The sequence below is a fragment of the Triticum urartu genome, chromosome 5A (assembly GCF_056163025.1).
Source record: "Triticum urartu cultivar PI428250 chromosome 5A, HENAU_Tu73, whole genome shotgun sequence".
NCBI lineage: Eukaryota > Viridiplantae > Streptophyta > Magnoliopsida > Poales > Poaceae > Triticum > Triticum urartu.
The window spans coordinates 14,509,059-14,581,147 of record NC_141877.1 but is presented as its reverse complement, the minus strand read 5'-3'; the positions used below and the strand labels follow the sequence as shown (position 1 = coordinate 14,581,147).

The following is a 72,089-nucleotide window of genomic DNA, read 5'->3' as shown; positions in this document are numbered from 1 at the left end:
AGTATTGGCTTTTCTTATAGACTCAATGTGATCTTGGATCACTAAAATATAAAATGTAGAGTCTTGATATTGAAGCTTGAGCCAAACTTTTTGTCCTTAGAATTTTGAGGGATCCACTTTCCTCATCCATGCCATGCCATTCATTGAGCTTTTCCTGAAATATTAATCTTGGAATAATGTTAGCTCAATGAGCTATATGTTGTTAGGAATTACCAAAACCACCCGGGGATAGTTGCACTTTCAAAGTCCCAGTTTAAGATTAACATCATAAAACAGCCCTTGGGGCTACTTGAGCTAGTGTTTCAACTTTGGAATCAAGAAATAAAGGGAGATGAAAATACCTCATAGCATTCCTTCATTAGGTTCACCAAACCGGCCTCATAGTCACGGTTTGAGTGAAGACGGTTTAAAAAACCAGAGTGAAGTTCTTCAGCACTGAGATGAGCATAGCTTGATAAGTCAGTGCTCCATTTACCCTTTTCCCTGGCAGCACGCTCTTCTTTGGCACTATGTTGGGCCAAGATTACAGGATGGCCAGGAGAGCTGTGGCCCATGCCAGTTATGATAACATCATCTCCTTGGCCTTTAGTAGTTTTTGCGGGTGATGATGGAGTATCAGTACCTCTCACCGGACTAGCCCGGTTTGGAGCTGCCGGTTCAGTGTCAGGCACAGTAGGATCAATTTTTGGTTGTTCATCAATATTTTGGTCTTGAAGGGGCAGTTCATCCAAGGTAGCTTCAGGATGAGGACCCTCCGGTTCACAAGTTTGGTCCGGTTCACCTATTTGCTCTTCTTCAAAAACCACATGGTCTTTTGACGGATTGTTGACCCGAGCTTTCTTGCTGGGTCTGGCTTTGGCTCTGCAAACAAAATTAAAAGAGGTTTAGCATCTTATTCAAGATTTGCAACGCATTTGAAGAAAGGGTTTGAATGCTTACCCAGCTATAGTTTTAAGAGGAGGGAGTTGAGTTGTTGTTGACTCGCCAGAAGATGAGGGAGGTGTCACCTGATAATTTGAATCAGGCGGATTAAGAGGTTGTCTGAAATAACCTACCTTGGGATAAGAATTGTCAGAAGTTGGGGAGACCTCAGATCGGCGCTTCCGAACTGGGGTATCAGGTAAACCGGCCAAAGTGACATGTTGGCCGCTGTGCCAGGTTGTTCGGCGAGCTTCATGCTGCAGCGTCTTCAAAATAAATGTTGGATCCAAGTAAGCAAGAGGATGAGAAAAGCTTACTTTCCGGACCACTTGACGGGTTTTTTGTGTTGGCATAGAGTCTGAACTGGAGGAAAGGGTAATTATCTCTACGTCATCAGCCTGGCTGCCTTCTACGTCCTCCTGATAAAGATCATTGTTAATGAGATGCATGAAAAGGGAGCCAAGGGAGTCAAGTTCTACCTCAACTTCCGGTTCCTCTGCATCTTCATCAAGTTCCATGTTGATACGTTCGGTTGTTTTCCGCTTTGAGGTTCGCTTGACGGCTTTGGTTTTGGGACGGGATGGCTTTGCCGCTTTATCTGCGGATTTCCGCTTCCAGAAGGGATCATCACCCTGTTTATACACAAACAGAAGGAAGTTTACAAGTTGAACAATTTAAAGATATCAAAGATAAAAAGGAAGCATAGTGCTTACAGCAGGCGATTTATTTTGAGTGTAGAAGGGGTTCAAGCCGGTTTGGCGACAGACTGATTCCGGTTCATTCAGAATTTTCTTGACGCTTTCAGTGACCTCTTCATCGGTTACCTGAATGTTGATGTGCCGTTAGGGGTCTTCTAATTCACCGGTATACTCACACATTAAACCGGGGTGGCGGCTCAGTGGCAAGACGCTCCAAGATATCCAGCAACGCACAAAATCAACGCTTGTTAAACCGTTGGCCATAAAGGCCCGGAGCTTGGCGAGTTGAGGGGCATATTTGGCCCGTTCCACAGAACTTAAACGTTGCGGCATCGGATGAGTGTTGGAAAGCCGGTGATCACGGTAGCTTGGAAGAGGGTTCTCATCTCAGGAGAGGTATCTATGTAGTAGAACCAAGTCTGGTTCCATTCCTTAGGGTGACTGTGCAGTTTGGCATGAGGGAATTCAACTTCTTTCCGCTTTAGAACAGAGACACCACCAAGTTCAGTGTTGGGACCGTTTACAAATTCTGTACGCCGGTTCAGATGAAAAAAAATCCCGGAACAGCTCAGCAGTTCGTTCTTCTTGTAAGTATACTTCACAGAAGACTTGGAAGTTGCACAGATTGGACACCGAATTGGGTCCGATATCTTGAGGATGGAGTTGAAAACTGGCAAGCACATCTCGGAAAAACTTCGACCCAGGCAGTTTGAAACCACGGTCTATGTGGTCAACAAAGACCACTACCTCACCGTGCCTCCGGGTAGGAGGATTCTCTGTTCCTGGAACTCACCATCGAATTTCAGTTTTCTTGGGAAAGGTGTCGATATTGACCATTCCGTTCAACTATTCTTCAGTGACCTAGGAATGAGCCCAGTTGCAAGCGAAAAACTGTTTGGCCATTGTGAAACGAAAAGCTGAAAAAGAAATGCCAGTTTGCAAATCATTCATGGTGGTACGCAAGATGCAATGGATTAAAAATATACAGATATGTGAAATTACGTAAACCAGAGACTGATACAATAATGAATGACAAGGTCATATCAAGGGTATACATGTGTCGTTAAACCGGATTGTTACAATAAATGTAAAGGAGGTTTGTCGGTTTACCGGGGGACTAATGGTATGAGATAGATTGTTTTTACAAGAGTAAACCACCTACATGGTAAAGAGGATACAGACCCAAGGTAAAATGACTAAGTAAGGAGGAACATATTTCACAGTTTGGCATGGGAATTTCAGATCTGCCATGCGTTGGATAATCAAAATATATTCTGTTCTAATCTCAAGTGCTCAAAAAGGTTCAGTAAGTTCAGAGGAGTTTGATATCAAGCAGATGCCTTAACAAGAAGAAAGGAGTTTAAGCTACAAAGGGTACTGAAAACAATCAGATCTAACTGGCCATTGGTGTTACTAAAGGAGGAACAACTTCAGGTTATGAAGAACACCGAACCCTAATGGCGGATCTGGGGTGAGGAGAAGAGGAACTTACTGGTGCAAGAGGAAGCAGCGGAGGGTCACTGCGTGTCTCTGGTAACAGTCAGGTTGATGCAGCAGCCTTTGTTGGAGCAGAGGTGAAGCTCGGTGACGGCGTCGGCGCTCAGGAGTAGAAATGTCGCGAGGAGGAAGAAGAAGTGAAGGAGACGAAGGGGAAAAAGGAGAAAGACCCGTGTTCCTATTTATAAGGCGAAGCGATAAAGCGACAAGTGCAGAAATCGAGGAGCTGGAAATGGATAAGTATTAAAGATGACGCCTCGAGGGTTGAAACGATCATTAATGAAGGGCATCTTCTGCTTCAACGGGTAGATGACATCATAATGATTGGCTGCAGATTTAAAGGATGACGTCACGGCGATCTACCAGATTTATACAAAGATGCCAGAGCAAGAATTTTTCTAAGTATTGGAGATTGACATGAACAGGTTCAAATCAATCTGGGGCCTAATGTTGGGGATATAGTTACTGGAGGTAAACCGGCTAGGCATGGCCGAATTAGCTCCATGAATATGGCAAGATACTGGAGCTTTAAGAAGGCCCAAGGCCCAAAGACGGATTATAGCCTGTAGTTGTGAACCGACTTTATCATGTAAACTTGTATTGTAAGTTAGAGGAATAGAGACCGAGCCTGACACCTCTATGATCCGGCCTCGGGACTTTGTAAACCGGCGGGCGTCAACCTGTGTATATAAAGGGACGACCCGGCCACGGTTTGAGGAGGGACAACAACTCGAGAGCCAGTCAAAGCGGATTCACTCCCTGGTCATCAAAACCCTAGCAATACCAATCACAACTAGATGTAGGCTTTTACCTTCATCGAAGGGGCCAAACTAGTATAAACTCCCCATGTCCCCTTGTCCGGTTTAACCCCTTTAAGCTAACCCGTTGCGATGGCTCCACGACTAAGTCCTTTCACAAGGACATCTGCCATGACAAACCCACGACACTATGGGTTCGAGAACTATGTAGACATGACCAAGACATGTCTCCGGTCAATAACCAATAGCGGAACCTGGATGTTCATATTGGCTCCCACATATTCTACGAAGATCTTTATCGGTCAAACCGCATAACAGCATACGTTGTTCCCTTTGTCATCGGTATGTTACTTGCCCGAGATTCGATCGTCGGTATCTCAATACCTAGTTCAATCTCGTTACCGGCAAGTCTCTTTACTCGTTCTGTAATGCATCATCCCGCAACTAACTCATTAGTTACAATGCTTGCAAGGCCTATAGTGATGTGCATTACTAAGTGGGCCCAGAGATACCTCTCCGACAATCGGAGTGACAAATCCTAATCTTGATCTATGTCAACTCAACAAGTACCATCGGAGGCACCTGTAGATCACCTTTATAATCACCCAGTTACGTTGTGACGTTTGGTAGCACACAAAGTGTTCCTCCGGTAATCGGGAGTTACATAATCTCATAGTCATAGGAACGTGTATAAGTCATGAAGAAAGCAATTGCAGCAAACTAAACGATCATCGTGCTAAGCTAACAGAATGGGTCAAGTCAATCACATCATTCTCTAATGATGTGATCCCGTTAATCAAATGACAACTCATGTCTATGGCTAGGAAACTTAACCATCTTTGATTCAACGAGCTAGTCAAGTAGAGGCATACTAGTGACACTCTGTTTGTCTATGTATTCACACATGTACTAAGTTTTCGGTTAATACAATTCTAGCATGAATAATAAACATTTATCATGATATAAGGAAATAAATAATAACTTTATTATTGCCTCTAGGGCATATTTCCTTCACTATCACTAGTTGAAACAAAGAATGCCAAAATACCACTATGAAAACACAAGGAGAGAAGTGCATATTTCAACCTTCAACTCATGCCTTAGTTTAATCTACAACCTTGAACTCCAAGACCATCTACGTTACAACCCTAGACTCTCAAAACTGGACAACTTTCAACCATGTGTGCCTCAAACCAGTTTTGTGGTTGGTTTTGACTGGTTTTCAAGAGTTGACCGCCTATTCAACGCCTAGTTAGCTGCCACATCACCGGGCTGAATATGGAGGTAACGACACCCTCGGGTGTCCGCGTTGTCAGTGCAGGCCATCACCGCACCGGGATTTCGCCCCGGCCCAAGACCAAAACCCTAAATACCACCAAAGTAGAGCAAACAAGAGACGGGGAAGCAGATCGCCAGAGAGGACCACCAACACTGAGAGGGCAACTACATATCGACATCGTCGATGTAGGGAAGCACCGGCCAGCGCAGTGCAGTAGTTGTCGGATAGCTGCCAAACAAGGCCAGCCACCGCAGGGGGACGCGTCGAGCAGGGCTAGTGGAGCTGTCGCAGGGACCTGCCACCTGCACCTTTGCTGCCACTAACCATGGCCGCCGTCGTCGCACCGGCCCGCAGCATCCGCCACCTGGATTCGCCGGGGCACAGCGAAGCAGCCGCAGCCACACCCCCCAAAGGGTCGCGCCGCACTGCTCGCGTGCTCGCCACGCCAGGTCCAAAGGCCGGACCCTCTAAATCTGGGGCCACTGTCATGAAAACCTAGGCCCGGAGAAGCACAACTCTGTCAGCCTCGTCGAGCCCCACACTCTAGAGGGAGGCCGCCTGGGAGCGAAGTCCCGCCGCCGCCGGATCCACCAGGGATTGCCTGGCGGGGAGCACCGACGGCGGCAGGGGGAGGGGGATGAGGGGAGGGAGCGCTCGAGGGTTGCATCGCCTCCTGAGTCACCCGTGGGGAGGGCGACGGGGATCAATTGAACAAACTGAGCTAAACAGAAGTTAAAATTTCTCACGTGACATCTTTCGCCGTGCAATGAGATTGGATTTTCTCTTCCTAAAGAGGCCTGCCAGGGATGGTATGTTCGAGTCATGTGCATATTAAATTGTCCTTTGCCACCCTCTATTTGTTTTTTCGGTGGAAAAACTTTTGATTATTAATATTCATCTTCAATCACATGCATATTAAATTGTCCTTTGCCAAGGGATGAACATTTTTTGATGGTATAACAAACACCAGAATAATAAAAATTACATCCGGGTTCGTGGACCACCTAGCGACGACTATAAGCATTGAACTGTGTCGAATGCACACCGCCATCATCGTCCCTCCCTTGCTGGAGCCAGGAAAACTTTGTTGTAGTAGACAGTCGAGAAATCATCGTGCTAAGGCCCCGTAGGACCAGTGCACCGGAGCAGCAACCATCGCCGATGAAGAAGTCGTAGATTGGAAGGATCAAACCTGTAAACACCCAAACGAAGACGAATGAAGAACGGATCCAAATAGATCCATAGAAGACCAACACCGACTGAATCCCGCGAAATCTGATGAAGACACACCTCCACACCCCCTTACAACGCTAGGCGCACCACCGGGATGATGATAGAACATGGGATATATTATTCCTACTAAGTGACATCGCTGCCGTCACACAGCCCCCAACCATGACGTTGAACCTAACAGGAACAAGAAACGGGGCCCCTCATGTTAGCGTGGAGCTGAGGTCCTCCAACCTCCATGGCCCAAAGGCTATCGGAGATGAGGCGGACCAGTAGCGGCGCCGACGGAAGAAAGAGGAAAGCTTGAGATCTTTTTTCTTGTTACCACCTTCTATTTGGGTATGAAGAGAAGTAGAGCTCCATACATGGTAGGATCAACGTGGATTCCAACAATTTGATCCAAGAGATGGATAATTGGAGGGAACACCATGAGGTATAGCTAGATATAGAAAAATTCCAACACTCGTGTTTGCTCATCTTTTGGCTTGAATTTCTCACCGTTCTTCACAAGTGGAATCGAATAAGGGCAGTAAGATGGTTACATTATTTTGCACTTGCAGTGTGTGCATTCACATGATAAAAAATAATTCTGAATGAGTTACTCCATACTCATGTCATGCTTTGGTAACAAAAAACCGATATGGCATGTGGAATATTTCTTCCTTCTGTAAGACGTTGTTTGGATATTTTTTGAGTATATGCATTTTGCAGCAAGATGAAGAGGCCAGGCGTGCCATCCTAAACATACCCACCTACCTTTTGGATTTGAATATTCACTTACCTTTCGCTCACGCTCTCATTTCACCAGTCGGCCCATCGCTGGCATAGCCACGTCCGCCCATTGGCCGGGGTCAGCCATCGCCCAGTAGCTCGTTGGTGAGCCTGGTCTCGACCATGGACAAACATCCTGGATGGGTTTTCTACAAGTTGAAATGGACGGAGTAAGTGCAATCTACTAGATGTTCTTAAGATTTGTTGCAATTTGAAACTCATTGTTTGATTAAAATTTATGTAGAAAGGATGTTTGTTTTGGTATTGAAAAAAGAGAACATTTTTTTAGAGCGAAAAAAGAGTACATTGATCTATTGATAAAGAGAAATCTACTAGATATTGGTGCACTAGTAGTTATAGATAAGACTACAGAGGACACAATGTTCAAGTTTGAGAAGGTACAGAAGAAACAAGTGTCAAGCTCGAGAAGCCAAGAGAGAAGAGCAACAATGTAGACAATGAACATGAGATGGAAAAAGTACTGATTGGACTATTAGGCATTGTCAAATAAATTTGTGTATTTTTTTAAGAAGTTAAGTTTTGGAGGTTCAATTAAAATATTATTTTTCAAAGAAGCAAATATAAGGAGTTAGAAGATGATAATATATGGCCTAAATTTTAAGGGACACTCTAATCCATCTGTCCGCGGCCCACCCGGGAGAGACATGGAAGAAGTGAATGAAACTATGTCTTGTCCTCTGTAGGGAGAATTGATTTTAACCCCCCCCCCCCCCCCCCAAGTTCGTTCGCCTTCGATTTTATGCCCGTTTGCCTTGCTCTCAACCCCCTTCCGGTACAACACGTCTTATGTTGATTGACCGCTTGGCGCTGTTATCTGCTCAGTTATTAACTATTAATGAACAAAAAAATGGTATTGTAATATTTCAATTTGACAAAAGGGCAGTTTCCTTGAGACCCCAGCCCACACGTGAGACAGAGCCGCCGCTCGTTCTTTCTTTCCCCCCTTCTCGTCATATCTAGCGAAAAGCCACCAGAACCGCCTTGCCCCGTCATCCGTCGCCCGTGCTGCTCCGCCGCGTTTTCCTCCCCATCCGCAGCCCTCCATTGCTGCCCCAAGGTAAGGCAAGCTTCTCCCCTTCCGTTTCCATGGATTTCGCGTTGTTCCTCTTGTACGTTGTCTAAATCATCGAAACCCTAGGTACCGAGGAAGATTGATATGGGGATTTGAGTGGGAGAGGTTGGATCTACAAAGGGGTGTGTGGATCTGAAAAGGTGAGAAAATTTTTTGTGGTTGGGACATCCAGGGGAGATGATATATCCGTTTATTCTCATTTCTATTTGATGCTTATATACTAACAAATTTGTTAAACATGCCAGCAAGAGCAGATGGATTGAAGGCGAGCGGACCCCTCTGTCTTCTCTCTTTTTTCACAGAGCCCCCGCTCGTTCTTTCTTTTCCCCCATATTGTCATATCTAGCGACAAGCCGCCAGAACCGCCTTGCCCCGCCGTCCGTCGCCCCTGCTGCTCCGCCGCGTTTCCTCCCCATCCACATCCCTCCATTGCTGCCCCAAGGTAAGGGAAGCTCCTCCCCTTTCGTTTCCATGGATTTCGCGTCGTTCCTCTTGTATGTTGTCTAAATCGTCGAAACCCTAGGTACCGAGGGAGATTGACACCGAGATTTGAGTGGGGGAGGTTGGATCTACAAAGGGATGTGTGGATCTGAAAGGGTGAGAAAATATTTTGTGGTTGGGACATCCAGGGGAGGTGATACATCTAATTATTCTCATTTCTATTTGATGCTTATATACTAAAAAATTTGTTAAACATGCCAGCAAGAGTAGATGGATTGAAGGCGAGCGGACCCCTCAGTCTTCTCTCTTTCTTCATAGAGCCGCCGCTCGTTCTTTCTTTCCCCCCTTCTCGTCATATCTAGCGACAAGCCGCCAGAATCGCCTTTGCCCCGCCGTCCGTCGCCCCTGCTGCTCCGCCGCGTTTCCTTCCCATCCGCCACCCTCCATTGCCGCCCCAAGGTAAGGCAAGCTTCTCCCCTTTCGTTTGCATGGATTTTGCGTCGTTCCTTTTGTACATTGTCTAAATCGTTGAAACCCTAGGCACCGAGGGAGATTGACATGGGAATTTGAACGGGAGAGGTTGGATCTGCAAAGGGGTGCGTGGATCTGAAAAGGTGAGAAATTATTTTGAGACACCAGAGAAGGTGCGATACATCTATTTATTCTCATTTCTGTTTGATGGTTGTGTATACTAACAAATTTGTCAAACATGGCAGCAAGGGCCCCGTTCCCCATTCGTGCGTTCCGATGTTCCATAGATCCGAACGTCAGATGCCGCCGCCGGCGGCGGTGGCCGACTGGTCGGGCCTCCACCAAGACATCCTCAGCCGCATCTTCCTCTCGATCGCATGCATCGGCGACCGGGTCAGGTTCTCCGCCGTCAACCAGCACTGGCGTGGCGTCGCGCTGCAAAACCCGCCCCCGCTCCCCTGGCTCCTCATGCCCTCCACTGCCGGGACCTCCTGCTACCGGATCTTCGGCGGGATCGCCGACCCGCAGCCGCCCCTCGCCGGCGCCGTCCGCGGGGCGCGTTTCTGCGGCTCCTCTCAGGGCGGCTGGTCCGTGGTCGTGCTCCACCAGTGGCACGGCCACGCCCTGCTCAACCTCCGCTCCGGCGAGCGCGTCCTCCTCCCGGACCACGTGCGCGTCACCCTGAACGGCGGGCGCGTCCCGCCGAACTTCAACGTCGTCAGGTGCCCCATAATGATCCGCGCGGCCGCCGTGTCCGCGCCGCCGCCGTCGGCTGCATGCGTCGTCGCTGCCCTGACGACAGGCCAGACCACCATGGCGTTCTGGCGCCCGGGCATGGACTGCTGGTCGCCGGCGCCGCTGGGGGCTCCGTGTGACGCCCAGGACCTGACGTACCACGACGGATGCTTCTGGGCCGTCAACCCCTGTGAGCAGCTCTTCTGCTACAGGCCGGAGATTGCCGGCGCAGACGGTGCGCTTACTGTTCAACATCTTGTCTACCAGTGCTGTGCTGACCAGATGACCCCCGCGGCGCCTGGGGAGATCGTCTCCCGCTACCTCCTGCCTGCCGCCTCCGGTGAAGATTTGCTAATGGTGAAGAGGTTCGTCGATCCGGCGAGAGGCGGCACTAGGCGGTTCGAGGTCTTCAGGCTAGAGAAGCAACTTGGCAGAACCTCCTGGCGCTTCCACAAGATGGAGGGGCAGGTGCTCTTTGTCGGCCGGAGCTGCTCCAAGGCCTTCGACACAGGGCGCAGCGGCAATCCGGGCTACATCTACTTCCTCGACGATGTCTATGGTGGCCGTCCGATGAGCGTTCTCCAGCAGAACGAATATCCCTGCACCGACATGGGTGGTTGGAGTTGCTCCCCTGACGACGAGGAAATCAAGCGCTGCCTGCCATGGGCGCATCCCTCGGACAGCTCACCGTCCATTTGGTACCTCCATTGATCTACCAGGAGTTGGTTTCTAGATTTCGATCTCATCATATTTCCATAATTTTATTTTGAGTCTTTGTTGCCCATCAACATATGCCATGCTCCAGGTCAGTGTCTCGGTTTGTTGTCTTCGTTGCTGTGGTCGTTGTCGCTCTTGTTGTAAACTTGTAATTTGGCTATGGGAAACTGGAAGTTACATATACAGTTTGTTGTATGTACTCTACTTAATCTGAAGATTGTCTTGAAACTCATTTCATCAATGAAACTCTGAACTCTTCAGACTACTACCTGTCTATACATGCTGTTTGGTATATACTCCTATATGCTTCTTCCTTAATTCTGGCTCCTAGCTTGTATTTCACTTATGTAAGATATTCTGTCGTGAATTCAACTTGAGATTTGAGATTCATATAAAGTGCTGAAATAATATTTTTCAGTATTAGATGATGCTACTGAATATGTTATGTGTGTTCAGGTATACAGCAACTAGCACTAATTGTCTGTTGAGGACTGTATGTAGTCTCTAGGTGACCCTTGTTCACTTCTTGGTATGTTTCCAAGTCGTTGCTCAGCTGAATGTTTGGTTTGTGTTAACAGAATATATTTATTGCACGTTTCCCATTTATTGTTAGTGAAGAAAATTAATTACTCTTTTCATCTCTTGCTATATTTTCTCAGAGAAAAAAATTGTCTGGCAATACTAATCAGGTGACCTCAGTTCAGTGGAAATGGTTGCAAGATGCAACTTCCATCGACTTTGTTCACTTATTCCAATATACCCACTTTCTACAATATAAGAGCATGAATTGGACTCACAACCAGTGTAAGAAAACTCACTTTCTACAATACAAGAGCATGAATTGGACACACAGTCGGTATAAAAAAACTCACTTTGCACAATACTTGCTTCAGAATTTTAGATGACGTGGTAATCACTGACAGCGCACCTTCTCTTATCGGGGAAACCCTTTTTGGAGATTAGCGAGGGACATATTAAAGACATCAGGGAAAGAGCCAGTCCAGTTTTGCTCTTTTCAGTAATCAGGGGCATACTAAAGACATCAGGGAAAGCTCCAAAACTAATATTGCTAGACACTGATGAAATGAAGGAACCATATGATTTGGGCGGTATGATATACTTTTCAGTAATAATAAGCAGGCGTGTTACGTCGTTTTCTCTGGAATGTCTTAATTGTGATTTCACTTAACTGACACCAATGCCACCATCAATAAGGACCAATTGATGCTGCATCAAATCAGCATTGTATTCGCTGATATATAAAACATAACCCCGTGTAATATTAGCGAATGTACATTCCTTGCTTTTTCTATAACGAACATGATTTCTTCCCATGGGGGTTTCTTAGCTTTTTAGCTTAATGCGTAGCCACTATTTATCTGCACATGTCCACTCTCAACGCTGTTTTTGTGTAGAAGTGAGGGATGAAATTGTTAGATGTGTATAGTCTCTTTTCGGTATATTCTCATTGTATAAGGGGTTTTCTGCACTTTACTACACATATATATGTATTGGCCTTTGGCCCTTAGTAAAGTCAGTTGCTATTCATCCAACATGGTATCAGATGCTAGGTTACCCTCTCCACCTTGCACGATGCAACTCCGTGCCCGTACCTAGTCTCCCTCGCCCTCACCCGCCGTCGCCGCCCCCCCCCCCTTGAGCTGATGTCCGGTCGCCGTTGCGCCCTGCTCCGTCCAGCCGGCGCCGTTCCGGGCCTGCCTCCTCCCCGCCCGGCCGCCGCGCCCTGCTCCGTCTAGCCGGCGCCGTCCCAGGCCTGCCCCCTTCCTGCTCGGCCGCTGTTGCCCCTAGTCCGACCGGCCCGCGCCGTTCCCTGCCCCCCTGGCTGCCGCCGCCCGTTCCGCTGAAGCTGCCGCTTCGCGTGCTCCAGCCGCGAGCGAGCCAGGCCTCCTGGTCGCTCCTGATTCGGGGCTGCTGCCTCAAGCGCTCCAGCCGCGAGCGAGCCCGGTCCCCCGCTCGATCCCGATCCAGGACTCCTGCCTCGGTCGAGCGGGTCTCTATTCCATCCGATTCAGATTCAGATCGGTTGACTCCAAAAAAAAGGAGGCAGTAACAAAAAAAAAGGATACCTCAGTATGTCATCTTCGGGCTATGTGGCTGTTCCTCGCTGCTCGGTGATCTTTGATGGCACCAACTATGCTGAGTTCGCCGGTTTCATGCGTATTCATATGCGCGGCCTTCTGCTGTGGGGTGTTCTTTCTGGAGAGGTACCATGTCCGCTGTGCCCTGTTGCTCCGGTGGCGCCTGTTCCGCCAGTACTGCCGGTGATTGCTGCTGATGCTTCTCAGGCTGATCGGGATGCAGCCAAGACTCTTGATGATGCTGCAGTTGATGCTTATGATCAACAAGTATCTGCCTATTCTGATGCTCTTTCTGTCTATCGGTATGATCTGTCTACTTACACTCAGTGGTGCAATGATGATGCTCGAGCGGCTGATGTTCTCACTGCGAGTGTCCTCCCTCAGTTTGCTTCGGAGTTCATGGGACTTGGCACAGTTGCAGCGATGTGGTCTTATCTATGCCAGCGCTATCAGCCCTCTGGTGATGCTCTCTACCTATCTGTGGTGCGTCAGGAGCATGCACTTCAGCAAGGTGATTCTTCTGTTGATGAGTTCTATTCACAGTGCTCTGCCATCTGGCGCCAGCTTGACTCTTTTCGGACAGTTGTTTGTGAAACCTGTCGTTGCTGTTAGACTACTCGGTCTGATCTGGAGTTTCAGCGGGTTCATGAGTTCTTATCTCGTCTCCGGTCTGAGTTTGAGCCTCAACGTGCTCACTTGCTTGCTCGTGGTCGTGTTCCTATCTCGGAGGTACTTGCCGAGCTTCGTGCTGAGGAGACTCGCCTTCGCTCTGCTGGGTTGCTTCTGATTCCGTCAGTGCTGGCCGCCCGAACTCCTGTGTCGTCTGCTCGCCTCACCGCTCCACCGCTCCTGCCTACTCCTTCAGGGGGGTCAGTCGTCCTCTTTATGCTGAGAAGGGCACGTCGCGCCGTGACACATTCTGTGGTTACTGCTCCCGGTCAGGTCACCCAGAGTCTGATTGTCGCCAGAAGAAGCGAGACTAGAGGCGCTCCCCTTCCAGCGGGACTCCTGTGTCTTCCTCGACTCCGTCCCTCACTGATCAGGACATTGTACGCCTCAAGCGTCTACTTGCTTCATCCGGCTCCTCGTCGACTGGTTCTGCTGCTGCAGTGACTGCATCCCCTTCATCACCATCGCAGCCACCTACACAGTCAAGTAAATCTTCGTGGGTTCTTGATTCTGGAGCTTCTTTTCATATGTCTTCTGATTCTTCCGCGTTGTCTTCTCTTCGACCTCTTGATTCGCCTGTTAATGTTCTTACCGCCGATGGCACACCTCTCCCTGTTGCTAGTCGTGGTATTCTTTCCACTCCTTCATTTTTGGTTCCGAGTGTTTCACATGTTCCTCGCCTTACCATGAATCTTTTTTCCACTGCCCAACTTACTGATTCTGGTTGTCGTGTCATTCTTGATACCGACTCTTGCTCTATTCAGGATCGTCGCACCAAGGCTTTGGTTGGTGCTGGCCCTCGGCGCCGTAAGTCGGAGGGTCTTTAGGAGGTCGACTGGCTTTGTGTTCCTTCCGCTGCCACCACTTCTGCCAGCTCCCATGCTCTCGCTGCCTCTTCGTCTGCGTCCTTCCAGCAGTGGCATCATCGCCTTGGTCACCTCTGTGGCTCTCGCTTGTCTTCTTTAGTCCATCAGGGCCTCTTAGGGTCTGTATCTGGAGATATTTCTTTACATTGTAATGGTTGCAGACTGGGCAAATAGACCCAGTTACCTTATCCCACCAGTGAGTCGGTATCTCAGCGTCCTTTTGACTTAGTTCATTCTGATGTTTGGTGTCATGCTCCCTTTGATTCGAAAGGTGGTCATTGTTGGGTTTCGTAGTAATTTCAAAAAAATTCCTACGCACACGCAAGATCATGTGATGCATAGCAACGAGAGGGGAGAGTGCTGTCTACTTACCCACGCAGACTGACTGCGGAAGCGTTGACACAACGTAGAGGAAGTATTCATACGTCTTCACGATCCAACCGATCAAGCACCGAAACTACGGCACCTCCGAGTTCGAGCACACGTTCAGCTCGATGACGATCCCCGGACTCCGATCCAGCAAAGTGTCGGGGAAGAGTTCCGTCAGCACGACGGCGTGGTGACAATCTTGATGTACTACAGCATCAGGGCTTCGCCTAAACTCCGCTACAGTATTATCGAGGACTATGGTGGCTGGGGGCACCGCACACGGCTAAGGAATAGATCACGTGGATCAACTTGTGTGTTCTAGGGTGCCTTTACCTCAGTATATAAAGGACCAAAGGGGGGAGGCTGGCCGGCCACAAGGGGCGCGCCAGGAGAGTCCTACTCCCTCCGGGAGTAGGATTCCCCCCCCCCAATCCTAGTTGGAATAGGATTCCTCGGGGGGGAGAGAGAGAGGGGGCCGGCCACCTCTCCTAGTCCTAATAGGACTAGGGGAGGGGGGAGGCGCGCAGCCCACCTTGGGCTGCCCCTTTCTCCTTTCCACTAAAGCCCACTAAGGCCCATATGGTTCCCGGGGGGTTCCGGTAACCTCCCGGTACTCCGGTAAAATCCCGATTTCACCCGGAACACTTCTGATATCCAAACATAGGCTTCCAATATATCAATCTTTATGTCTCGACCATTTCGAGACTCCTCGTCATGTCCGTGATCACATCCGGGACTCCAAACAAACTTCGGTACATCAAAATGTATAAACTCATAATATAACTGTCATCGTAACCTTAAGCGTGCAGACCCTACGGGTTCGAGAACAATGTAGACATGACCGAGACACGTCTCCGGTCAATAACCAATAGCAGAACCTGGATGCTCATATTGTCTCCTACATATTCTACGAAGATCTTTTATCGGTCAGACCGCATAACAACATACGTTGTTCCCTTTGTCACCGTATGTTACTTGCCCGAGATTCGATCGTCGGTATCCCATACCTAGTTCAATCTCGTTACCGGCAAGTCTCTTTACTCGTTCCGTAATACATCATCCTGCAACTAACTCATTAGTTGCAATGCTTGCAAGGCTTATGTGATGTGCATTACCGAGAGGGCCCAGAGATACCTCTCCGACAATCGGAGTGACAAAACCTAATCTTGAAATACGCCAACCCAACATGTACCTTTGGAGACACATGTAGTACTCCTTTATAATCACCCAGTTACGTTGTGACGTTTGGTAGTACCCAAAGTGTTCCTCCGGTAAACGGGAGTTGCATAATCTCATAGTTATAGGAACATGTATAAGTCATGAAGAAAGCAATAGCAACATACTAAACGATCGGGTGCTAAGCTAATGGAATGGGTCATGTCAATCAGATCATTCAACTAATGATGTGACCTCGTTAATCAAATAACAACTCATTGTTCATGGTTAGGAAACATAACCATCTTTGATTAACGAGCTAGTCAAGTAGAGGCATACTAGTGACACTTTGTTTGTCTATGTATTCACACATGTATTATATTTCCGATTAATACAATTCTAGCATGAATAATAAACATTTATCATGATTATAAGGAAATAAATAATAACTTTATTATTGCCTCTAGGGCATATTTCCTTCAGTCATCGCTACTATGTTCTGTTTATTGATGATTTCTCTCGCTACACTTGGCTCTACTTCATGAAATCTCATGGTGAGGTTCTCTCTATATACAAACGATTTGCCGCCATGGTTCACACCCAGTTTTCCATGCCCATTCGTACTTTTCGTGCTGACTCCGCTGGAGAGTTTATCTCCCAGCTGTTGCGTGGTTTTCTCGCGGAACAGGGTACTCTTGCCCAGTTCTCATGTCCTGGTGCTCATGCTCAGAATGGCGTTGCTGAACGTAAGCATCGCCATTTGCTTGAGATGGCTCGTGCGATGATGATTGCTTCTTCTCTTCCACCCCATTTTTGGGCTGAGGCTGTTTCTGCATCCACCTATCTCATCAACATTTAGCCATCGACTGTCTTGCAGGGTGGTATTCCTCCGGAGTGTCTCACTGGTCGCTCTCCTGACTACTCCGCTCTCCGTATGTTTGAATGTGTGTGCTATGTTCTTCTTGCCCCCCGAGAACGCACCAAACTGACTGCTCAGTCGGTTGAGTGTGTTTTCCTTGGTTACAGTGATGAGCACAAGGGCTATCAATGTTGGGATCCAATGGGTCGTCGCTTGTGCATCTCGCCTGATGTGACTTTTGACGGGTCTCGTTCCTACTACCCACGTCCTTCTTCCTCGAGTTTCTCTGTGGATGATCTCGCTTTCCTTCTCCTTCCTGATACACCTTACTATGTGCCTTCTGTGTCATCTCTTCCTCCGCCATCTCTCCTTCCTTCTCCTTCACCACCGACCCCACCTTCTCCATCCTTCTCCTCCACCTCTTCACCCTCATCCCCAGTTCGTCGCCCTCTCTCACCGTTCCCTCTCCACTATACTCGTCTCCCTCGTCCTGAGGATGTCTCATCTGACGTGCCTTCCACCTCTGGTGCACCTCTTCTCACGCATCCCCTGGTTCACAACCTCCGGGCTTGGCCTCGCCCCCCCGCCTGATCGCTACTCTCCTGATTGGTATGGTCTCTCTGTCATTGCTGAGCGCACTTCCTATCAGACTACCATGACTCAACCCGAATGGCAGCTTGCGATGGCCGAAGAACTTGCTGCCCTTGAGCACTCTGGCACATGGGAGCTGGTTTCCCTCCCTCCCAGTGTTCGTCCCATCACCTGCAAGTGGGTCTACAAGATTAAGACTCGCTCTGATGGTTCTCTTGAGCGCTACAAAGCTCGTCTTGTGGCCCGTGGTTTTCAGCAGGAGAAGGGACGCGACTATGATGAGACATTCGCTCATGTGGCTCACATGACCACTGTCCGCACTCTCCTTGCTGTGGCTTCTGTTCTTCAGTGGTCTATCTCTCAACTTGATGTCCAGAACGCCTTTCTCAATGGCGAGCTGCGTGAGGAGGTTTACATGCAGCCACCACCGGGGTATTATGCTCCTGACGGTATGGTCTGTCGACTTCGCCGCTCCCTCTATGGACTTAAACAGGCCCCTCGCGCTTGGTTTGAGCGTTTCGCCTCTGTGGTGACTGTTGCTGGTTTCTTGCCCAGTGATCATGATCCCGCGTTTTTTGTTCACACGTCTCCTCGTGGTCGGACTCTTCTCCTTCTTTATGTTGATGACATGATCATCACTGGTGACGACTCTGACTACATTGCCTTTGTTAAGGCTCGCCTTCACGACCAGTTCCTCATGACTGATCTTGGTCCTCTTTGCTATTTTCTTGGGATTGAGATCTCCTCGACCTCTGATGGCTTCTACATCTCTCAAGAGAAATATATTCAGGATCTTCTTGCTCGAGCTGCTCTCAGTGATGACCGCACTGTTGTGACTCCTATGGAGCTTAACATTCAGCTTCGTGCCTCCGATGGTGACCCTCTTCCTAGTCCCACTCGCTATCGTCACCTTGTTGGTAGCCTTGTCTATCTTGCTGTTACGCGTCCTGACATCTCCTATCCCGTTCACATCCTGAGTCAGTTTGTTTCAGTCCCCACCTCTGTCCACTATAGTCACCTCCTCCGTGTTCTACGATATCTTCATGGCACGATCTCTCAGCATCTTTTCTTTCCCCGCTCCAGTTCTCTTGAGCTCCAGGCTTACTCTGATGCTACCTGGGCTAGTGATCCCTCTAATCGACGCTTGTTGTCTGCTTACTGTGTCTTTCTTGGTGGCTCTCTTATTGCCTGGAAGACCAAGAAACAGACTGCAGTGTCTCGCTCGAGTACAGAGGCTGAGCTGCATGCCATGGCTATGTTGACAGCTGATGTGATCTGGTTACGATGGTTACTTGAGGATTTTGGTGTGTCTGCTACTACCTCGACTCCCTTACTGTCAGACAGTACTGGTGCTATCAGTATTGCGCGTGACCCGGTGAAGCACGAGCTCACCAAGCACATCGGTGTGGATGCCCACTTTGTGCGTGCTGCTGTGCAGGATCAGACCCTCGCTCTTCACTACGTGCCCTCTGAGTTATAGTTGGCTGACTTCTTCACGAAGGCACAGACTCGAGCGCAGCATACCTTTTTCCTCTCCAAACTCAGTGTTGTTGATCCACCATGAGTTTGAGGGGGGTGTTAGATGTGTATAATCTTTTCTCGGTATATTCCCATTGTATAAGGGGTTTTCTGCACTTTACCACACATGTATATGTATTGGCCTTTGACCCTCAGTAAAGTCAGTTGCTATTCATCCAACAGAAATGAGTCGCCATTTGTGAACTGCGGGGCACCTGTTGTATGTAAGCTCCATAATATGTCGGATCAGAACCAAGATCTTTAACTAGAAACCTATTTACCGAATTGAAACCATTTTTGTTTACTGGTGTTATCTTTTGCAGTCTGTGATACTTCCAATTCAGATCATAAGAATCAGTCAGCTGGTCATCTTGAGTGTTCCTGGAGGTATAACCCAAATTCGTCAATCCTAGGATGGCTGTCCAGCAGGAGTGCATGCGGTTTTTCTATCTCTCGAGATGTGCTACAACATGCCATGCTCATGTTATCCAATATTTGAGCTTGCAAGCATATGCTCAGAAACAATAAGCGCCAGCACTCTTCAATTATTTTTGTGTGTGTTATGTTTTGTCACAGAATTCACAACAGCAGGCAGTTGAGCAATGATGTTAATTTTTAACTGATAAGTGGCAGCAATGGTGAATTTAATACTAACATTCACATTTTTCTTGCAAGGCTTACAAACACATGTTAGTATGTTACAACACTCGGAGAATACCAGGTTTAAAGGTACGAGGTCTAGGAGCTTTGCTTTGGTACCCCTCCCCCCCCCCTCCCTTATTTTTTTTGAAAATAGACGAAGTACTGTTGGCCTCTGCATCAAGTGAATGCACGTAGTCCATATGTCCCTGAAGGGCAGTACCGTGAATAATGCTATGTTCTGTTCGGCTGTCCAAGGTGCGACCTTCTGACTGACGGTACCTTCGCGCTCGTTGAGAGGCTAAACAATAACGATATCCCTGTCTATGACGATAACGATTGGTCTTTGCGATTCAAGTGGTCGAGGCCTTCGAAATTCAGGAGTCAATTGCACAAAACTACCACATTTGTGGCTATGAGTCAATTGCACTGAGCTGTTGCAAAAAGCACTGATCGGTTTAGGGTTTGCAGAAAACCACCAAGTCACTAATCCGTTGCAAAAAACACTTCATTAGCAATAAACTTGTTGCAAAAAGCACTGATCGGGTGATTTAACCCATTTATTCATTTTCTGACAAGTGGGGCCCGCCTGTCAAGAGCTGACTTGGCAAACAAATGTCATACACACCCCTGGATCTCAAAATAAAAAGCAATCAACTCCTTGCTCTCAACCCCCCTGCTCTCGATCCCGCCGGCTCCCGTCGCCGTCGATGTCGACCTGAGCCGCCGTGCCCAGATGATGGCCTCGTCTGCGCGCAGCCGCCGCGACGTCATCCTCACTAGAGAAGGGCAGCAGCGACACCCTCAGCTCGGTGGCGACGGGGGTGCTCGGCCCCGCGGCTGCTCGATGCCGTGCAAGCAGCGGCAGCAGCTCGAGGCCGCTCCTCCCTGGCTCGACGCTGTGCCCGAAGCAACAGCTCAGAGCAGTTGGGGACGCCGTGCAGTGCACCACCACCAGGGGCTAGGCGTGGGTCTCTTGGACGGGGGCTCCACGACGGCATCCTCCTCCTCCTCGTGGTGGACGCGCCGCCGCTCTGCGCCGCGCAGAGCCCCATCTCGCAGCCCCCGTCGCCCGGCGCGCCCACCGCGTCCCCGCTCCTCCGCCCTGACGAGGACAAGGCGCCGAAGGCGTCCCCTCCCGCACCGAGCCGTCGCCGCTCCCTTCCCCCGCCGTGGCCCCCTCCTCCGCGCACTCGCCGACGCCGTCTCATCCCTGCACTCCGCCGCCGCGCCCCTGCCACCGACAAGGAAGGAGACGACGACGACGCCGATTACAGCAACAAGAAGGGCCAGGCCCCAGCAGCTTAGGGCGGGGCTGACGGGTTAGGTGAGGTGACCGGAGCCGGAGCCGGCGCCGGAGGAACGCCAGTCGCGCAGGGGAGATGAGTCACGAGCGCAAGGGAGCGGGAGGGATGGGTGTGGGGGAGGGGGGGTCTGATTGCTTTTCTATTTTAGATCCAGGGATGTGTATGTTAATTTTTCGCCATGTCAGCACCTTACAATTGGGCCCCAGTTGTTAGAAAGCGATCAAACGGGACAAATCACCTGATCAGTGCTTTTTGCAACGAGATTACGTGGATCACGGTGATTTTTGCAACGGATTAGCGACTTGGTGGTTTTCTGCAAACCTAGCTGCAAATGTGGTAGTTTTGTGCAATTGACTCGAAATTCAGTCCAGAGAGTTTTGTGACACCAAAGTGGACCATTCCTGAAGATGCTGCCCCTGGTGTTTATAGGCTGAGGTATTTTGGTGCCTCCAAGCCGCTGATATGGTCGATCAAGCATTTTACAGGTACCTCTCACGCGTTTGCAGTGCGTTAAGCAATTCAGAACTTGCGACAATGTCGTATGAAACCGCTCCTCTTTATGCTTTTGTTACAAGGAAATATATGGTGTGTAATTAGGGAAAATACATCTCACTATATACTATCATGTGGATATATCCAGTGTTTTGCAATAGCGGTGGAACATTTCAGGTTTCTGTATGTATGTCTGGATTCACTCACGCCGCGAGGGACACACTATATAGGTTCAGATTGTACCATCACGCATATTGGATGTATATGTTAAGGTTGAGATACATGCAGATTGGATGCCATGTTGTATGGACATAAATTATCCATGGTGGACCACTGTTCTCATCAAGTGAGGTTTACCGCCTTTGAGCACTTGCTACGGTGATCAGATGGCAGATTGATTGATGTAATTCATGAGAAATGGAAAATGACAGTTCACAGCCTGGCACTAGAGTAACATTTTCAAGCACAAGGCTGCAAAAGCAGCAAGAGTAGCATTTCAAGCACAAGGCGGCAAAAGCAGCAAGATTATCTTTGATGTGATAATCTCTTGTATGGAATGTGAACCTTGTTGTTAAGTCATCTGGTAGAGACACTTTTGTCATGCATACTTACCTGCTGAGCTGAGACATTATTTTCTTCTTTATCATTACTTGGACCTTTGTTGGTCCGATATGAAGAGAACTAGCGCTTCACACATGGTAAAGTCAACGGTGGATTCCAACAATTTGGTCCAAGAGATGGATAATTGGAAGAAAACAATCCAACAGAGTATATCTAGATCAACTGAATTTCCACCACCTGTGTTTGCTCATCCTTTGGCTTCCTCCAACATTCCAGACTGTTCAGTGGACTTATTTCACATTTGTGAATCGCAAGTCTTGAACGCAATCTTGACGGAAGTATTTATACGGATGTCGATGAACTTCTCACCGTTCTTCATGCAGTTGACATCCCTTTACCAATTTCATGCAGTTTTAACCATTCTTCGCAAGTGGAACGAATACAAGCAGTAGGACGGTCACATGATTTTGCACTTGCAGTGTGCGTGTTCTCATGATAAAATAGTTTCTGGACGAGTCACTCCATACTCATGTCATGCTTTGGTAACATAAAAACGATATAGCATGTGGAATATTTCGTCCTTTTGTAAGACATAGTTTGGATAATCTTTTGAGTATATACATCTTACAGCAAGATGGAGAGGCCAGACGTACCTTTTTGAATTTGGATGTCAAGGGTTCAAATGTTAAAAGCTTTCTTCTGAATTACATTCAATCTATATTTTTTATTCTTTTGCGAGAAAATTCCGATCTATTCATCATATATCATGATAGTACATGGAACACTAGAAATAAATTAGATGATACCCCGCGCGTTGCTGCGGAATTAGTAGCACTATATACATAATAAATATTTATGAAGTAAGAAATGAAAAAATGTAATTTTTTTAACCTTTGATGAAACAATACGAAAAGCCAGGAAAATTAGTATAATGTAGAGTATCCCCATACTTGCTTAATTAGAATGCATCTTAATGAAAAGGGACATAGTTTCATGAGATTTTTCTCATAATAATTCAATGTAATATAATTTGATTATCTATTAGAAATGCATTAGAGCAAAAATAAATTCATGCTACTTTTGTGAGCCTTGCGTGCTAATATGCCCAAATTGGAATTAGCTTCCATTGTCCACCATGATCAATTTTTTAGTGGAAAAGTAACGAAAGGTACGCAAAATGTCATGGTTATTAAGTAGGACTACAAATACACTCCATTTTCTACATAATATTCAAGTGACTACCATCCATCATATCATAGAACAATTAAAGTGAGTGAGAATACTCATCAGAAAAAAAGGCCATACTTGATCCTCTCACCAAGGATTGTCACTAACACCAGAACAATCAAATAGTGGTATTCCCAGTTATTCTTACATTTTTAAAAGTGAAGCTATGACCTGAGAGGAGATTGTTAAGTATAATTTCCAGAGAGTATGCATGAGAATTGCATTCTCCACTGCAATTGGATATGAAGCTACAACCTGTAAATTGTAATGCATCAGCAAGTTATGGGAATAAAAGGTATACCTTTAGAAATTAAGGAAATACATTATTTGATTGCGGCCTATATTTTTACATATCTGAAGGGTGTGCGTTGCAGCAGGAATATGCAGGCATAGAAAAGAAATATGTTATAGACATGAGTGAGATTATGAAACCATGCGACATTTGTAAATTTTTATTAGCTCGGCACAGACGAATTACATAAAGGAAAAAATGAAATAACAATGGCAGTAGCAATAATAGTCTCTTTAAGCATTATTGTAAAAAAATAAAGAAGTGTAGCAGTTGTTATGCGGAAGCATGAATGATAAGGCCATTGTGCGAACATATTAGTGATTGTGTCAACCGTCAGCGTAATACGGTTCAAATATAGCTAATAAAACCTTCAATTTAATAAAGGAAAAGTATAACATATCATTATGTAAAACATATGCAAATATGAAAAATTTCTATTTGATTTTGTTTAATATTTGGAGAATTCCCTTTTAAACTTCCACTTGAAGCCGCCAGTCGATTAACCAGCAACTCATGTCCACAACATTATTTACAAAACCTTCCATTTTGAATGATAAATCCAAAACACGCCTAATCCAATACAGTGCTAGCTTGCCAGGCTAGATGATGTTCAGATTGGATAGTACTGCCGAAACACACATGCCCATCTATTCGGGTATTGGGTCGATCTGATGACATTCATCATGGAATAGTATTGTCCTTTTTTTGGCGGGTCCGTGCAATAGTTCTGTCGGGCAGCAATATACCTGAAAATGACCAAAGAATATGCCTTAAAAAATCAAAGCAAAGCAAAAAAAATACCAATGAAATTCATACTAAACTACACCTGTGTGCAAGTATGAGAGAGAGAGAGAGAGATGCAGGATTGAATTTCCTGTAGTAAATAGTATGTTTCACCTGTTTATTCCGTCCAATCAGCGCCATCGATTTAAATCAACGTTGTTCCATCTGTTTATTCCTTCCAACAATAAATAAATAAAATAAAACGAAGATGGGACAGAGATGGTTGTTTCATGCTTGCCGGGAATGCTTGAATTAGAGAGGATTGTGGATTAGAAAGACTGACCGGACTGCTGCACAGATGAGGCGGCTGGAAACAGAACAGATCTCGCTTCTAAAAGATGCTTCCTACCACATATAAATCAGAGCTTCCAAGTTCCAACCCAAATAAACCTGAGATCGCTTAGATTTGGGGAGATAGAGAAGAAGGAGAGCATACCCACCTAATGGTGCAGGAGATGCTGGAGGAGGATGACAGCAGTGAGACGTGTGGCTTGCCTAGAGCTATGGTCGACACCGGGGCACGAGGATTGGGCCAGTGGTGTCCGCAGGGATTGATTCATCGGCAACAGATTGCGGGCTCAAATCAATTGCGATGATCGCAGGGGCCTGGGTCGGCAGCAACATACACGTCTAGGCGGCGAACCCCACGAACGCTGGGCTAGCAGCGGCACCGTGCCATGAGAAGCACCATAGCGCCGCTCAGAGCGAGATCTGTATGGTAGCTTTGCCACGGCTGATGATGAAGGGGGTTATTTGTTTGGGTGAGTGGAACTATATGGAGAATACGAAGAGGAGGGGGTGTCATTGAGAAAATAAAGTGGGAGGATGGTGGAGAAGATAATGCGTCTTCATTCCAGAGAAGTCCATAATTTACGGATGTAAACGGATGAGGGATGGTAACAAAACGTTGTGCTTCGGTCCTTTCTGTACACCAGTAGCGGGACGTTTGATGTGGCATCATGCATATTGGGAGTTGCTGATGTGGCAGGTTGTTGAGTTGGATAGCTTGCATGTTGAGATAAATACTTGTAGTGGGGATGAATCTCTTAAGTATATAGGATTACATCTAGGTCCGTAGAACACCTAGCGACGACTACAAGAACTGGAGCAAGCCGAAGGCGCGTCGTCGTCATCGCCCCTCCTTCACCGGAGCCGGGCAGAACTTGTAGTAGACACTCAGGAAGTCATCATGCTAAGACCCGACGAGACCAGCGCACCAGAACACCAACCGCCGGCAATGAAGAGAAGGGTAGATTAGAACAATCCAACATTTAGACACACGAACGAAGACCAGATCGATGGGAGTGAATTGCAAAAACCCACCACATTTGAAGTTGAAGCATCCAATTGCCACCACATTTGTTGCGCGTTCCAAAAATCCACCACTTTACTTGTAAATTTTCTCAATAAAAACAAATGACCGGTTTGCCGCAGTTAACACGATTTCTGACTAGGCTGGCCCACCCGTCATGTGCCACGTGGGCAAGGCCAGACGGCGAGTGGGTTGACGGCCCCCGCTGCTCACACTCCACTCCACTCGCACACTCTCTCGCTCTCACTCATCTGCTCTGTCCCCTGTTGCCGCCGCCGGAGTTCTTCGCCGCCGCCGGAGGCACGGTTCCCTCCCCGTCGTAGAAGATGCCGTCGTGAAAGGATGGAGAGGAGAGCAGCGATGAGGAGGAGCTGCTCGGCATGGATCTGGAGCAGCATTGGGTAAGATATCTGCTTTGCACCTAGGGTTAGGGTTAGGGTTCAAGTGTTCTTCGATTTGAGACCATGTTTGGAGCAGTTGCTATCTTTTCTGCGATTCACTAGTGTGCTACAATGCAGGCGAACCCTGGCACCACTATAGATGCATCCTTCTGTGGTAGAGCTGTAGATGCAAGCATCACATGTAGAATGCACTTGGCCCCATGCATGAAATATGTTGCATTTGAAGGAAAGGACACTGGGAGGAGGTTCTATGGATGTGCTGTTCCTCAGGTCAGTAAATTCAGTGGTAGTTAGTCTGCAGATTCAGTTAATTGTGTTAGTGGTAGTTAGTCTGCAGTAAATTCAGTTAATTTGGACTATCTGCAGTTGCAACAATCAAATGTTAGTTTGTATGCAGTAAATTTGCACTGTTTGCAGTAAATTTGGTAGTTAGTATGTAGTAAATTTGGACTGTCTGTAGTTTCTGTCAGTAAATTCAGTTAATTGTGTTAGTGGTAGTTAGTCTGCAGTAAATTTAGTAAATTCAGTCATTTTGGACTGTCTGTAGTTGATGAAACATGTTTTTAACAGTGATTTTGCAAGCATTAGTTTCTGTCAGTAAATTAAGTAAATGAAACATGTTTAGGACATTGGTTTGAACTTGAAGTTTACTGAATGTCTATTGTATCTGCAAGTATGACTGAATCACTGGATATCTCATCTATTTTCTTTTTGAAGTTAGCATATTTATTTTCTAATACTTGATGCAGGATGGTATTGACTGTGGAGTTGCTCGGTGGGTTGATGCCCCATGGCCTTCTATTCTGCAAAGATGTTTGGAGAAGATATGGGAGATGTTTCATGAGGAGAATTGTGGCAGAGTGATTGACCATGCTAAGTATAAGAAAGAGTTGGACAAGGTGAACAAACAGTTGGATACACTTGGGGATCAGTACAGTCAGCTGGTTGAGGAAGTCACCAAGATGTTTGATTGGGCAGATCAGAACAACAGGGTCATGAGTGATGAAGAGTTCAAGCAGAAGCAGATGGATGTGGACAAGGACATGGAGAAGCTAGCTATCAGCAAGGAGAAGGATAGTTCTGACTTTGGCAAGATGAAGCAGATGGAGAAGCTGGCTCAGGGGCTGAAGGAGATGAAGTGCATTCCTAGGTCTCAGGGGGAGATCATTAGGAACACAAGGAAGGAGAGGGATGAGATGAAGAAAGAGAGGGACTGGCTGATAGAGGAGAAGAAGAAGCTGGAGTTTCTGGTGGGTGATCTTATGAAAGCTGGTCATGGCAACAAGGACAAGCTTGCCAAGATCAAGTCAATCCTTGATGAGTGAACAATGTTGTTCATCACCTCAGTTATGTTAAGCTAATATGTGGCCTTGGAACAATATAGCTGGACTTGGGGTTGTAGATTTTGGGAATCCCCTAGTTATGTAATGACTACGATGTTTATCTGCAAAACTACCTCTAGTTAATTTATGTAATGTATGTAATGACTAGCTGCAAAACTACCCCAGTTATGTAATGTTGTTAGCTTTCTATAGTAAGAGCTATGCTATTATGAATCTGCAATTATTAATCTACTTCTTTGGACTACATGGTGAATGGTCAAGACCAACTGGGCATGGCCAAATTGGGCAAATGCTTACATGATGTAAATTGTTGATCACATAAAGCACAAAGATATGCATTTAACCTATAGGGTACAGAATCCTAATAATCCAAAAATATGCATAGTGCACTCACCATCTAGGATTTATTACATTGCACTCATCAACTGATTTGATACATAGATAGATAGCAAGGTAGATCTAGGAGCAGTGAAACTTAACATATCATTCATCTGGGTACAGAATCCTACTCCACCTCATCCTAGTAACCTGAAAAGGATGGAAATTGGCCCTCCTCCTTGCCCAGTAGATGATATCATCATCAGTAGGGTTGGAGCCAACTGGGAATGCCTCCACGAACTGCTCCATGTCTTTGCGGTTGCGTGCTGCAAGGATCCGCTGAGCTAGTTGCCTTCTCTCCCTCCTTCTTGCCTCTCTACGCCTGGCCCTGGGCACCTATTCTTCTTCATCGACAACCTCTGCAAGATCCATCTCTCATAGGGTTTTCTCTGGCGGCTGGGGGGAGGAGAAGTGATTGTGTTTGGGTTTGAATGTTGTGTGTGGCAATTGGGGGGTGCCTTATATAGTAGAAATGGTGGCTGGTAGGTAGGAAATAGATTAATGGTGTTAGGTAGGCTTTTAATTGGCTAAGAAACCAAGTCCAACTTTCCTTGTCCTCCTTAATTGGCTCTGAATTTTAACTAAACTGAATTTTAACCCAAGCCAACTAAAACAATCATTTAGGCTCGACAAAGCCACCCTAAACCTATCATTTAGGTTGTATGGTGGCTTGGGCTCGACAAAACCACCCAAACCACCATTAAATCTTCAAGGTGGCTTGGGCTCGACAAAAACACCCTAAACCTATCATTTAGGCTTTAGGGTGGCTTGGGCTCGACAAAGCCACCCTAAACCTATCATTTAGGATGTATGGTGGCTTGGGCTCGACAAAACCAACCAAACCACCATTTAGTCTTCAAGGTGGCTTGGGCTCGACAAAAACACCCTAAACCTATCATTCAGGCTTTAGGGTGGCTCGGGCTCGACAAAACCACCCTAAACCTATCATTTAGGCTTTAGGGTGGCTCGGGCTCGACAAAACCACCACTCCAAACTAACCATCAAATGCCAAAATCTCATAGAATAGCAAAAAGCATAAAATCAAACAAGTAAATTGTTGATGAAACAAACATGTTCTCAACCATAAGAGTTATCATCCATACAAGTTCTCAAACTTAGCATGGTAACACAAACAAGTTCTCAAGCATAGTTCACACATAGCAGTTCTCAGGCTAAATACTGATTACGCATAGCAGTTCTCTGGCATAGTTTCTGAAATTTAGAAATACTTAAGGCAGGCAGTTCAAAAGACAATAGCCAAATTGTGCACTGACTAGTTGCCACTGGCATAAAAGTAACCCCTCATCCTGGTGCTCTGGAACCTCTTCCTTTTAGACCCTACTGTTGCTCCCTCTATTGTAGTTGCAGTCCTAGGTGCCATGTAGAGCCTTCCACCTCTCCTGCTGGCTGCATTGCTTGAACCTGAAGCTCTTGTGGCAGCCTGGGAAGGAGTAGTAGAAGCATCACTGGTGATGCTTGCCATTCTAGAAGCAGCATTTGTTCTTCTTGGCCTTGTAGAAGCAGCAGGCTGGGCAGGACCAGTAGAAGCAGCAGTTGATTTTCTTCCCCTGGTAGATGTAGCAGGCTGGGAATGACCAGTAGCAGTTGATTTTCTTCCCCTGGTAGATGTAGCAGGCTGGGAATGACCAGTAGCAGTTGATTTTCTTCCCCTGGTAGATGTAGTTGGCTGGGAATGACCAGTAGCAGTTGTTCTTCTAACCCTAGTAGATGCAGTAGGTGGTGCACTGGTTGCAGGCTGTGCAGTAGCAGTAGAACTTCCCCCAGCTCCATGGTAGTGAGTTCTGGTTGTCTAAGAAAGCACACATCATAGCCCAACAATTAGGATGAATCAAATGATTAAAACAATGACAACAGTGTGCATATTCCATACCTTGTGCTTGTCCTTTCTTACCTGAAGATGAGGCTTCAGGGGCTGAGGGCAGTAGGTGTACCTATGTTTCTGCATATTGCAGTTGCTGCAGGTGATAGTTGCCATCCTTGATGTATCCTTCTTTGTTGGGACCTCAAATTGCCCCTTCCTCCTAGCTGTTTGCTTCCTGCCCTTCTTCTCTTTGAACACTGGTGGATCTATGTCAACAGTTGGTGTCCTAGGCCAACAGTCAGGCCCTGCTACAGGGTAGATGATGTGCTTGTATGTTTCCTTATACAATGGTTTTTTGAAGAACTCATGCACATAGTCTTCTGGCTATCCCTTCACTCTTGTAATGACAGAAACTGCATGGTTACATGGCCAACCACATAGGTCCCATTTCTTGCAGTCACAGGTCCACTTATCAAGGTTCACACAGTAGGTAGACTCCCCACTAGTGACTTGCCAAATACCAGGACCTGCCATGTATGCAGTGCATTGCCTTGAGTACTTCTTTGACTCCTCCAACTTCTCCATATAAGTGGGTGTTATCTCCCACTTACTCTTCTCTATCTTCTCTCTAACTGCTTGGTACTTAACCATCAACTTAGTTCTGAATCCATCTACACATCTCCTTATTGGCTTGTTCCTCACATCTAGTATCATCTTGTTAAATACTTCACTAAGATTGTTGACTACTAGGTCTGTCTTACATGTGTGATCCATAGCATGCCTTGCCCAAGTCTCTTTAGGGATATCACAAAGCCACTTCCAAGCATCTTTATCCTCCTTTCTCAGTTCATTCATTGCAACCTCAAAACCATTCTTGGTGTATGAATATGCAGCATTGTCCATATGCTTCTTCAACTCCTCACTTCTGAAGCCAGCTGACTGGAAATTTGCATAGATATGTCTAAGACAATATCTTTGAGGTGAGTGTGGGAACACAGCTTGAATTGCATTCAACAGCCCCTGTTTAAGTCATTATATAGATTATTAATCATATAACTTCATAATTGCAGCAAGTATTACAAATTATTAATCATATTACTTCACAATGGCAGCAAGTATAACAAATTATTATTTCTAGAAATTGCTTATTCAATTGTGAAATGAAAAATATACCTTCTGTCTATCAGAGATGATTGTGTATGTGCCCCACTTGTTCCCCTCTCCAATGCAAGCTCTTAATTGGCTAAGAAACCAAGTCCAACTTTCCTTGTCCTCCTTATCAACAATACCAATAGCAATAGGGAATATGTTGTTATTCCCATCCCTACCAGTGGCTGCAAGTATCTGTTGCCCAGTAGAAAGCTTGATAAAGCAACCATCTAAACCTGTATTAAAGCATTGGGCAGTGAAATCAGTGCATTATTAAGTACAAGATATGGGCAATGAATTGGAGTAATTTGGAATACATATAATACCTATAAAGGGCCTACACCCATTCAAGAAACCTTCTTTTGAAGCATTCAGACAGTAGAACATGTAGTGGAACCTAGGATTTGGGCTAGGATGGAGCTCAAGCTCTCTGGTAGTCACAATGCATCTGCTCCCAGGGTTGGTATCAAGCACAGCTTGAAGATAATCCCTAAACCTTGTGTATTGTCCCTTCATGTCACCTTCCACCACTTCAATGGCCAATGACCTTGCCCTGTAGGCCTTGGTCTTTGGCACTTCCAGCCCATACTTAGTCTTTGTTCTTTTTAAAATTGCATCAACACCAGCCCTTGGATTATCTCTCAGTTGCTGCTCACATATTCTGGCCATCCAGTCAACTGTCACTTTGGTTTTTTCTCCATGTGCACCACAAGTGTGCAACAACTGCATCTTCTTGATGCAGAATGTCTTCTCATGAGCAATTGTGGATGCAGTCATGAAAAAAGGACACCCATTGTCCCTTTCTGTGCAATGCACAATGATCCTATCCTTGCAGTTCCTATGGTACTGGAAATTTCTAAGGATTCTGATATGAAAATTCCTAAGTGCTCTTCTAAACTGATACACATCAGTGAAGCACATACTCAAGCAAAGTTGGTCATGAGCATCTGGCTTGCTCTCATCATACCAGATCCTAGTCCTGGCCCTCTTGGCTTGACTCTTCCTTCCACAAGGGAGTGGTAGACCTGACTCATCATCTGAATCACTAATGCCATAGTCCCCAGGGAAACAAGCAGAATCATCAGATGGAATGAAATCAGGAATTACCTCAATGTCAGCTTCATGGTGTGATCTTGTAGTGGGGCCTGCTTTGCCTACTTTCTTGAATGTTTGAGGAAGAGGTGTCTCAGGTTCTGTGTCTGAGTCCTCTGCCTTTGGACACATCTCTTCCACTTCAGTGTCTCCTTCAAAGTGATGCATAGGATCCTCTCTCTGTTTCCTTTTCTGCTTCAGCTTCTCAATGATTTCATCTTCCTCCTCATTACCTATGTCATGCTCTTCCTCCTCAATGATTTCATCTTCCTTCTCAATGATTTCATCTTCCTCCTCACAGCAGTTCAAATCAACAAACACTTCATCATCAGAGGGGCAAACATCTTCCTGTACTTTCTCTTTACCCTTTGCTTTCTTCAAATTCATGCGCTGTTGTGTTAATATATGCAGACTCTTGACCTGGCTCTACAACAGCAATAGGCACAGCATACAGCTCTTCAACTATGTCTTCAACAGCAATAGGGAACAATACTCCTGCCTCATCTATAGAAATAATGTTGGAATCCCCCACATTACTTATAGGCACTTGTTCCTCCACAATATTTGACCTGTTAAACTCTCCTGGATTAGGCTCATTAGCCTTAATTACAGTTATGTTGAGCACCTTCTGCTCAGCATAATAGTCTAGCATCTCTTACACACTATCTTCACTGTCAATAACTTGCATTCCTGCTGCCCCCTTTCCTTCTTCTTTCATATAGAACATGTAGTCAGCTTCAGTATATCCCTCTTCAGTCTCTAGCAGTGCTAACATGTTCATAAAAGTAATTTCTGACAAAGAAATGGTCCTCTCCAAGTTGTCTCTCCCTTGAAAATGGTACCTTATTTCCCATATCTCATCATCCAAACTACATAAAATTGAGGAGAATTAGTGCTTGATTGATTCTGTTTTAATAATGTAACATGTTATTCAGACAAGATATTCAGACAAGATATTAGCACTATCTTCACTGTCAATAAGGAGTAAACAAAGCATTCATGCATAAAACTATAAACCCAGAGCTATATTTCCTACTGAAACATGTTATACAGAAAAGATATTAACTATATCACCTACAACACTTGAGTAAACAAACAATAATCTTCAGTAAACAAAGCCCTAAAATCAAACTGCCCTAAAATCTCCTAAAATCTAACAACCCTAAAATTTCCTAAAATCTAACAGCCCTACTGTAACATGATAGGTTTATATGCAATCTAACAACCCTAAAATTTCCAGTGAATCCAATGAAGAGAGGGGTGGAGGGGGAAGAAATCTTACCACACGCCGCCGAACCCTGAAGCCCACTGATGGCCTTCTCCAACGCCTGAAGCCCTGATCTTGCGTGCTAGGGCCGTCGCCGCACGGCGCTCAATGTCCCACTCCGGTGGCGAGGGAGGCGAAGGGGATCGCTCCGGTGAAGGAGCCCGCTGTGTCGGCAAGCTACTGCTGCCGAACCAGTTGTCCACCTCCGAGAACCCATCGCCATCGCCTCCAGTCCCTCCGCCGCCTGCTGACTCGCCGCCGCCGCCGCCATCGCAGGACAGAGAGAGTGACGGGGAAAGAGGGGAGAATGGGCCAAGCAGTCAGAGCCGCGAGCGCTTTGACCACGCGCGTGCCCTAACGGCCGTCAACCCACTCGCCGTCTGGCCTCGCCCACGTGGCACCTGACGGGTGGGCCAGCCTAGTCAGAAATCGTGTTAACTGCGGCAAACCGGTCATTTGTTTTTATTGAGAAAATTTACAAGTAAAGTGGTGGATTTTTGGGACGCGCAACAAATGTGGTGGCAATTGGATGCTTCAACTTCAGATGTGGTGGTTTTTTGCAATTCACTCGATCGATGGAGATCCATCGAAGACCAATAACGACCGAATCTCGGAGACACAACTCCACACGCCCTCTACCGACGCTAGATGCATCATCCAGACGGGGCCTAGGCGGGAGTACCTTATTCCATCATCAGAGAGTCGTCGCTGTCACGCCTTCGTGACTAGGACGCAAACCCGAATTGATCTCAAAGAAATGCCTAAAGACGGAACAACAACCCTCCTGCCAGTAAGGGCCGGGCCGGGGTCCACCGCATCTCCATGGCCGCAAGGCCACCTGAGACGAGGCGAACCGGCATCGGCGTCGGTGGTAGGTCAATAAACCCTAATCTCCTGTGGACTCCCTGCAAGACACGAAGGGGTACGCACACTCCACCTGACACAGTTTGTTTGCTTGTAAATTATATTCAATCTATAGTAAGACAATGATTTTAAGATTTTTCTCATCATGCATTTTCACAAGATATTCACAGATGTAAAATAGAGTCATTTCTCGTAGATTTAAACTAGAGAATGATGTGTACATCCTCACAAAAAAAAGCGAGACAATGATGTGTGCAGTAATCATCCTTTTTAAGCTAATAATGTTTCCAGCAAAATACAAGATGATGCTAGCAATTTTTTTTAGAAAAATGGCGTTGGTTTTAGCCAAAAAAATGTCGATGGAAACAGAAATTTGTGTGGGTTTCAGCATCTGGCCACCATATTTGTAGCACTCGCCAGCATCCATGGATACCGCCCCCCCCCCCCCCCCCCCCCCCCGCACCACCATCATGCTGTCGCTGCCTGCCTGCGTTGCCACCCCCACGCACCCCAGCAACGCCGCCGCAAACTGACCTCGTTCTCATCGGATCAAACTGACCTTGATGGAAACTGAATCTCTGTTTGTTACAGATTCTACTTTTCTTTCGAAAACAAAAACCTGAGGCAAGAGCTGGAATCCATGTATACATCTCAAGTACACACCGAGCCTAGGGAGCTCCTAATTGGCACATTCAGTGCCGGTTGGGAGAAAGGACGCCCGCATGCCATCCCTCATGGGCCGGCCCACCAGGAGGCATTACCTTTGGTTCGCTGGTTCCCTTAAAACATCCGGTTCACTTGGTTGTGGGCTGACCTGTCATGGTTGACCGGTCCATCATTGGCCGGTTCACCTTAATTTTTTGAATTTTTAAAAATATTAATTCTGAAAAAGTTTAACAATTTTTTTAAAAGTTAAAGTTCATCACATTTCGAAAAAGTTCACAAATTTGAAAAAAAAATCATCAAATTGAAAAAAAGTTCATCAATTTTTAATTAAAGTTCACAAATCTTAAAAAAAGTTCAATAAATTTTTTAAATCACCGGATTATGAAAAGCAAATCCATGGATTTGAAAGAAGTTCATGGATCTTGATAAAAAAGTTCACGCATTTTGGAAAAAATACAAAAAAATGAAAAAGAAAGAAAAAAAAAAGAAGAAATGAGAAAGAAGAAAGAAGAAAGAAATAAAAAATGTAACTAATTACTTAGGGCCGAGTTGTCTGGTTAGCTACCGAAGCTAAAGCTAACACTAAACGAGGAGGGTTGGGTTCGAATCACATCCCACGCCACTTTGTGCATGTTAAAACAAAAAAGGGGCAAAACAGGCTGGCCTAGCGGGAAGGTTGTGTGTGTGCGCGCGCCCGTTTGCGAAAACTGAAGTAACGGGTGCTTAAGGCGGTGTAAATGGGCCGAGCCTAGTTCAATGGAAATATGATAGGCGGGAATTGGTATGAGGTGGTGGGCCTTAAGTGCAACTCCAACAACTTTCCTATCTCTAAAATAATTGTTGTTTATGAGAAGTTGGGCCAAAAATCCTTGGGAGCTCCTATACGATGCGCTTTGCGTCCGACTGGGGCGCGCCGCACAGGGACAGCCTCCCGATTGGGCCGGCCCGTTATCGCGCGGGAAACTGTCCAAAAATAAAAAAAATCAAGCGATGGATCGAACCCTGCACCTCACGTTGTTAAGCGCACGTCCCTCGCTAGACGAGCTGACAACCTACACCGCCTAGTTAGGAAACGCGGGTTATAAGAACGATCAACGGCTTCCTGTTTACAGAGCAGCCACTTCGAGAGGAGTTAAAATCCTCTCTTGGGATCTCCAAGGAAGCGTTTTCAGAGGGCTATCTACTGCTATTGGAAGAATAACCAGCGGCACCTTTGCTCATATTGTGGAGCGTGTGCGCGGCAAAATTAGTGGTTGGTCAGAAAGAAACTTAGCTTGTGCAGGGCGGGAGGTGCTGTTGAAGTCCATTGCCCAAGCAATACCAACTTATAGCATGAGTTGTTTCTTGCTGACAAAGAATGTATGTAAGAAAGTTACTTCACCCATGGCTAAATATTGGTGGGGCAGCTCGATTGACAGGCGATCCCTCCACTGGCTTTCGTGGAAGAAACTAACCGAGCCAAAGATTAAAGGAGGGATGGGCTTCAAGGATTCTGAACTGTTTAATCTCGTCATGCTCGGCAAGCAAGGCTGGAGGCTGTTGACACATCCCAACAGTTTATGTGCGCGTGTACTAAAAGGAAAGTATTACCCAAACACTGATTTTCTGCATGCCGCGGTTCCCACCCGAGCTTCCTCAACCTGGAGAGCGATCGTGGCAGGTAGAAAAGCTCTGGACACCGGACTAATTCATAGGATTGGAGATGGTTCCTCTATATCCATATGAACTGATCAGTGGATTCCCAACACAATAAGTCTGAAACCCATGGGCCGGATTGGTTCTGCACCTTTGGAAAGGGTCTTAGATTTGATTGACGACTACACAGGAAATTGGAACGTGGACTTGGTCCGTCAAAACTTCCTTCTCCCGGACGCGGAGGCAATTTTGAATATCCCTCTGAACCTGGCCGGGGGTGAAGATACTTTGGCGTGGGCCTTGGAAAAATCAGGTCAGTATACTGTTAAATCGGCGTATCGCTCTCTAATGACTCGCACCGAGCTTAGCACTCTACCCAGGCTAAGTCGTTTTGGACTGCAGCCAAGGATCGGCTTGACCTGAATCTACCCAGGCTAAGTCCACATACTTGGGCACGTGACATCTTGCTAGATCAGCAATTTTCTTCTGACGACAGATGCAAGATCATCACCATTATGCACTCCATTTGGTCATCTCGTAACAGATGGACTCATGACAAAGAAGGGTACGATCCGGTCGCAACCATCAAATGGGTCCACGAGACTCTTTCACTCCTTGAGCTGCCGGCAAGATGTTCGAGAACCACCGTAACAGACTCGTGGCGTCCACCAGACGCGGGTTGGATCATCATCAACACCGATGGTTCAGTACTACCAGATGCCCTCTCCGCAGGAGCAGGTGGAGTAGCTCGCTCGCACCTCGCGTTCCTGGGAACATGGTGTAAACCATTGCCAGGAGTTTCAGATTCTTTTGTCTCTGAGCTGTTGGCGTTTCGGGAGGGAGTGATTTTTGCTCAGCTCCGATGTTATTCACATGTGATTATACAGTTCAGCATGTGAGCAGGGAGTTAAATTATCCGGCTCATAAGTGTGCGCAATGCGCGTGTTCACTAGATGGGACGGAGAGCTGGCTAGTTTAGAGCCCGGATTTCCTTTCCAGCTGCCTACGGGCAGATTGTAATAGGTTATTACTTCGCTGAATAAAGTTCTCCTTTTCGTTGCAAAAAAAAACGGCTTCCTGTTTACTGTAGAACCGGTCTTTTTCCAAGTATCTATTTCTTTTTTCTTTTCCTTATTTGTTTTGTTTGATTTTATTTCCGTTTCTTTTTTCTTTTCAAGTTTATTTTTTCATTTCAAACAAATCTAGAGCTTTTAATATTTTTTCATTTTTTTAGAAAATTATAATTTTGCCAAATTTCATTCATAAATCAAAACACATAAACAGATTTTCGTAAATTGTACAGGTATTTTGAAAAATGTTTATGTATTTTCATATTGCTCAGAATGTCAAAATGGAAACATTTATTGAAAAGCACAAAGAAATTATTTCAAACCAACAATTTTCAAAATTTCGAACATTTTCAGCAAAGATGAACAAAATTTGGAATTTTACAAATTGTTCGAAAACATGAACAAAAAATTAAAACCAAAAACACCGGTTTTTTTATTTTGTGAACATAATTTTTGAGAACGGGAATATTTTTAATTTTTCAAATAAATTTTGAAAGTGCAAATATTATTGGATGCTCTCTGAACATTTTTTCAATTTCTGATTTTTTGTGAACATAATTTTTGAGAACAGGAATATTTTAAAATTTTCAAACAAATTTTGAAAGTGCAAACATTATTGGAAGATCTCTGAACATTTTTAATTTCTAATTTTTTTTAAAAAGGAATATTTTTTCGAATTTGTAAACAAATGTCACAAGTGGAAGCAATATTTGAAATTGTGAATAACATTTTGGAACAGCGAACATTTTTTGAAATTCGTGAAATTTTTTGAAAGCACCAACATTTTTTAGAAATAGGATATTTTTTTTCAAATTGCAAACATTATCTTGGAAAACATGAACATTTTTTGAAATTTATAAAAAAAATTAGAAAACGCAAAACATTTTTTCAAAATCTGAAATTTCATCTTTATGGATATTTTTCAAACATAATTTTTTAAAAAAAAATTGGAGAAAATTTTATAAAACACAAACATTTTTCAAATTTGTGAATATTTTTTTGAAAACATGGTTTTTTTAAAACCCCAAAAAATATTTTGAAATTTTTGAACGGTTTTAAATCTTAAACATTTTTAAAATTTGCACATTTTGAAAAAAGAAACAGGAAAAGGAAAGAAACAGAAAAGGTAAAAACGAGAACAAAAAAAGAAACATAAAAAAACCTAAAAAGAACTAAATGAAAACCAGCCACAAAAAACCGGAGAAAACTATAGCTACGCTAACCGCTAACGGGCTGGACTAGATCGCATCGCTCGCTCCTGAATCCTGTGCGAACCCTCGACAGCTTGACGCAACGTGCGTCATATCGGATTTTCCAAAATTCTTTACAAAAGTTCATGTAAAGTGGTCATGTCTTTAGAGGATGCTGAAAAATTGAACCCTTTTTCCCCGCAGGTTTACGGGAAGATCCAGTAAAGTTTTAGCGGGGTATTAACCACCCGAAAATTCACCACCGCCCCATCGGAACGCCACCGCCACACCTTCTCTGGCCCGCACCGCCCGCCGCCATGCTGCCGCGCGACCGCCAGTTGCCGCGTCGCTTCGCGCCGCCTTCGCCAGTGCCCACTGCACCACCCGTGATCACACGTGTCACTGACTGGCGGGTCCTACGCAAATTTCTATATTTTTAAAATTAAATATACAATAAGAATGGATTTAGGGGAAGAAGTTTACGGGAACTGACAAAAGTTGCTCTCGGCAAACTTCCCCTAAATCTTACGGTCATCCCATAAACTTAGTCTTACTAAAAAAATCAGGGAGCTGTTGGAGTTGCTCTAATTGCCTATTGTGCGAGTACTATATGTTCGATTGTCTACAAGACGTACAGGTTAACAGTTAAACAAAAATCAGAATTACCCTTTCTAATTTTGGGGAGGGATGTACTGAAGCGAAAGTGATAACTTATATGCTTATAAGTATTTCCTTCTTTATCACTACAAGTCTCTTGAACCTCTATTATGATATGAAGAGAAGTAGAGCTCCATACATGGTAGGATGAACGATGGATTCCAACAATTTGACCCAAGAGATGGATAGTTGGAGGAAAACAACAACATGGAGCATATAGCTAGATAAAGCGAATTTCCAGCACCCGTGTTTGCTCATCTTTTGGCTTCCTCCAATATTCCAGAATGTTCGGTAGACTGTTTCGCATTTGTGAATCACAAGTCTTGAATACAATCTTGCTTGGAGTATCTATACAATAGACGTTGATGAACTTCTCACCCTTCTTCATGCAGTTGAAATCCCTTACCCATTTCATGTTTTAACCATTCTTCGCAAGTGGAATGAAGTATGGTCAGTAGGATGGTCACATGATTTTGCACTTATTGCAGTGTACGTATTGACAAGATAAAACAGTTTCTGGATGAGCAACTCCATAGTAATGCCATGCTTTGGTAACACAAATATAATATGGTGTGTGGAATATTTCATCCTTTTGTAAGACATTTTTTGAGGGGGTTTGGATATTTTTTTGAGTATGTACCGTCCTTCGATCATCTAAAAAGAACTCTTAAACATCCATTTACCTTTTGAATTTGGATGTCAAGGGTCATGAGTTCAAATATGCTTTCTTCTAAATTAGTTTCATTTTACGGATATCCTAGAATATCAGAGGTGGACAAGAGAATAAAGTAGTAAGCATATGTCTTTTTAGGCATTTTCACCAAGATATTCGTATAATTAAAATAGTCATTTCTTGCAGATTTAAATTAGACAATGGCGTTACAGTAATTGGTCTTTTCAAGCTAACGATGTTTTTCTATCCCAACTATAGTCGTCCCAGGCAGGATATGTTGCATGAGTTCCAGAAACAGATTGTTCTTTGTCTGTAGGGCTGTGTTGCAATATTTTGTTTAAACTCCGAAACTGTGGGGATTTGCACTTGTTGGATCTAAACCCTTCAGTTCAATTTGCTCCCTTAGACATGAATGATGGTATTTACCATTCTTAAGAAGTTGCTCCCCACTACTTTCTATTCTCTCATCATGCACACTATCCACATCAGCGATGTGCCACGTCATTATTCAGTTTCCAAAAGCAGCTAATCAATCTTCCACCTTAGCAAATCTGCCACCTCTGGAAAAAGAATCTTTTTAACGAAATAATCTTGTGATTTTAATCTCTTTCCCCGGATGCCTCCTCGCCTCACCCACCCAGCAGCCCATCGTCTCTACTCCCACGTAATGATTACATCTGTTGTCGTTTCCTCTGCTCCTACCATCGCCTCCCCCATTAGTCCATCTTTATCCCCTGCCTCGGCAGTTTATCGGGTGGAACCACGACATGAACGCCCTGACTCAGCCCACTAGCAAATGTCCCCGCGACTCCTTTCTCCAGATTTCCTATTCCTGTCCCTACCGCCGCGGATCAGCGTTGTTCCACCATGATCTCTTCATTGGTGTGTTACTCTTTGATTCATTCATCGCCTGGTGTTCAGTTTCATCATTCTCCATTGTTGATGTTCCCTTGGGTTGAAATCAAGCTGTGTTGTACAGTTGTACATTACGGAGTTGCTCCACATGGCTATGTAATATTCTACAGTTGTGTGGCCTTCAGGGAGAGACTTCTTCTATCATTTGTTTGGAAATTTTCTTTACCGGATCATTCACTGGTTTACAGAATAGTGTGTTCCACCACAGTCCAGCTACTCGGCTATTTTATTCGACAATAGAGTATTGTGATCGAAAGTCGCGAGGTTTTTCCCTCAGATGATGTTGATGTTTCTGTTGATGCCATACGTGTTAGCCGGGATCCATCTCCGGCCCTCCGCCGCCTCCCCACCCCTCTCTGGACCAGCTTGCCGTACAACGTGAAGACCAAGATTCTTCTATACCGAGGCTTCGATGCAGTAATTTTGCAAATAGAAGCAGGTGAGAAGGATCTGTAGTCCTGTTTTTCTCAGATCTTAGATTGGATGTCAGCTGTCACAATTCCACCACAACAACACAGAGTGTAGGTCTGACTTCAATGCTCAGACACCATACTGATTTCGTCCGGACAAGTCTGATTTCTGCTATGAAAAATTGCTAGGTGTTTCTTAATCGTGGCTTGCATTTGGTTGTCCTGTATTTTACTCTGGAGTAGTAGCGTGTTGTTCATCTAAATTGGCATTACTCAAGATTGCATCAGTTACGTCCTTTCTTGGTTATGCTACATTTGTCAGTTCCTTCTCCCATGTCATAATTAATCAAGCCTTTTGTTGTACACAGTGGTACGCATGCATATATTCTCCTCATGTTGTCCTTGGTAAGCACTATGAATTGCGCTGATTAAATAATGCACGGAGATGGCTTATGAATCATTGCAAAGCATACACACTCATGAAATCAGTTTACTAGCCATGGGATTTACATTTCAGATGTCTCTGACAGAAGTACAGTTAATGAAGGTACGTCAAATTTATATGATTCTTCTATTTTCCATATCTCATTTGCACTCTGGTGATTAAAATTTCTTTCTATTCATTCTCTTAATAGTTTCTTGATACTGGCATCGACTTTAGACGTACTTGGCTCATCAATTTGTTTCATCACATTTGATATTGCTAATACAAATGTGCAACTTCGTCTTTTGTATTTTCAGGGCCACTAGCATTGCATATTTATGTCTACATCAAGTGTTTGCCACAATGGAAACCTCTGAGACAGGATGTGTACTTTTGCAAGACCACATGTGTGTAGGTACTTGCATCAAAACTGCACAGGCACTTATTTGGTCGCTCATATCTATAAATGGAAATGAATTAGCCAGTTCAGATTCCAAACATGTTTCCTTTTTCTCTCTACTCTGATGTATCATTTCATCTGAAGGCGTTCGTTTATAAATTGGCTTGATCTCATTTATGTATTAGATAAGATATTAATCGTATATGTTCATCCATCTTGGGGACAATCAAAAGTTCATGTCCCATTTCTAATGTTTCTTTGGCTTGCTATTCAGGCTACATTGAAGGTTTTGGCAAAGCCATCAGTTGATTACTGGGTGATTGGAAATCCAAATTGCCGTGCTATGAAATCTCGGTGTGTCTTCTTGAATTTTTTCATAGGATTGATAGTCTATTTTAGGGATGTCACCGACTAAAGCTATGAATTATACCACATGTTTGCTTCATCAAGGTATTTAGGAGAAAGGAGTTGGAAGACTTTGCCTCCATCATTTCTATAACTGGTTACAACAAGCATCTTTTGCCAAGTGACTTTAAATTATGCAAATGTACAATATTTTGGGTCAAGACACCCATAAATATGACACTGAGAGTTTTTATGAACTGTTTAGGTATTATATATTCTTCCCTAAAAAGGTATTATATATTCTAATTTTATTCTCTATAATTTATAACTATAAATTCCTGCAGCAACGCACGGGGGATTATCTAGTTTATAGAAGTGACCACGACCACAACAATCTATATATGTAGGCATGCAGGCGGACGCGTTGGCGTCGTCCACATCCATCTTATTAGAGTAGCATGTTAACTAACACAGACCAAATTAGTTTCTCTCGGCTGCATGCTAGTATATGCGGACCATGGAACGTGTCCGCCTGCATGACTAAATCTGGCCCACCTGAAGAATACCCGATTTGAATGACCTGTAAAAATAACATCATATTGACACACCATAATAGCCCAACTGCACTAGGAATCATGGAACGAAGTACGCAGCCTAAACTGTCAAGTCATTGCCCACCCATATGAGTGATGTTTAAAGTCCCACTTGAAGCATGTGGTTTGAGGCTCACGAGGTAGTTGTCCGGGTCCATCAGGGATCGAACCCCAGGTTAGACACCCCGTATGTCTCATTAAGCAGAATATGCTTTCGGTCGTCAACTTTGAAGCTCCACGACTTTAGCCTTCAGTGAAAACAACAATATTTGCATTTGTATAACTGAATGCGGACCTTGTTGTTTAACCACATGGTACATCGCAAGCCACTCTCATCATGCATACTTACTTGTGCAAGTAAAAGGGTGAGATATGAGACACATTTACATTACGGCAATCTGTTTAGCAAATATCTATATAACATTTTTAATCATACTCCCTAGCTTAAAGTAGTTTTCTTTTCTACCCATAAGGTCTCTCGAACTTTCAATTGATGACTCCCACGTGTGGGAGACAACACAAAACGCAATCACATTAGTGAACAAAAAAGCGCATTCAACTCTTCAAAATTCACCATTTGTACTAACTTAATCACACCATACATACAACCTAATCCAAATGTTCCATCTGCCGACGACCAATTCTAAAGCTTGTAGACATGTAAATACGCCTGTTATGTCTATATGAGCGTAGGATTACACCACCAATCTGCAGATCAAGACACCGGCAATCCCGATATTTGAACTGCCGAGTAAATACCATATGTGCAGCAAGCATTCCGTGGCATGTGGTTGCATCTTCTATCTAAAGGTTTGAAATGCCACGTAAGAATAACCTTTCAGCTACGAACACTGGCCCCTCATCTCTTGTTTTTCTCCAATATTTCGAATACTCGGTTGATTGATTTGGTATCTGCGAATAAGTCTTGAACAAGCTAGATCTGAACAGGGGTATTTATAAGTTGGGCATCATGGAATTCCTTCTGTTCCTCATGTGATTGACACTGAACTCTTCATTTCATGAAAGGTTCAGTCTATTTTTCCCTTCTTGTTTTGTAAGAGGAAACGAAACATGGAAATAGAATGATCACATGATTCTGCAGCGTATACTCTTGCATGATAAAAGAGATGATAAGACAGTTCTTTAATGACTTGATCAATACTTATCACACACTTAGCTAAAACAAATGCATATGCCCACACCCAGGGCGTCGCCAGACCCGGGGCTGCAAGGGCCGTGGCTTCTTTGACTGTAGCTACAGTGGCTACTACATATACACTGTTGGCCCGGGCGTAGGAGGAACCTGACTACGGCACTGCCCACACCCACGTCTGTGAATACTTGAGTGCCGCTCCATCATGTGAGATAGATCCCCTTGTTGACACACGTCAAAACTTGTTATTTTGGGCAACACCGAAACTTGCTATGTTTCTTTTAGAAGAACCGAAACTTGTTATGTGTGGCATGTGCGGTGCTCGTCAGAACGGCCCAATTATGTTTTGATTTCCCTTGCGAATGCAGGCCATTTCCGCCAGATCTATTTCCGGCCAGTTGTGAGATGTAGTACTGTTGCTGTGGCGCAAGTTTTTCTCTTTGTAGTTTTTATTGGGGTTTTCATTGTTTGCAGTGGTGTTTTGGTTTTGTTTTTATCTTCGGTTTTCTTCACTTCGTTTTTTTAGTTTTACTGGTTTTCTTTGGGTTTTCTTTTCTGTTTTTCAACACATGTCTATATTTTCTGTATACATCTAGAACATTTATACACATTTAACATTGTTCAGATATATGTTTTGATGTCTATTTTTTTTCATACATATTGTGCATTTTTGGCATACATATAAAAGATTTTTTGTGCACACTCAAAACTTTTTCCCCCAAAAAAATGATTTTTTTCTTCAAATATACGTATTTTGGATGCGTGCTAAACATTTTTTTTCAAATACATGTTGACACATTTATTTGAATGATACAATTTTTTTCTTAAACTATGCAAAACCTTTTTTTTTACATTGTATAAACATTCTTTTCAAAGCCACAAACATATCCATGGGGGGTGCTCCGCACCAGAAAGTTTGCGATTAGGAGGCTTGTGGTTGACAACAATGGCTAATCTCTTCTGATGCCTTGTCCATGTAAATATTTTTAACATGTACTTTGCTTTCTTGTTCTAAGTGAATGTGCAATGCTCATGCCAACCATTAGAATATTTTTGTGGCATCAAGCTAATGAACTTCCTTCATCTTATATTATATGAGAAATTCCTAATAAATAAGTTTCCTCTAGCCAAGGTGAAAGATTTTTTCTTGGTACCATTCAGCAAGCGCACTTTTTATCCAAGCTAACATGGAACTTTCTGCTCCTGTGTATCTTCATGTTTCTTTGCTTAATTTTTTCATGAACGTCAATTCTGCTAGCTAAGTATTTCATCTCTTAATTAGGTACCTATCAATATTTACAAGCTACATCAGATGAGACAAGGGGGGAACCCTAGAAGTTTTGAAAGAGAACGTAATATGACGGAGTTTTAACTCACGAGAATCTAGAGAGAAGAGTATTACTGCTGTTCTTCTCTGGTAGAGACACTTTTTTCATGCATACTTACAATTTAAACTGAGATATTTTCTAAATGGATCCCGACACACCTATTCTGTGGAGATCTTTATTTTCTTATTTGGGCGGTAAAAGGGAATATTTTTAAGTTATATGCTTACATCTATTTCCTTCTTTATCGGTATGGTCTCTCGAACCTTTATTGATCTGATATGAAGAGAAGTAGAGCTCCATACATGGTAGGATCTACAATGGATTCCAACAATTTGATCAAGAGCTGGATAATTGGACGAAAGCAACATGAAGTATAGCTAGATAAGGAGCATTCTCAGCACTAGTGTTTGCTCATTTTTTGGCTTCCTCCAATATTCCAAACGGTTCGATAGACTGATTTCACACTTGCTAATCGCAAGTCTTGAATACAATCTTGTTGGGACTATTTATACAATGGACGTCGACGAATTTTTCACCCTTCTTCATGCAGTTGACATCCCTTACCGTACCCATTTCATGCAGTTTTAACCATTTTTTTTGCAAGTGGAAATGAATACGAGCGATAGGATGGTCACATGATTTTGCACTTGCAGTGTGTGTATTCACATGATAAAACAGTTTCTGGATGACTTACTCCATACTCATGTCATGCTTTGGTAACACAAAAACAACATAGCATGTGGAATATTTCGTCCTTCTGTAAGATGCCGTTTAGATAAAAAAAATAGGGGGTTTGGGTAATTTTTGAGTATGTGCATCTTGCAGCAAGATGGAGAGCCCAGGCGTGCCATCTTTCTATCATCTAAAAAAGTTAACTCTTCAACACACCCAGTTACCTTTTGAATTTGGATGTCAAGGGTCATGAGTTCGGATATGCTCTCTTCTAAATTACATTCAGTATATGAATATCCTAGAATATCAGAGGCGGACAAGAGACCATAGTAAGCATTTGTCCTTTTATGCATTTTCACTAAGATATTCATGGATATTAAAATATAGTTATTTCTCGCATATTTAAATTAGGCAATGGTGTGTACACCCTCGCAATTAAAGGAGACATCGATGTGTGCAGTAATCGTTCTTTTTAAGAGCATCTCCAACAGCTGCGCAACATGTGGTGCGCTAAAAAAGCATTTGCAGCGCGCTGTTCGCGAGTTTTTGGATGGTGAGGAGCGCTTGCTCCAGCGGCCGTTGCAAATTATAGCGCGCGCGAGCCGGTCCAGCAGGCGCTGCAAAAAAAACTGCGCTATGCATACAAAAGAAATAAAGACAGATAAAAAAAGTGATACATAGATTAAAAAAATGTGATACATAAATAAAAAGCGATACATAGATAAAAAATGATACATAGATAGTTCATCTAGCATGGATAGATAGTTCAGGTAAAAAAACGATACTAGAAACTACTCCTAGTCGTTGTCCTCCTCCTCGCTTGTGTCGTCCGACGTATAAGCCACGCGTCTTCCCACTTCTCATCGTCGCTACAGAAGAATGATGCCGCTCCCAGATCGCACTACGATATCGCCAGTGCCTTCCGATGACGCCTGTCCGCCCGTTCCATGCGCCGCCATGCTCTCCTCTCCGCCCAGAAGGCATTCTCGTTGGCGACGTCCTCCGGGTGGCGCTGGCACCACTCCGCCATGGCTCGCTCGTCTGCCTCGGCGATGATGAGGCGGCGCTGCCGCCGACGATGTTCCTGATGGTCAGCATCAGTTATTAGCCACGGCGGAGGGGCGACAGCCTGCGCCTGCTCGCACGTCCAAACGTCCTGAAAGTTCATCTGTTGGCGAGGCCTCTGGAGGCGCCACACCGCCGCGTCGTACGGGGACGGCTGGCGCGGGGGCCAACGGCCGACAAAGCCACCGAAATCTCCTTCTCCGAAACTCCCGACGGGGCGGGACTAGCGGCAACCTCCATGGCCTTTTTGTTCTTGTGCTTCTTCTTCTTGTTCTGGGTCGCAGCACCCGGGGAGTCAGGGGACCGATGCGGGGGAGAGAACCGCTCCGGCCGGGGGTCCCCCCGCCTCCGTTCGGGATCGACATCACGAGGTGTACAGCGGCCGTCCCAATGAGCGATGTCGTAGGCACGGGACACACGGGCCTCATTAGCCCGTCGCTCGCCATGCTCGGACGAAGCCCCGCGAGGCGCGCCGGAGTCACTCGAACCCGACCCACGGTGACGCCAATCACCCTCCAAGGGCCGGGTGGCAGAATCGCGAGCGGCCGGCACCCGAGGAGCCGGGACGTCTCGGTCCCGACCCACCGGCGGCGGGCGAGCCACCAGCTCCGCCGAAGGGAGTCTTCGCGGTCCAGGTCATCCCGCCTCCGTCGCTCCTCCTCGCGGCGCCGAGCATCGCTCGGAGAGCCTGAGAGCGAGAGCCGCGGGTCTCTAGTCGGGTCCCTAGGGGGCGGCGGTCGGTGCAGTGAGGTCCCCGCATAGGTCTCCGACAAGCGCGCCGGACAGCCGGCCTCCCCGGGTCGAGGCAAGACAAGGCACCCGAACCCGCGGCGGGGCGAGATGAGGAGCTAGCGGGCAGGGGCCGCTTCGGCCGCCCTGGCCATCCCCTTCCTCGCGAGCCATCAAGGCTTCCAGGTACGAGCGCGGATGAGAGCGATCAGTGGAGCAGGAGGGAGAGTCGAGCAGAGGAGGCGGGATCAGGGGCGAAGAACACGGCGGCGGCGCGATAGGGGAACGGTGCAGCAAACGCGAAACCCTACCCCATTGGCAACTTCCCCACGGGTCGCAGGCCACCCCGTGCGCGGGTCGGATCCGCCCTGTTGGATCCAAATCCAACGGGCGGGATCAGCATGGGCCAGGCCCCGAGCGCGGTTGACAGAGTCCACCACCTCATGGGCCCGCCGAGCGGCCTCAGCCACCTCATGGGCCAAGAAGCCCCCCAGCCCATTCGCGTGCGGCCCACGAGGGTGCTAGCCGGCCCAGCCACGGCATAGGCGTCAGACGGCCCACGCAACCGCGCCGCCCGCTCGGGGCCCGACCATGGCACGCGCGCTGCCGGCAAGGCAGGCAGCTGTCGGGCAGCCACACCGGGTCCGGCGCTGGCAGCACCCGCGCGCAGCGCATCAACGGCCAAGGCACCGGGTGCTACCGCGGGGGATGATCCGGGCAGCGCGGCAGGCCAAGCCATGGCGGAGGCGAGACGGACCGCATCGACCAGACGACGCGGCGACGACGGGCCACACAGGCTGTCCCGACGCGACGACGACCTGCCACGCCGACGACCAGGGCGCGCCGCCGCCCAGAAGTCTCCCTATTGCGGCGGCGCAAGCATCACCGGGAGCTTGACCGGACCCTCCCCTTCAACCTCCTCAGCCAAACCGGCCCACGACGCCGACGAGCGCGCGATGCAGAGGGTCGGCCCGCGACCCCCGGCGGCGGCCAGCTCCGGCGCATCCCCAGCAGCCATCCCAACGCCCATGTCAGCGGCGGCCAGGGAGGAGCCGCAAGCAGGAGCCGGCGGCGCGCTCAGATGGCCACAACGGTCGCCAGAGCTAGTCCGTACACAATCCGAATCCGTTGCATGTTTTTACCCAAGCTAACATGGAGCTTTCTGCTCCTGTGTATCTTCATGTTTTTTTGCTTAATTTTCATGAACCTCAAATCTGCTAGCTAAGTGTTTCAACCCTTAGCTACCTATATCATCATTTACAAGCTAATCCCTCCGTTCCGAATTACTTGTCGTAGGTATGGATGTATCTAGATGTATTTTAGTTTTAGATACATCCATTTCTGCGACGAGTAATTTGGAACGAGGGAGTACATCACATGAGACAAGGGGGGAACTGTAGAAGATGATAGAGAACGTACTATGACGGAGTTTTAATTTTTAACTCATGAGAATCTAGAGAGAAGAGTATTACTGCTGTTCTTCTCTGGCTATGTATTAACTTATGTATGCAAAGCAGCCACAATGTGTTTGGCTTTCCCATATTTTGAGATAGCTTGCAAAAATCCTTCTAATTAGGAAATGGGTGTAATAAAAGGGATTTCCAGGGACCAAACTGCTAGGGCTTAGTTTTGTGTCTCGGGATTGTCCCAGCCGCCAGGTTAAAATTGAATCTATATAAAGGCATTCCCCTTCACTCATAGTCTCATCTGCATCCCCATTTCTAGTCAAATTGTCCAAACAAAACATCTAACCCTAGAAACCCGGGCCTGCCATGGCGGCGGCGGCGGACTGGTCAAGCCTTCACCAGGACCTCCTCAGCCGTATCTTCCTCCTAATCGCATGCCTCGCCGACCGCGTCAGGGCCTCCGCCGCCTGCAAGCACTGGCGCCGCGTTGCGCTGGATGACCCGCCCACGCTCCCCTGGCTCCTCACGCCCTCCACCGCCGGCATCTCCTGCTACCGCATCTTCGGAGGCTTAGACCATCCGCGCCCGTCCATCCCCGGCGAGGTCCACGGGGCGCGTTTCTGCGGCTCCTTTCCCGGCGGCTGGTTCGTGGCCGCGCAACACGACTGGCGCGCCCACGCCCTGCTCAACCTCCGGCCCGGCGAGCGCGTTCCCCTTCCGGGCCGCGTGCGCATCCCCCTGTACCCCATCGTCCTCAAGTGCCCAATAGTAATCCGCGTCGCCGCCATGTCCGCCCCGCCATCGTCTGGCGCCTGCGTCGTCGCTGCCCTAACGTCAGGCCCGACCACCTTGGCGTTCTGGCGCCCGGGCATGGACTGCTGGTCGCAACCGCCGATGGGGATTGTCGTTCCGCACAACGCCCAGGACCTGACATACCATGACGGATGGTTCTGGGCCATCACCCCCGCGGAGAATCTCGTGTGCTACAAGCCGGAGATCAACGATGGAGACGCCGCCTCTCTTACTATTCGACATCTCGTCTACAAGTCCCATGGACATGGTCACCACCAGATGACCACGACGACCCCGACGGCACCCGGGGAGGCCGTCTCCCGCTACCTCTTGCCCTCCGCCTCCGGCGCCGATCTGCTGATGGTGAAGAGGTTCGTCGCGCCGGCGAGAGGCGGCGCCACGTTGCGCTTCGAGGTCTTCAGCCTACACAAGGAACAGGACGGACGGTCGGCTTCCTGGCGCTCCTACCCGATGAGCGGGCGGCTGCTCTTCGTCGGCCGCAGCTGCTCCAAGGCATTCGACACCGGGCACGCCGGCAGCCCGGGCTACATCTACTTCCTCGACGACGTCTACCCTAGGGGTCCGCTCAGCGTCCTTCAGCAGAAAGTGTATCCCTGCGTGGACACTGGCGCGTGGGATTGCTCCCGTCAGGAAATCAAGCGCTGCCTGCCATGCTCGCCTCCCTCGGACAGCTCGCCCTGCATTTGGTACCTTCATTGACCTCGGACAGCAGGTTCATGCAGTTTGAGACATCATCAAGATTCATTTCGATCAGCAGGTTCAGTCTGAGACTTGACTTGATGGACTAGATTTCCATCGCTAGTAGTTCCGATCTCAGTTTTCCATCAGTATAATTAGAGCCGGCCGGTGTCTACTATAATGTTGCTGTTATCGCTGCCATCGTCGTCGTCATTGCTGTAATGGGGTTATGGGAAATTGGAAGATCCATGCCCAGAAATTGGCTGTTTGTACTTGATTTGAAGATTGTTTTCGAACTCATTTCATCTATAAAATATATGTTGTTGTGTCATTGTTGTCGTTGCAATAAGCCTATTGGAAATTGGAAGTTCCATATCCAATTTGTTGTATGTACTTAACCTGACGACTGTTTTTCAAGCTCACTTCATCTACGAAATTGATACGAGTAACTCTTTAGACTGCTATATACCTATATATATACGTACTTGTTTGATTTCAATCATGTAAGAGATATTTTGCTGTCAATTCAAATTGAGATTTGATATTCATCTATAATGCTGAAATAATATTTAATTCCTGTAGTAGATAATGTGCAACTGCATATTTTATGTGTGTTCAGGTATACAGCAAGTAGCACAGATTGTATGAGACGACCTTTGTTCACTTCTTGGTATCTTTGCAAGTCTTTGCTCAGCTGGAGGCATATATTCATCTATGTGTTATCCGTAAAATAGGTAAGATCCCATGGAGTAGAAATTAGGGAATAAGGCATCTGAGATGATCCAATTCACTATTACAGTTTATACATTATACGGAAGTGTATTTTTTTCTTTGCATATATAGCTTCTGATCTGCAATAATATCAAAGTAAGAGAAAGGGTCCAAGGATGAATGTGAGCTAAACTGTATGATGTGCTGGCCGGTAATATTTAAATGTATGTTTGGACAAAAGAAACTCGCAATATTAAGGGATAAACAGGGACATGATAAACATTGATTCCACATAAACTGTTGTCACCACCGTGTTGCCTGGACTAGACCTCGAGTGAACCTCTTTAGCCAGTGGAGAAATATGCATTTTTAGGAGTAAGAGGATCAAACTACCTGTGGTCACGCGATTGAGAAGCTATTATATGAGGTCACATTAAGTTCTTCACGTTCAAGAGATAAACTAGGATTGGATTGCACTCAGCCTTGTGTTGTTGTGGAGCATTTTCTCCTTTCCTTTCCTTTATTGGTGATAAGTATGCTAAAAATGCTGAGCCATATCTAGGGTCATAACTAAGTAATGTTGTCCATGGATGCTATGCCAGTTCCTTGCATCCGGGAATCTTGAGTTAGCACTGCTTATGTTTTCACTTACTGATTCTATACTTTCATGTTTCTTCCAGTTGTTTAAATGCACATTTTTTTGGCTATCAAGGGTTCACGAGTTAAAAGCTTTCTTCCGAATTACATTCAATCTATTTTAATTACTTTTTTGCGAGAAAACTTCCGATCTATTCATTATATATCATGAAAGTACAAGGGACACTATAAATAATAAAAATTACATCTAAGTCTGTAGACCACCTAGCGACGACTACAAGCACTGGAGCGAGCCGAAGGCATGCCGCTGTCATCGCCCCCCTTCACCGGAGCCAAGCAGAACTTGTAGTAGACAGTCGGAAGGCATCATGCTAAGAACCAACGAGGTCAGCGCACCAGAATATCAACCACCCGCAATGAAGAGAATGGTAGATCAGAAGGATCCAACATTTAGACACACGAACGAAGACTGGATCGATGGAGATCCATGGAAAACCAATAACGACCGAATCCCACGAGATTCGTCGGAGACACAACTCCACACACCCTCCGCCGATGATAGATGCATCACCAGGACGGGACCTAGGTGGGGAGTACCTTATTTCATCTTCAGAGAGCCGTCGCCACGACGCCTTCTTGACTAGGACATAAACCAGAATTGATCTCAAAGAAATGCCTAAAGATAGAACATCAACCCTCCCGCTGGCAAGGGCCTCCATGGCTCTAAGTCCACTAGAGATGAGGCGGACCGGCGTCGGCATCGGCGGGAGGTCAAAAAACCCTAATCTCCCGTGGACTCGCTGCAAGAGACACGGCTTGTTAGTCTCTAAATTACATTCAATCTATATTAAGACAATGATTTTAAGTTAATTTTCTTTTCATGCATTTTCACCAAGATATTCACGGATTTAAAATAGAGTCATTTCTTGTAGATTTAAATTAGACAATGATGTGTACATTCTCACAAAAGAAGCGAGGCAAAGATGTGTACAGTAATCATTTTTTGAAGCTAATAATGTTTTCTATCCCAACTAGAGTCGTCCCACATAGAATATCTGGCATGAGTTCGAGAAACAGATGGTTCTTGGTCAGTAGGGCAATGTTGCAATATTTCATTTGAAACTCCAGAACTGTGGTGATTTGCACTTGTCGGCTCACAATCCTTTGTACATTTTGCTCCCTTGGACATGAATGATTTTTTTTATATAAGTGTCCACAACCACAACAATCTGACTAGGGTCGTATGCATCCGTCCGCATCGCGATTATTCAAGCACACACTATTTAAAGCAGACTAAATTATAATTTATCTTGGCAGCCCGGCGAATATACGCGGACCATGCAGATGCATCCGCCTGCATGGCTAAATCTGGCGCAAGTGAAGAATATCCGATTTAGATGACATAAAACTTTCATGTAGAAAATAATATCGTATTTTTTTGTGAAAAGGCCTAAGGCCATATGTTAAGTATCACAAGTCTTACAAATTCACCCTTAAAGAAAAAACTACATCTAATTCCTTAGGTGTGCCAAAATCTTCTTCTTCCTACAACCACCGGTGGCATTGTCTTTTGTACGTTGTGCAGACAGGATACCACCGTGAACTTAGCTAAACAGAGGACTAGCATTTTCCCGGGAGACAACATCTTCCACGGCGCAATGGGGTTGGATTCTCTCTTTCTAATATGGCCTGCCAAGAGATAGCAAGGTTCAGAATTAGTGCCTTTGTGATCATGGCCAACCTGTTTCTGCTTTGCACCAAACATGTCAGATTACAGAACCCTGTGAAGATTGTTTTCGAACTCATTTCATCTATAAATATATATATATATATATGTTGTTGTCTCATTGTTGTCGTTGCAATAAGCCTATGGGTAATTGGAAGTTCCATATTGAATTTGTTGTATGTACTTAACCTGACGACTGTTTTTCAAGCTCACTTCATCTACGAAATTGATACGAGTAACTCTTTAGACTGCTATATATATTTGATATTCATCTATAATGCTGAAATAATATTTAATTCCTGTAGTAGATAATGTGTAACTGCATATTTTATGTGTGTTCAGGTATACAGCAAGTAGCACAGATTGTATGAGACGACCTTTGATCACTTCTTGGTATCTTTGCAAGTCTTTGCTCAGCTGAAGGCATATATTCATCTATGTGTTATCCGTAAAATAGGTAAGATCCCATGGAGTAGAAATTAGGGAATAAGGCATCTGAGATGATCCAATTCACTATTACAGTTTATATATTATACAGAAGTGTATTTTTTTCTTTGCATATATAGCTTCTGATCTGCAATAATATCAAAGTAAGAGAAAGGGTCCAAGGATGAATGTGAGCTAAACTGTATGATGTGCTGGTTGGTAATATTTAAATGCTATGTTGTTGTGTCATTGTTGTCGTTGCAATAAGCCTATGGGAAATTGGAAGTTCCATATCCAATTTGTTGTATGCACTTAACCTGAGACGACTGTTTTCAAGCTCATTTCATCGAAGGGCCCTTGGCCGAATTTTATTAGAAGCAAAAGGGAAGGTAGAGATACAACGCGGTTAGCAGTCTAGGTGAACTAGAACTGAAAACCAAACGAAGCGAAGGCCCCGAAAGAAAATGAGAGAAACAGAAGGCGAAATGGAAGCAAGCTAAGCAGATGCACAAAAGTCGCTAACACAGCCAACAGCTCTCCAAACAGCTATGTCCTCCCTAACAAGGTCGAGAACTCTGTGTGCGCTGCATGACACATGATCAATTTTTCAAGCTCATTTCATCTATGATATTGATAGGAGTAACTCTTTAGACTGCTATATACTTAACCTGACGACTTAACCTGACGACTATGTGTCATTGTTGTCGTTGCAATAAGCCTATGGGAAATTGGAAGTTCCATATCGAATTTGTTGTATGTATTTAACCTGACGACGGTTTTTCAAGCTCATTTCATCTATGAAATTGATAGGAGTAACTCTTTAGACTTTTGGCACCCGGGAGCATATGCTCCTGGTTTTTAAAATGTGTTTTAAACTATTTTAAAATGTCACAAAATTCTGACAAAATGTTTCGCTCATACATCTCGACGATATACGTACTCACAAAGTCGTTTCGCGAAAAACTGTCAATTTTTGTATCACATGTGAAGAAGACAAAATTCAGTATTAAAAAGGGCTTTTCACGCGAAATTTCTTTGTCTTCTTTACACAAGCCATAGAAAATGCTGGTTTTCCACAAAATTTGGCGTGCGCACATAGAATATTGAGATGTATGCATCAAATTTTTGTTTGGATTTTTTTTTGACATTTTGACATGTTTTTCCGATGACAGGATCATATGCTCCCATGTGCCAAAGTGAATTTCCGATATATACACGTACATACTCGCTGTTTGATTTCTATGTGCTTCTCATTTTTCTGGCTCTCCTAGCTAGTAACTACTATTTCAATCATGTAAGAGATATTGTGCTGTCAATTCAAATTGAGATTTGAGATTCATCTATAATGCTGAAATAATATTTCCCGTAGTATAGATAATGTGCAACTGCATATTTTATGAGACGACCTTTAGTTTTTGTTCACTTCTGTGTATCTTTACAAGTCTTTGCTCAGCTGAATGCATGGTTTATGTGTGTTAGCGGAATATACTTATTATATGTCTCTGGCAGAAATACATGTGGATACATGCTAGTCTTCTAATACTAATCATGTGACCTCATTTCAGTGGAAATGGTTAAGATGCATTTTTCCTTATCAAAAACCTCCCCTTTCATCTAATACTAACTAGTGCCAAAAAAGCGCAGCACCACGCCGCTCCCGTAGCGGAGCCCGTTGAATTTTTGCTGCTCATTTGGTTAAAAAATGGAATATCGAGTGGAGCGAAGATGTTGATTGAGTGCCAATTATTATTTGGCGAATAGTTTGAAGAACACAACTCTGAACAAATAATTTTGTGAAACAAAAGAGTTATAGTATACTAATGATTTCACTGAAGGAAAGTAGTGTTACATGATCGCAGTTGTAGGCATTGCGAGATATAATATTAGCTTTGAGATTACACTTTATAAGATACTCCCTCCGGCCGAAAATACTTGTCATCAAAATGGATGAAAAGGGATGTATCTAGAACTAAAATACGTCTAGATACATCTCCTTTTATCCATTTTGATGACAAGTATTTCCGGACGGAAGGAGTATTTAGAATGGCAAAGCAACATCAATAATTTAAGCACAAATTGTATTGTATCTACGATCTAGAAAAGAAAGCTATTCAGCATGCAATTTTCTCTTCATCATGATATGAGGAAGTAGCAATACATGTGGATGCATGCCAGTCTGCCAATACTAATCATGTGCCCTCATTTCAGTGGAAATGGTTAATTAAGATGCATGTTCCTTATCAAACCTCTCCTTTCATCTATAATACTAATACACGGTGTGTTAATTGTGCTCCATGTGCCGCCCTAACTTATAGCTAAGGCATATACACATGAGCCACACCAAATGGGGCTTCTGGTTCGCTTAGGAGAATATTATCTATGATAATATTCATCTATATGTTATCCGTAAAATAGGTAAGATCCCATGTAGTAGAAATTAGGGAATGAGGCATTTGAGATGATGCACTTCACTATTACAGTTTATATATTATGGAAATGTATTTTTTTCTTTGCATATATAGCTTCTGATCTGCAATAATATCTTTTTTTTGCGGGGTAAAAGGGAGTTTTATTGCAAATTCCTAGAGTTACAGTCAAGAGGCCACAAGTCCTCGATACAAGGTGGAACCGAGCCCAACCACACTGCTGTAGTTCGTTCGGACCGGCTATAGGTGGCCAACCGATCGGCAACTCTATTTTGACTACGTCTAATTTTCTGAGGTACAAACTCCCTCTCACTCATCAACTCCTTAATCTCTAACACTAACTGGCCATACGCCGAACGAACCAGAGCATCATTTGACAAACTGGACAGAGCTTCCGAAAAATCCGACTGCAAGACCACTGGCCGGTTGGAGTGCTAGATAGCCAAGGCCATACCTTGCATGATCGCATGTAGTTCTGCTTCCAAAGGATCATTGCAGTGGAAAATAAAACGGTAAGCCGCAAAAATAACCAAACCTTCGCTGTCCCGGAGAACCATGCCCGCAGCCGCTGACCCATCAGCCCCCAAAAATGAACCATCCACGGAGAAAGGGTCAAATGATGAATGTGAGCTAAACTGTATGATGTGATTGTCGGTAATATCTAAATGCTATGTTTGGACAAAAGAAACTCGCAATATTAAGGGATAAACAGGGACATAGTAAACATTGATTTCACATAAACTGGTGTCACCATTGTGTTGCCTGGACTGGACCTCTAGTGAACGTCTTTAGCCAGTGGAGAAGTATGCATTTTTTAGGAGCGAAAATGATAGACTTACAGACAGAGCTTACGGAAACAATCTTACAAACGTATCTGGCATCTCCTAATTCACTCCTACACCCTGAAATCCAGGGGTGGGGCCCCTCTCCACCCAACCAGGTGACAACACTCCCGTCCGTATCCTTGAATGCGTGAAAAACTGTCCGTAGCTGTAGCATCGCTGTTTTAAGAGTAAGAGGGTCAAACTACCTGTGGTCACGTGATTGAGAAGCTATTATACGAGGTCACATTAATGAAATAGAACAGAGCTGCATATAGCTGATCGACACTTGCACAACTTCTAGTAAGCTTGCACGTGCAACGCACGTCTGAGAAAAAAATTTAGATAAATTGAACAACATAGTGGTCACATTGCCGCATAAAATAATAATATATTGTTTGATTCATTCAGTCTCTATAGGTTGTAAACGATGAACACTAAATCTACTAATTAATCTTCCAACCCCCCATTTTAATCATATTGAGTCACTGGGCTTAAATCTACTAACTAATCCTCCAAACTCCCATTGTTAAACATATCGAGTCATTGGACAAACTAATTCTAGGTTGATACTTCTTAGAACAACATGATTTCAGTATACAACATAAATTGGTCCCAAAAAAAGACATGTTTGAAGAAGAAAATAGAACTGCAATTTACACTCTTCGGTGTCGCATATCGGGTTGTTCCCTCTTTCCTCATGATGGCATGTAGATTTCTTCCACGGACTCTGGTGAACTCTCCACTTCATGTGATTCAGATTGAAGGGGAATCTACAAACATTTGCCTAGAAGCTAAAATCAGTATGTACTTCCATTTATAATTCTAAAAGAACCGGTTATTATAAGTGGTAATTGTGTGGTGGCATCTAGTGTGAGCGTACAAAATAAAATCATATGCATTTTGGACACAGACAATTCAATTATGCCGAACAATAAAGTGAGTACAAATCTATGGAATGGATCGCAATATATTCAAATGAGATTACTCACACTTGTAACAAATCAAGGTATCTGCCCGTGATTTGGAATGTATCATGCATATGCACCTCTTCACATCCCCAATCTAAGCTTGTCACTGCTGACAATTGTGCATCCAGCTCACAAGCCCCCATTGCAGCCCCCCTCACCCCCTAAGAACTACAAACACATAACTGCATACTCTCTGTTATATAGCACAAAAACACAAAACACAGAAACCTGATGTGCAAAAAGACAGCAAATGTCAGACATGGTGCCAATAGATAGTAGCCACTAGTAGAAAACGGAGCTTTAGCGCCGGTTCGTAAGGGCCTTTAGTGCTGGTTCCATAACCGGCATTAAAGGATGGGCACTAAATGTTGGAGAACGTTGCAGAAAACAAAAATTTTCCTACTCGTTTCACCAAGATCCATCTAGGAGTTCATCTAGCAACGAGTCATCGGATGCATCTACATACCTTTGTAGATCGCGAGCGGAAGCGTTCAAAGAATGGGGATGATGTAGTCGAACACGACGTGATCCAAATCACCGATGACCAAGCGTCGAACGGACGGCACCTCCGCGTTCAACACACGTACGGGACGGGAGACGTCTCCTCCTTCTTGATCCAGCAAGGGGAAGGAGAGATTGATGAAGATCCAGCAGCACGACGGCGTGGTGGTGGATGCAGGGCGTCACAGTACCAGGGCTTCGCCTATACTACGAGAGAGAGACGTAACGGGGAGAGAAGGAGGCGCCAAGGGCTGGTGTATGAAGTCCCTCCTCTCCCCCACTATATATAGGAGGGCCAAGGGGGGTGGTGCGCCAGCCTAGGAGATCCAATCTCCTAGGTGCGGCAGCCAAGGGGTGGTTTCCCTCCCCCCCAAGGCACCTAGAGGTGCCTTCCACCATTGGGACTCTTCCCTTAAGTGGAACCCTAGGCGCATGGACTTTTGGGGCTGGTTCCCTTGGCCCATCTAGGCCAAGGCGCACCCCCTACAGCCCATGTGGCCCCCCCGGGACAGGTGGCCCCACCCGGTGGGCCCCCGGGACCCCTCCGGTGGTCCCGGTACAATACCGATAACCCCGAAACTTGTCCCGATGGCCGAAACAGCACTTCCTATATATAATTCTTTACCTCCGGACCATTCTGGAACTCCCTGTGACGTCCGGGATCTCATACGGAACTCCGAACAACATTCGGGTTACTGCATATACATATCTTCACAACCCTAGCGTCACCGAACCTTAAGTGTGTAGACCCTACGGGTTCGGGAGACAAGCAGACATGACCGAGACGACTCTCCGGTCAATAACCAACAGCGGGATCTGGATACCCATGTTGGCTCCCACATGCTCCATGATGATCTCATCGGATGAACCACGATGTCGAGGATTCAATCAACCCCGTATGCAATCCCCTTTGTCAATCGATATGTTACTTGCCCGAGATTCGATCGTCGGTATCCCAATACCTCGTTCAATCTCGTTACCGGCAAGTCACTTTAATCGTACCGTAATGCATGATCCCGTAACCAGACACTTGGTCACGTTGAGCTCATTATGATGATGCATTACCGAGTGGGCCCAGTGATACCTCTCCGTCATACGGAGTGACAAATCCCAGTCTTGATCCATGTCAACCCAACAGACACTTTCGGAGATACCCATAGTCTACCTTTATAGTCACCCAGTTACGTTGTGACGTTTGGTATACCCAAAGCACTCCTACGGTATCCGGGAGTTACACGATCTCATGGTCTAAGGAAAAGATACTTGACATTGGAAAAACTCTAGCAAAACGAACTATACGATCTTGTGCTATGTTTAGGATTGGGTCTTGTCCATCACATCATTCTCCTAATGATGTGATCTCGTTATCAATGACATCCAATGTCCATAGTCAGGAAACCATGACTATCTGTTGATCAACGAGCTAGTCAACTAGAGGCTTACTAGGGACATGTTGGTGTCTGTTATTCACACATGTATTACGATTTCCGGATAACACAATTATAGCATGAATAAAGACAATTATCATGAATAAGGAAATATAATAATAATGCTTTTATTATTGCCTCTAGGGCATATTTCCAACAGTCTCCTACTTGCACTAGAGTCAATAATCTAGTTACATTGTGATGAATCGAACACCCATGGAATCCTGGTGTTGATCATGTTTTGCTCTAGGGAGAGGTTTAGTCAACGGATCCGCTACATTCAGGTCCGTATGTACTTTACAAATCTCTATGTCTCCATCTTGAACATTTTCACGAATGGAGTTGAAGCGACGCTTGATGTGCCTTGTCTTCTTGTGAAACCTGGGCTCCTTGGCAAGAGCAATAGCTCCAGTGTTGTCACAGAAGAGCTTGATCGGCCCCGACGCATTGGGTATGACTCCTAGGTCGGTGATGAACTCCTTCACCCAAATTGCTTCATGCGCTGCCTTCGAGGCTGCCATGTACTCCGCTTCACATGTAGATCCCGCCACGACGCTCTGCTTGCAAATGCACCAGCTTACTGCCCCACCATTCAAAATATACACGTATCTGGTTTGTGACTTAGAGTCATCCAGATCTGTGTCGAAGCTAGCGTCGACGTAACCCTTTACGACGAGCTCTTCGTCACCTCCATAAACGAGAAACATTTCCTTAGTCCTTTTCAGGTACTTCAGGATATTCTTGACCGCTGTCCAGTGTTCCTTGCCGGGATTACTTTGGTACCTTCCTATCAAACTTACAACAAGGTTTACATCAGGTCTGGTACACAGCATGGCATACATAATATAACCTATGGCTGAGGCATAGGGGATGACACTCATCCCTTCTATATCTTCTGCCGTGGTCGGACATTGAGCAGAGCTCAATTTCACACCTTGTAACACAGGCAAGAACCCCTTCTTAGACTGATCCATATTGAACTTCTTCAATATCTTATCAAGGTATGTGCTTTGTGAAAGACCTAAGAGGCGTCTTGATCTATCTCTATAGATCTTGATGCCTAATATATAAGCAGCTTCGCCAAGGTCCTTCATTGAAAAACTTTTATTCAAGTAGGCCTTAATGCTGTCCAAGAGTTCTATATCATTTCCCATCAAAAGTATGTCATCTACATATAGTATGAGAAATGCTACAGAGCTCCCACTCACTTTCTTATAAACGCAAGCTTCTCCATAAGTCTGCGTAAAACCAAACGCTTTGATCATCTCATCAAAGCGAATGTTCCAACTCCGAGATGCTTGCACCAGCCCATAAATCGAGCGTTGGAGCTTGCACACCTTGTCAGCATTCTTAGGATTGACAAAACCTTCCGGCTGCATCATATACAATTCTTCCTTAAGGAAACCATTAAGGAATGCCGTTTTGACGTCCATTTGCCATATCTCATAATCGTAGAATGCGGCAATTGCTAACATGATTCGGACGGACTTTAGCTTCGCCACCGGTGAGAAAGTCTCATCGTAGTCAACCCCTTGAACTTGTCGATAACCCTTAGCGACAAGCCGAGCTTTATAGATGGTCACATTACCATCCGCGTCTGTCTTCTTCTTAAAGATCCATTTATTTTCTATGGCTCGCCGTTCAACGGGCAAGTCAGTCAAAGTCCATACTTCGTTTTCATACATGGATCCTATCTCGGATTTCATGGCTTCTAGCCATTTGTCGGAATCCGGGCCCGCCATCGCTTCTTCATAGTTCAAAGGTTCACTGTTGTCTAACAACATGATTTCCAAGACAGGGTTGCCGTACCACTCTGGTGCGGAACGTGTCCTTGTGGACCTTCGAATTTCAGTAGAAGCTTGATCAGAAGTATCTTGATCATTATCATTAACTTCCTCTCTAGTCGATGCTGGCACCTCAGGAACATTTTCTTGAGTTGCGCCATTTCCCGGTTCAAGAGGTAATACTTCATCAAGTTCTACTTTCCTCCCACTTACTTCTTTCGAGAGAAACTCTTTCTCTAGAAAGGATCCATTCTTGGCAACAAAGATCTTGCCTTCGGATCTGAGGTAGAAGGTATACCCAATTGTTTCTTTAGGGTATCCTATGAAGACGCATTTTTCCGACTTGGGTTCGAGCTTTTCAGGTTGAAGTTTCTTGACATAAGCATCGCATCCCCAAACTTTTAGAAACGACAGTTTAGGTTTCTTCCCAAACCATAATTCATACGGTGTTGTCTCAACGGATTTCGACGGAGCCCTATTTAAAGTGAATGCGGCAGTCTCTAAAGCATAGCCCCAAAAAGATAGCGGTAAATCGGTAAGAGACATCATAGATCGCACCATATCTAATAGAGTGCGATTACGACGTTCGGACACACCGTTACGCTGAGGTGTTCCAGGCGGCGTGAGTTGTGAAACTATTCCACATTTTCTTAAGTGTGTGCCAAATTCGTGACTCAAGTATTCTCCTCCACGATCTGATCGTAGAAACTTGATTTTCCTGTCACGTTGATTTTCAACCTCACTCTGAAATTCCTTGAACTTTTCAAAGGTTTCAGACTTGTGTTTCATTAAGTAGATATACCCATATCTACTTAAATCATCAGTGAGCGTGAGAACATAACGATAGCCACCGCGAGCCTCAACACTCATTGGACCGCATACATCAGTATGTATGATTTCCAATAAGTTGGTTGCTCGCTCCATTGTTCCTGAGAACGGAGTCTTGGTCATCTTACCCATGAGGCATGGTTCGCACGTGTCAAACGATTCATAATCAAGAGACTCTAAAAGTCCATCTGCATGGAGCTTCTTCATGCGTTTGACACCTATGTGACCAAGGTGGCAGTGCCACAAGTATGTGGGACTATCATTATCAACCTTACATCTTTTGGTACTCACATTATGAACATGTGTAGTATTACGTTCGAGATTCATAAAGAATAAACCATTCACCATAGGAGCATGACCATAAAACATATCTCTCATATAAATAGAACAATCATTATTCTCGGATTTAAATGAGTAGCCATCTCGAATTAAACGAGATCCCGATACAATGTTCATGCTCAAAGCTGGCACTAAATAACAATTATTAAGGTTTAAAACTAATCCCGAAGGTAAATATAGAGGTAGCGTGCCGACGGCGATCACATTGACCTTGGAACCATTCCCAACGCGCATCGTCACCTCGTCCTTTGCCAGTTTCCGCTTATTCCGCAGCCCCTGCTTTGAGTTACAAATGTGAGCAACTGCACCGGTATCAAATACCCAGGAGCTACTACGGACACTAGTAAGGTACACATCAATTACATGTATATCACATATACCTTTTGTTTTGCCGGCCTTCTTGTCTGCTAAGTATTTAGGGCAGTTCCGCTTCCAGTGACCGCTTCCCTTGCAATAAAAGCACTCAGTCTCGGGCTTGGGTCCATTCTTTGGCTTCTTCCCGGCAGCTTGCTTGCCGGGCGCGGCAACTTCCTTGCCGTCCTTCTTGAAGTTCTTTTTACCCTTGCCCTTCTTGAACTTAGTGGTTTTATTGACCATCAACACTTGATGTTCCTTCTTGACTTCTACCTCTGCTGATTTCAGCATAGCAAATACTTCAGGAATGGTCTTTTCCATCCCCTGCATATTGAAGTTCATCACAAAGCTCTTGTAGCTTGGTGGAAGCGACTGGAGGATTCTGTCAATGACCGCATCATCCGGGAGATTAACTCCCAGCTGAGTCAAGCGGTTATGCAACCCAGACATAGTGAGTATGTGCTCACTGACAGAACTGTTTTCCTCCATCTTACAGCTGAAGAACTTGTCAGAGACTTGATATCTCTCGACCCGGGCATGAGCTTGGAAAACCATTTTCAGCTCTTCGAACATCTCATATGCTCCGTGTCTCTCAAAACGCTTTTGGAGCCCCGGCTCTAAACTGTAAATCATGCCGCACTGAACGAGGGAGTAGTCATCGGTACGTGCCTGCCAAGCGTTCATAACATCTTGTTCTGCAGGGAGAACGGGTGCGTCACCAAGCGGTGCTTGTAGGACATAATCTTTCTTGGCAGCTATGAGGATGATCCTCAGGTTCCGGACCCAGTCCGTATAGTTGCTGCCATCGTCTTTCAGCTTGGTTTTCTCTAGGAACGCGTTGAAGTTGAGGACTACGTTGGCCATTTGATCTACAAGACATATTGTAAAATATTTTAGACTAAGTTCATGATAATTAAGTTCATCTAATCAAATTATTGAATGAACTCCCACTTAGATAGACATCCCTCTTTTAGTCATCTAAGCATAACATGATCCGAGTCAATTAGGCCGTGTCCGATCATCACGTGAGACGGACTAGTCAACATCGGTGAACATCTTCATGTTGATCGTATCTTCTATACGACTCATGCTCGACCTTTCGGTCTTCTGTGTTTCGAGGCCATGTCTGTACATGCTAGGCTCGTCAAGTCAACCTAAGTGTTTGCATGTGTAAATCTGTCTTACACCCGTTGTATGTGAACGTCTGAATAAAACACCCGATCATCACGTGGTGTTTTGAAACAGCGAACTGTCGCAACAGTGCACAGTTAGGGGGAACACTTCTTGAAATTAGTATGAGGGATCATCTTATTTACTACCGTCGTTCTAAGTAAACAAGATGCAAAACATGATAAACATCACATGCAATCAAATAATAAACGTGACATGATATGGCCAATATCACATAGCTCCTTTGATCTCCATCTTGGGGCTCCATGATCATCCTGTCACCGGCTTGACACCATGATCTCCATCATCATGATCTCCATCATCGTGTCTCCATGAAGTTGCTCGCCAACTATTACTTCTACTACTATGGCTAACGCGTTTAGCAATAAAGTAAAGTAATTTACATGGCGTTTCTCAATGACACGCAGGTCATACAAAAAAATAAAGACAACTCCTATGGCTCCTGCCGGTTGTCATACTCATCGACATGCAAGTCATGATTCCTATTACAATAGCATGAACATCTCATACATCGCATATAGATCATTCATCATTCATCACAACTTTGGCCATATCATATCACAAACCACTTGCTGCAAAAACAAGTTAGACGTCCTCTAATTGTTGTTGCAAGTTTTACGTGGCTGAATTAGGGTTCTAGCAAGAACGTCTTCTTACCTACGTTAAAGCCACAACGTGATTTGTCAACTTCTATTTACCCTTCATAAGGACCCTGTTCATCGAATCCGCTCCAACTAAAGTGGGAGAGACAGACACCCGCCAGCCACCTTATGCAACTAGTGCATGTTAGTCGGTGGAACCAGTCTCACGTAAGCGTACGTGTAAGGTTGGTCCGGGCCGCTTCATCCCACAATACCGCTGAAGCAAGATAATACTAGTAGCGGCAAGAAAGTTGACAAATCTACGCCCACAACAACTTGTGTTCTACTCGCGCAAGAAGAACTACGCATAGACCTAGCTCATGATGCCACTGTTGGAGAACGTTGCAGAAAACAAAAAATTTCCTACTCGTTTCACCAAGATCCATCTAGGAGTTCATCTAGCAACGAGTCATCGGATGCATCTACATACCTTTGTAGATCGCGAGCGGAAGCGTTCAAAGAACGGGGATGATGTAGTCGAACACGACGTGATCCAAATCACTGATGACCAAGCGTCGAACGGACGGCACCTCCGCGTTCAACACACGTACGGGACGGGAGACGTCTCCTCCTTCTTGATCCAGCAAGGGGAAGGAGAGGTTGATGAAGATCCAGCAGCACGACGGCGTGGTGGTGGATGCAGGGCGTCACAGTAGCAGGGCTTCGCCTATACTACGAGAGAGAGACGTAACGGGGAGAGAAGGAGGCGCCAGGGGCTGGTGTATGAAGTCCCTCCTCTCCCCCACTATATATAGGAGGGCCAAGGGGGGTGGTGCGCCAGCCTAGGAGATCCAATCTCCTAGGTGCGGCAGCCAAGGGGTGGTTTCCCTCCCCCCCAAGGCACCTAGAGGTGCCTTCCACCATTGGGACTCTTCCCTTAAGTGGAACCCTAGGCGCATGGGCTTTTGGGGCTGGTGCCCTTGGCCCATCTAGGCCAAGGCGCACCCCCTACAGCCCATGTGGCCCCCCCGGGACAGGTGGCCCCACCCGGTGGGCCCCCGGGACCCCTCCGGTGGTCCCGGTACAATACCGATAACCCCGAAACTTGTCCCGATGGCCGAAACAGCACTTCCTATATATAATTCTTTACCTCCGGACCATTCCGGAACTCCCCGTGACGTCCGGGATCTCATCCGGGACTCCGAACAACATTCGGGTTACTGCATATACATATCTTCACAACCCTAGCGTCACCGAACCTTAAGTGTGTAGACCCTACGGGTTCGGGAGACAAGCAGACATGACCGAGACGACTCTCCGGTCAATAACCAACAGCGGGATCTGGATACCCATGTTGGCTCCCACATGCTCCACGATGATCTCATCGGATGAACCACGATGTCGAGGATTCAATCAACCCCGTATGCAATCCCCTTTGTCAATCGATATGTTACTTGCCCGAGATTCGATCGTCGGTATCCCAATACCTCGTTCAATCTCGTTACCGGCAAGTCACTTTACTCGTACCGTAATGCATGATCCCGTAACCAGACACTTGGTCACGTTGAGCTCATTATGATGATGCATTACCGAGTGGGCCCAGTGATACCTCTCCGTCATACGGAGTGACAAATCCCAGTCTTGATCCATGTCAACCCAACAGACACTTTCGGAGATACCCATAGTCTACCTTTATAGTCACCCAGTTACGTTGTGACGTTTGGTATACCCAAAGCACTCCTACGGTATCCGGGAGTTACACGATCTCATGGTCTAAGGAAAAGATACTTGACATTGGAAAAACTCTAGCAAAACGAACTATACGATCTTGTGCTATGTTTAGGATTGGGTCTTGTCCATCACATCATTCTCCTAATGATGTGATCTCGTTATCAATGACATCCAATGTCCATAGTCAGGAAACCATGACTATCTGTTGATCAACGAGCTAGTCAACTAGAGGCTTACTAGGGACATGTTGGTGTCTGTTATTCACACATGTATTACGATTTCCGGATAACACAATTATAGCATGAATAAAGACAATTATCATGAATAAGGAAATATAATAATAATGCTTTTATTATTGCCTCTAGGGCATATTTCCAACAGTCTCCCACTTGCACTAGAGTCAATAATCTAGTTACATTGTGATGAATCGAACACCCATGGAATCCTGGTGTTGATCATGTTTTGCTCTAGGGAGAGGTTTAGTCAACGGATCCGCTACATTCAGGTCCGTATGTACTTTACAAATCTCTATGTCTCCATCTTGAACATTTTCACGAATGGAGTTGAAGCGACGCTTGATGTGCCTTGTCTTCTTGTGAAACCTGGGCTCCTTGGCAAGAGCAATAGCTCCAGTGTTGTCACAGAAGAGCTTGATCGGCCCCGACGCATTGGGTATGACTCCTAGGTCGGTGATGAACTCCTTCACCCAAATTGCTTCATGCGCTGCCTCCGAGGCTGCCATGTACTCCGCTTCACATGTAGATCCCGCCACAACGCTCTGCTTGCAACTGCACCAGCTTACTGCCCCACCATTCAAAATATACACGTATCTGGTTTGTGACTTAGAGTCATCCAGATCTGTGTCGAAGCTAGCGTCGAGGTAACCCTTTACGACGAGCTCTTCGTCACCTCCATAAACGAGAAACATTTCCTTAGTCCTTTTCAGGTACTTCAGGATATTCTTGACCGCTGTCCAGTGTTCCTTGCCGGGATTACTTTGGTACCTTCCTATCAAACTTACAGCAAGGTTTACATCAGGTCTGGTACACAGCATGGCATACATAATAGAACCTATGGCTAAGGCATAGGGGATGACACTCATCTCTTCTATATCTTCTGCCGTGGTCGGACATTGAGCAGAGCTCAATTTCACACCTTGTAACACAGGCAAGAACCCCTTCTTAGACTGATCCATATTGAACTTCTTCAATATCTTATCAAGGTATGTGCTTTGTGAAAGACCTATGAGGCGTCTTGATCTATCTCTATAGATCTTGATGCCTAATATATAAGCAGCTTCGCCAAGGTCCTTCATTGAAAAACTTTTATTCAAGTAGGCCTTAATGCTGTCCAAGAGTTCTATATCATTTCCCATCAAAAGTATGTCATCTACATATAGTATGAGAAATGCTACAGAGCTCCCACTCACTTTCTTGTAAACGCAAGCTTCTCCATAAGTCTGCGTAAACCCAAACGCTTTGATCATTTCATCAAAGCGAATGTTCCAACTCCGAGATGCTTGCACCAGCCCATAAATCGAGCGTTGGAGCTTGCACACCTTGTCAGCATTCTTAGGATCGACAAAACCTTCCGGCTGCATCATATACAATTCTTCCTTAAGGAAACCATTAAGGAATGCCGTTTTGACGTCCATTTGCCATATCTCATAATCGTAGAATGCGGCAATTGCTAACATGATTCGGACGGACTTTAGCTTCGCCACCGGTGAGAAAGTCTCATCGTAGTCAACCCCTTGAACTTGTCGATAACCCTTAGCGACAAGCCGAGCTTTATAGATGGTCACATTACCATCCGCGTCTGTCTTCTTCTTAAAGATCCATTTATTTTCTATGGCTCGCCGTTCAACGGGCAAGTCAGTCAAAGTCCATACTTCGTTTTCATACATGGATCCTATCTCGGATTTCATGGCTTCTAGCCATTTGTCGGAATCCGGGCCCGCCATCGTTTCTTCATAGTTCAAAGGTTCACTGTTGTCTAACAACATGATTTCCAAGACAGGGTTGCCGTACCACTCTGGTGCGGAACGTGTCCTTGTGGACCTTCGAATTTCAGTAGAAGCTTGATCAGAAGTATCTTGATCATTATCATTAACTTCCTCTCTAGTCGGTGCTGGCACCTCAGGAACATTTTCTTGAGTTGCGCCATTTCCCGGTTCAAGAGGTAATACTTCATCAAGTTCTACTTTCCTCCCACTTACTTCTTTCGAGAGAAACTCTTTCTCTAGAAAGGATCCATTCTTGGCAACAAAGATCTTGCCTTCGGATCTGAGGTAGAAGGTATACCCAATTGTTTCTTTAGGGTATCCTATGAAGACGCATTTTTCCGACTTGGGTTCGAGCTTTTCAGGTTGAAGTTTCTTGACATAAGCATCGCATCCCCAAACTTTTAGAAACGACAGTTTAGGTTTCTTCCCAAACCATAATTCATACGGTGTTGTCTCAACGGATTTCGACGGAGCCCTATTTAGAATAGAAATATAAAGAGCAACCAGGGGACTCACCTGTGCCCTATGGCATGTCCATTCCCTCACAAAATAGATCCCACTGGCTAAAATACTTGCAGTTCCTGCCTCAAACGTGGCTATCTGACTGAGATTTAAATAATATAAGAGGGGATTGAGTTGACAAGATGCATGCATATTGTAGGGATTCTTCTCATCATACATGGAGGCGGGGCCGCTGGGGACACGTGAGATTCCAGTGCAATGAAGGTGGAGAAGATGAAGAGGAAGAGTATAGCCTGAAGGTGTTATATCTGTCTTGACGACATTGACGATGCGGGCGTGCCGCATGGCCGACCTGGCGAGCCTCCTGCCCATCCAGGTTCCACTGCATGCGCGCCGGCCGAGACCTACTCTTTGTTTCGCCAGGTGGAGCGACCAATCCTGCACGATCGGAGACGGCGGCGGCGGCGCACGGCCGAAGAAGAAGACATCGATCGCACGCATGGCCGAGCAGCGTGAAGACACCCTCAACGGCGGCGGAGAGGTTCTTGTCCGATTGGATGAAGAGATCGCTTTTGACGGTGTCAGCCATGGAATACCATGAAGGCATGCCAGTATCCCAAGCGGTCCGTGCTCCCGCACACAGCAGCGTGGACGTCGGCGGGGAGCACGTTCGCTGCGCCGGCGAGCGACGTGAAGAGACGCTGGGCCACGTCTTTGTTCGTATCAAGGCGTCGTATTTGCGGAATTTTTTTGAAAGGATTTTTGGGAGGAATATCCAAGATGGCCTAGCTTTATTTTTTTGGTTTTCTACCCTGATTAGCGGAAGCAGTAACTACCTGATGCATGCGACCCTGTTCTCTCGCGTAGTAAGCTTCCACGATTGCTCCGCATGCATGGTACTTTCTCTTTTTTAAACGCCTAATTTATTCTCCACGGGGTGTTTGTTTCCTAGTTTATAGGATACGAACGGGATGCGGGGCGTGGAGCGCTTGCAGCAGAGTTTTCGTCCGCCTGGACAAATCGCTAAACACAGTTTTGATGGGGTTAGTATATAATCTTAACGGTTAGATTAAATTAAGTGACCCTGATCGTGCGGCTGTAATTGATTCGTGTTTCTGTGTGTACGTGAGGTTGGATGCACTTAGCAATGAATATGTTTGCTTGTTTAATAGTAGTAGAGATGATCAACACTTGCACAACTCTATGCACTGATTTTTTTTGCGCGCGAACGATCCTCCACCAGTGCTATTTTCTAGGTGTTTTTTTGCGCGAACGACCTCTATGCACTGATTTTTTTTTGCTGGGCCGGCCCAGTCCCATCGCCTTCGGGCGCCAGGACGTGGAACCGGCGCTGAGAGCGCCGGTTAGGAGCTCCCCCGCCCCTAAAACCAATGCTAGTTCAAATTATACTAATGGAGAGAACATAATTTATATGGGCCGGCCCTAAGTTGAAGAGGAGGAGGGTGTGGGGTACACCAGTTTCAAAAATATCATGTAACTGGCGCTTAAGGCGCCAAATAGGGTTTGGGTCACTCGCTAGCCTGTGTGTGCTAGGGAGCTCCTATTTAGCGTTATACGAGCCGGGAAGAAGGCAGCACTATATCTCGTTTATAGCTAGCCCTAGCATACTCTCGCGTCGGGCGAGAGGCCACGACTTCGTTTTTTTTTTCACATTTGCTTTCTCATTTTTTTTACTTCCATTTATTCTTGCAGATATCATAAATAAATATATTCCCAAAAAAATTTACATAATTTCTTTAAATTTAACCAAGCATTAGAAAATTTTAAATGTGTATTAACAAACTTTTCTAATGTATCCAAAAAATGAACAATGTGTGTATAGAAAAATTGTTAAACAAGTATTTGAAAAAAATTAACCAAGTATTTGAAAAAATGTTAAATATGTATATAGAATTTTTTGACCATGTATTAAAAGAATGTCAAGCTTGTATTTGAAAATTGTTAGTTAAGCATCTGAAATATGTCAAAATATGCATAGAAAAAATATTGGCCATGTATTAAAAAATATTAATCTTGTATTTGAAAAATGTTCATCAAGCACTTCAAAAATGTAAAACATTTCTATAGACAAATGTGGAACTTCTATTCAAGAAACGTTAATGAAGTATTTAAAAATGTTTATAGAAAAATATTGACCATGTATTAAAAAGGTTGAAAATGTTAAATGGGTATAAATAAAATGTTTCTCAGGTATAAAAACATGCATATAAAAAATATACAACGTGTGTGAAAAAAGTTGATCATCTATTTATAAAATGTTAATCAAGCGGTTGAAAAAATTGTTAAACATGGATTTGAAAAATGTTAATCAAGCATTTGAAAAAAGTTCAAATGTGTATAGAAAAATGTTGAACATGTATTAAAAAATGTAATCTTATACTAGAAAACTGTTACTCAAGCATTTAAAAAGCTAAATGTGTATATAAAAAATGTTGACCATGTATTCAGTTTTTTTTAATCTACTAGTTGAAGAATGTTAAAATGTGCATAGAAAAATGTTGACCTTATATTAAAAAATGTGAAATTTGATGTATACGACAAATGTAGAATGAAAACCAGAAGATACAGAGAAAAGCGGGGAAAACAATGAAAACAGAAAAAGAGACCCAAGGTAAAGGGAAACGAAAAAACCCCAATGAAAAAGTGCAAAATGAATGCAAAAAAAAAGTGAAATTCCATAAAGGAACAAAGAAAAACAG

The 72,089-nt window shown here is 45.1% G+C and overlaps 3 protein-coding genes and 3 pseudogenes across 5 annotated transcripts; 5 read left to right on the top strand and 1 right to left on the bottom strand.

Moving 5' to 3' along the window:
- The first annotated feature begins 5,152 nt into the window (after nt 1-5,152).
- Nucleotides 5,153-5,652, top strand: LOC125532749 (uncharacterized; annotated as a pseudogene).
- A 2,421-nt stretch (nt 5,653-8,073) lies between these two features.
- On the top strand, nt 8,074-10,876 carry LOC125514209 (uncharacterized). 3 transcript variants are annotated; one of them, XM_087525316.1, is made up of 7 exons: nt 8,074-8,232; nt 8,314-8,387; nt 8,493-8,689; nt 8,771-8,881; nt 8,950-9,147; nt 9,229-9,302; nt 9,405-10,876. In XM_087525316.1, the coding sequence occupies exon 7, from the start codon at nt 9,436-9,438 to the stop codon at nt 10,603-10,605; it is 1,170 nt and encodes a 389-aa protein (XP_087381442.1). In that variant the 5' UTR covers nt 8,074-8,232; nt 8,314-8,387; nt 8,493-8,689; nt 8,771-8,881; nt 8,950-9,147; nt 9,229-9,302; nt 9,405-9,435; the 3' UTR covers nt 10,606-10,876. The 3 variants fall into 3 exon arrangements, with proteins under 3 accessions (XP_087381442.1, XP_087381443.1, XP_048535491.2); XM_087525317.1 differs by having other exon boundaries at nt 8,074-8,237; nt 8,771-8,844; XM_048679534.2 differs by having other exon boundaries at nt 8,075-8,232; nt 8,771-8,844.
- Nucleotides 10,877-12,704: 1,828 nt separating this feature from the next.
- LOC147967495 (uncharacterized) lies at nt 12,705-14,206 on the top strand (annotated as a pseudogene).
- An 11,656-nt stretch (nt 14,207-25,862) lies between these two features.
- LOC147967494 (uncharacterized) lies at nt 25,863-27,112 on the top strand. The gene is made up of 2 exons (XM_087522480.1): nt 25,863-26,021; nt 26,501-27,112. Exons 1-2 carry the CDS (start codon nt 25,863-25,865, stop codon nt 27,074-27,076), a joined length of 735 nt encoding a protein of 244 aa, XP_087378606.1. The 3' UTR covers nt 27,077-27,112.
- Nucleotides 27,113-46,526: 19,414 nt separating this feature from the next.
- Nucleotides 46,527-49,074, bottom strand: LOC147967493 (uncharacterized; annotated as a pseudogene).
- Nucleotides 49,075-49,232: 158 nt separating this feature from the next.
- Nucleotides 49,233-50,773, top strand: LOC125514127 (uncharacterized). Its single transcript, XM_048679429.2, has one exon. It carries the CDS (start codon nt 49,364-49,366, stop codon nt 50,507-50,509), a length of 1,146 nt encoding a protein of 381 aa, XP_048535386.2. The 5' UTR covers nt 49,233-49,363; the 3' UTR covers nt 50,510-50,773.
- Nucleotides 50,774-72,089: the final 21,316 nt, after the last annotated feature.

Excerpts from the sequence above, each read along its gene's own strand:
- LOC125514209 (XM_087525316.1), top strand. The coding sequence starts at position 9,436 with ATGTTCCATAGATCCGAACGTCAGATGCCGCCGCCGGCGGCGGTGGCC.
- LOC147967494 (XM_087522480.1), top strand. The coding sequence starts at position 25,863 with ATGCAGGCGAACCCTGGCACCACTATAGATGCATCCTTCTGTGGTAGA. Across the intron at positions 26,022-26,500 it reads ATGGATGTGCTGTTCCTCAG|GATGGTATTGACTGTGGAGT; the intron begins GTCAGTAAATTC and ends TACTTGATGCAG.
- LOC125514127 (XM_048679429.2), top strand. The coding sequence starts at position 49,364 with ATGGCGGCGGCGGCGGACTGGTCAAGCCTTCACCAGGACCTCCTCAGC.